Source organism: Mustela lutreola, chromosome 10 (assembly GCF_030435805.1).
Source record: "Mustela lutreola isolate mMusLut2 chromosome 10, mMusLut2.pri, whole genome shotgun sequence".
Taxonomy (NCBI): domain Eukaryota; kingdom Metazoa; phylum Chordata; class Mammalia; order Carnivora; family Mustelidae; genus Mustela; species Mustela lutreola.
The window spans coordinates 102,471,796-102,542,500 of NC_081299.1; the positions used below are offsets into that span (position 1 = coordinate 102,471,796).

The 70,705-nt window shown below is 45.3% G+C and overlaps 1 protein-coding gene and 1 long non-coding RNA gene across 3 annotated transcripts; both read right to left on the reverse strand.

Annotated features, from left to right (window-relative positions):
• Positions 1-2,062: 2,062 nt before the first annotated feature.
• ZNF697 (zinc finger protein 697) lies at positions 2,063-34,891 on the reverse strand. Of its 2 annotated transcripts, none has more exons than XM_059136835.1 (3): positions 34,520-34,891; positions 8,142-8,422; positions 2,063-6,746 (listed from the first exon to the last, which is right to left on the reverse strand). In XM_059136835.1, the coding sequence occupies exons 2-3, from the start codon at positions 8,383-8,385 to the stop codon at positions 5,350-5,352; spliced, it is 1,641 nt and encodes a 546-aa protein (XP_058992818.1). In that variant the 5' UTR covers positions 8,386-8,422; positions 34,520-34,891; the 3' UTR covers positions 2,063-5,349. The 2 variants fall into 2 exon arrangements, with proteins under 2 accessions (XP_058992818.1, XP_058992819.1); XM_059136836.1 differs by lacking the exon at positions 34,520-34,891 and adding an exon at positions 14,501-14,732.
• A 21,248-nt stretch (positions 34,892-56,139) lies between these two features.
• Positions 56,140-60,044, reverse strand: LOC131809243 (uncharacterized). Its single transcript, XR_009345096.1, has 2 exons — positions 59,940-60,044; positions 56,140-56,394 (listed from the first exon to the last, which is right to left on the reverse strand). It is a non-coding gene; the product is annotated as an uncharacterized LOC131809243 (long non-coding RNA).
• Positions 60,045-70,705: the final 10,661 nt, after the last annotated feature.

The following is a 70,705-nucleotide window of genomic DNA, read 5'->3' on the forward strand; positions in this document are numbered from 1 at the left end:
TTAGCAGGGGAGAGGATGTGAGGCTTATTAGTTTTACTTCCTGTAATCGCCAAGAGAGCACGAAGGCGCCTGATTGGTCCTATAGAATTCTCATTCCGGCGCCTGATTGGTCCTATAGAATTCTCATTCCAGGTTGCACATAAAAGTTGCCTAGGAGGTCTATATGTAAAATTACTGTTACTTGGACTTCACCCCAAACCAACCAACCACCATTTGGTAGAATTTTTTGGTTGTTGTCAGATTTTGTTGGTGGAGGTGGTGTTAGTGGGGTGGTGTTTAGGGGCAGAAAGGGGAAGAGGAAGAGGGAGAGAATCTTACGCAGGCTTCACTCACACCGTGGAACTGATGTGGGGCCTAATCTCATCATCCTGAGACCATGACCTGTGCTGAAATCAAGATTTGGATGCTTGGGGAGCCTGGGTGGCTCTGGAGCCTGGGTTGAACCTCTGCCTTCAGCTCGGGTCATGATCTCAGGGTCCTGGGATTGGGCCCACATCGGGCTCTCTACTCGGTGGGGAGTCGGTTTCCCCCTCTCTCTGCCTACTTGTGATCTGTCAAGTGGATAAATAAAACCTTTAAAAAAAAAAAAAGTGTTGGATGCTTAACTGACTGACACACCCAAGTGCCCCGGGTTTTTTTTTTTTTGGGGGGGGGGGGGGGGGTAGGGCTTGTTTGTTTTTAAAGCACCTGAGTGGCTCAGTTGGTTGGGCGACTGCCTTCGGCTCAGGTCACGACCTCAGAGTCCCAGGATCGAATCCCGCATCAGGCTCCCAGCTCCATGGGGAGTCCGCTTCTCCCTCTCATGCTCTCTCTCACTCTCAATAAATAAATAAAATCTTTAGAAAAGAAAAGAAAAAAAAAAAGCTCTCCAGGTAATTCTACCATATATAGTTAAGTTAGATTAATGAAATCTTGATCTCAAACTAATTCAGCCCCCAAAATTCCAAGTTGACCAGATACATCCTCTCTACCTGGAAGGCAGACAGAGCCCTGCTCCAACAGCATGTTCAGGACCAGCATCCTCTCATGACAGAGCCCAGAAGTCCAGGTTCACTGCCATGTCTCCACAGAGCACTGAACAAATACTTCAAATACTTGATTCAGTAGTTTTCCTAGGGACCAGGAGCTAGACTGGTGGTTGCTTCAGACCTGAATAGTTAGGCTAGGGAGGAATGTTGATAAATCCTGGACTGAGTGCATGACCAGGACCCCAAATCCACCGGCCCTGCCAGGCAAGACAGGGTGGGTGGACACTCACACAAGGAGGTGGTTGTGATCATCACAAGAACATAAAGTGCCTTTCACGCTGCGTTTTTTCTATTTCTTGTGAATCCCTTCCTTACAAACTGCCTGTCTCATTGTTTCCCTGAGGTTGGGCACAGAGCAACTAAAAAACATTTTAAGTAAAAGGCCAGTCTAGCTGGTTAAGTTCCATCCAGTATTTTCAACAGCCATTAAGTTACCTTTCTGAGAGCTGAGGGAAGGAAAATACTTTGTGATGTTATTCAGGAATACATTTTTTTTTTTAATAGATTAGGGGGTGAGACCTAAGACTGCCTCTCTTCCCCATATCGGCTTTCCCCACTTCCTGTCAAAATGCCCCACAGAAAGGTTCCTCCAAGGAAGGAAGAAATTGATACCAGTGGCATAGCATTCACACATTTCCCAACATCCCAAAGCTACAAGAATACGGAAGTGCCCTGCTGAATTACTGGTTAAAATAGGCAGATTATGTAGACATCAACCAGTTCCAGGATGATCCAGGATCTTCCAGAACACTCAAACACAGGAGTCAGCAACCTTTGTTTGTAAATATCCAGAGAGTAAACATTTTAGGACTGTGGGCCATGTAGCCTCTGTCAAAGACTCAGCCTTGCTGTGGTAGAGCAAAACCAACCACAGACAACATGTAAGCAAGGTTGTATGGAGAGGACCACAGCCCAGAACATTTTACTTGCAAAGGGAGATAGGCTAGACTCAGTAGTTTGCTGACCCCTGTTCTACCAGACAGTAAGCTTCTGTATATGGATCTCAGTGCCATTTAATGGATGACAAAGAAGAATGACACGGAAAAAGACTGATATGGATTTAATGACAAATGTTCCATATGGGTTGCTGAACACCAGAACGCTGTCCGAGGAACCATCATTAAATAAAACCACCTGAAAATAAAGCAATTCTCACATATACAAGCACACACTCACACAAAACCTGTTACATTTAGGATCATTAAATTATTCACTATTTTAACAAACAGCTGTAAAATAACATTATACTGAAGGGAAATGTGCGCAAACTTCAGAAACACAGTCCAGATTGTCTATGAACACAGATTCTTCATCTGTACTTTCTCACATTTGTAGAGCCTCTTGATCCTGAAGAAACCACATGGCTCAAGGGGTTAACTTCTCATCTTCTCTTTCCAACTCAGAGCTCAAGATCGAATCAAGCCATTTAACTTACCGAAACTGCTCCGGCTTCTGCTAAGCCAAGAGCAGCCTGCACTTGACCAAACTCCCCGGGAAACAAATGATACACTTGCCTCCACCAGCATGAATGAGTTGATGGAAGGAATCTTCAAAGTAGCATTTTTAAGGGTGCATCACAGTGGGGCTTGCTGAAGAAAAACTATTATTCTTGAACTAGATACAAGAACCAGCCTCCTGACTGCATTTAAATTCACTTAATGCAGCTATGATCCCTGAAGAAGTGTAGGAAAAATGGAATCACATTTTAAATGCACCATGCGAGTGGGGATTTTGGTGGTTGGGCTGTTTTCTTCTGCTGAGGGATCTGCTCCTCAAAGGGATACTGAAGTGGTAGCTGACTCTCTTACCCATGGTACTTGAAAGAAGAGAGGTCAATGAAACCCAAACATTTCCACTGCCACCAAATTATTTCATATGAGCTTCAATGCCCCTTCCCTCTTGAACCTTCCTGAAAGCTGCCCATATATAACATAGCTGATGCAGACAAGACCATACAGAGTACAATGGCAGTCAAAGGCCAAATAACCCATAAAGTGGAGAATCAAAATTTGCATGAGATTTCATAGGCACAGATTTGAGAGAACATAAAATGGCTGGAAGAGGTAGATGTGCATAAAAAAACACACAAAGGAGTAAGGTTACCTACAAATTGGCTATATTATTTTCAAAGGAGTCCTATACACTTAGTATTCAGGGTAAAGAGTCAGAATAAATAATGGACATTGATTTTGCTCAGATTAATCAACTAAAAGAAAATAAAGAATTAGTGTCTTGCAAAATTATCTATCTTTTGAAAATCGATTTGCATTTGTAAATAACAAAAAACTGATTAAGAGGGCAAGATCAACAGGCATTGTACAAGCCCAGAATTCTCAGGATTTTTTCTTTTTGGGGGAAGGTGTTTTTATAAGGACAAAAACATGCTTCCCTACAGTCCCCAAGGAGGTTCTTTGTTAAAATACAATTGATCAAGTATAAATTACCAGCATCCACAGAAAGTTTGCTATAACTGTAAAAACAATCTTGCTTTCAAGTGTGTCCAACAGTTTGTGAAGATGCTTCCATGAAAAGTACAGAACAACTAACAATCACTAGTGAAGAAAACAAGACTGCTTTCCACAACTCTAATTCCTAAAGGCTAACCTGGGGGAGGAATTTTCCGTACAGGTAACCGAAATCTGTACAAGAGTCATCTAACTACAGCCCCCTACTAGAAATGGAACAATCCTAAGATACCCTAATTATGTGACAAAGACCAGCTTTGTCAATAAGGACATCTTTGGCCCTTCTAGACTAGCCTTAAGTTTTCCATGAAGCATTAAGAATTTTCAGTGTCTTCATTTTATTATATAAATCATGACAGGTTAAGTCTTTCTAGCAGCTGACAGGAGAACACAAAAGGTTTGACCATACCTATCCCCACGGTCGTCAGCCTGTCTTCCAAACAGCCTGCTGTACTCCTGTCCTCGGGTCTTCCCTACGACAGGGGTCATAATACTGATCTACCTCACAAAGGTGTGAGAAACAATTAACGGTCGTTAAAAAGCATAAAGCACTTTAGAAATAAAAAAGTGCTATTTTGGCATTTATATAACAACCAGAAAACATTCATTGCTTGTGCTATTTGGCAATTTTGCACTTAACACCTTTCCCTGCTTGGGCCTTCCTTGTGTAAAACCTTGAGCTTTCTACTGTGCCTCCCTGTGTACATAAAAGATATCTCTATTCAGACCAAAAGCCCATATCAATATGGATGGAGGTGGCTGTTCGATTATCTCCCCCATTACTACCAAGAGGGAGGGGGGCACTGGATACAGAGCAAAGGCAAATGAGACAAAGAAGCTCTGCACTCCAACATGTGAACATCTGCTCTCCTGGATTTCTCATATAAGGCCAGCAAAACTCTGAGCTAGATGACTTTTGTAGTAGGTCACTGGGGCAATAGTTGCTGATCTGAGATTCACTTCAAACAAGCAACATGCTGACCTGGAAAAGGGAAAGCCACACATATCTGGGACTGTTTCATTCCCCTGCACTTCGAAGATCACAAGTGAGACGTGAAATACCAGGCTTGGCACACACACAACACCTCCCATCCACACAGACCACCTTGACCCAGCATGAAGCTAGACTACTTTAAAGGAAGTGGCAAAGAACCAAGGGGGAGCAGAACCAAGATTTCCCAGGTGATCTTAAAGCCTATTATGAACGGATTTCCAAACTTCAATTTTGTCCTTGCAATCAGAGTGCATAAGCTTTCCTGCCCAGTTTCCCCTGGATGCCTCAAAATAGCAGCTAACTGTGGCTCAGAGAAATGAAGGGGAATATATACTAAATATCTTCTCCCATAGCATCGACAAGGTTCCTCTACTTTTCATGAGACTACGGCTGATGTGGGGCGACAGGGCAAACAGTGTTAACCTAACACCTGGTGAGCCCAGGACAGAATGATTCATACCCGCCTTTTATTTTACCCCATAAGCCTCTCCCAACGCCCATAGGCCCCCACAGCCCGACCTACTCTACTGCCTGCCATCCTGTTCACTCCCCTAACCCCCCTTCTTCAACGTCCTCAAAGTGCCTGCTCTTCCGTGCTCTTCAACCCCTACCGCGTGTATCTGAAGACGTCATGGCTCAAGCACATCTCCCAAACACGTCCCGTTGGGGAGGCAGGCAAAAAAGAACACCCCCAAAAAACCACAGACTCGACCCTCCCCTTCAAGACCCCCTAACACCAAGACTCCCCGGTCACTCAGATTGTCCCTCCCGCCCCTTCCCCATTTCTCTCCACAAGCTCTATCCGCAGAACTGCTCCTCGCCACATGCTCCCCACCAGGGCAGCCTCCCCGAGGCCCGGCCCCTAGCACAGGTGCAGCTTCTGGTGCTGCGCCAGGTGCGTTTTGTAGCGGAAGCCCTTGCCACAGCCCGCACACTTGTGCGGCTTGTTGCCGGTGTGGATGCGGCGGTGGCGGATCAGGTGCGAGCTCTGGATGAAACTCTTGCCGCACTCGATGCACGTGTAGGGCTTCTCGCCCGTGTGCGTGCGCTGGTGCTGCGTGAGCGTCGAGAAGTCGCTGAAGCGCTTCTCGCACTGGCCGCAGCAGAAGGGCTTCTCGCCCGTGTGCACGCGCAGGTGGTTCACCAGGTGCGAGTTGCGCCCGAAGCCCTTGCCGCACTCGCGACACACGTAGGGCCGCTCGCCCGAGTGCGTGCGCTTGTGCGTGAAGAGGTGTGAGCTGACGCTGAAGGTCTCCCCACACTCGGAGCACATGTAGGGCTTCTCGCCCGTGTGCACGCGCTGGTGCTTCACCAGGTCCGAGCGCCAGCTGAAGCGCTTGCCACACTCGCCGCAGCCGTGCGGCTTCTCGCCCGTGTGGATGCGCTGGTGGTTGGCCAGGTGCGAGCGGCGCACAAAACCCTTGCCGCACTCGCCGCAGGCGAAGGGCCGCAGCGCCGCCGCCCCCGCGCCGCTGGCTGCCGCGTGCGCCCGCCTGTGGCTCAGCAGGTGCGAGCTGAGGCTGAAGGCCTCGCCGCACTCGGGGCACGGGTAGGGCTTCTCGCCCGTGTGCAGGCGCCGGTGCTTAAGCAGGTCCGCGCGCCAGCTGAAGCTCTTGCCGCAGTCAGCGCACAGGTTGGGCCGCTCGCCCGTGTGCAAGCGCAAGTGGTTGGTCAGGTAGGTGTTGCGGCTGAAGCCCTTGCCGCACTCCCCGCAGCGGAAGGGCTTCTCGCGCGGGGGCCGGGCCAGCACGGGCCCCGCCCCGAAGCCCCCCGCCACGCCCACCACGGCGCCGCACTCGCCCGCAAAGCCGAAGGGCTCCAGGCTGGCTGCGGCGGCGGCCTCCGCCAGGCGATGGATGCGCTGGTGCTGCAGGAAGGCGGCGCCGGGGCTGAAGCTCTCCCCACAGTCCGGGCAGATGGTGGGCGCGTCCATGATGCTGGCCATCAGGCTGTCGAGCTCCCCGAGGTCCATGGCCATGGGGTGATGGAGCCGGCGGAAGCGGCGGTGGGCGGGCTTGTCGCCCCGGTGCCGACTCCCCAGGGAGAGATGCCGCCTCCAGGGGAGCATGGGAGGGGGCGGCTGCTCCTCTTCGTCCAGCCGGTTCTCCCCAGCGCTCTCCTCCTCCTCCTCTTCCCGGGGGCTCCGGGAAATGCTGTCGGACTCCGACAGTCCCGGGAACATGGCCATCTCGGCTACGCCGGACTGGTAATCATCATCTTCGCGGAGAGCAGCCCCTTCTTCCTCGCTCAGCAGTTCCTCTGCAACAGAAAAGGTGGCAGTGGTCGTGACTATACTTGGCGCTCGAGAGGCAAACCCGGAGGGCACGTCTCGGTAAAAGTGCAGGCCACCCTCCTGAGAGTATTCTCAACCCCTCCCCCAAGACCCCCGCGATTTCAGCCTTCTTCCCACCTGGTGCCTCCTGAGGAAGGCCTACAGGAGAGTGTGCTCTGAAACCCAGGCAAAGGTCACTCAACTGCCCCTTGGCTGGCCAGTTCTAACAGCAACTGTCTCTGGGGTCCAGGCCCCACCCAGGGCACCCGAGGCTCCACTCAGCAGAGTCATCTGAAGGCTTGACAGTCTGCTTGAAATGGGCTGGGTAGGACTCTGTGGGATCTCAGGAGACATTAGCTTACTCTCATAGCTCCTAATGCCTTTCAGGGCCCTGGCCTCAAAAGACAAGGCCACTCCAGCCAACCACAAGAAAAGATCACCCGTCCTAACGAGGTAATGGGCTGATTTTTAAAACAAAACTTGTTAGGGGTGGAACAACAAACCCAAACACACCCCACCTTAAGGGCTTTACTATGTAAGCCAGGCAGGAAGAATGAGCACAGGACCTAGAGCTGGGGATCCCAGCTTAGAGACTTCCAGAACACACACCTCTCTCTGGCTGCTTAACACAGAACAGAGGGCACTCCAGAAAGTTACTAAGATAATAAAGACTAGGTGTTGTGTACACTGCAGGGGAGAGCAGGAGAAGTCTGGGATGTGTCACAGGGGAGGGAATGTAACCTCATTAGTCTTGACCGCAAGGTATTTCAGTTCATTTCTGTCCCCAAGGCATGCACAGAGCAGTATAAAGCAACAAATGCCCAGAGATAGGACCAAGGATGTGGATGGAGGCAGAGGGCCAGCGCTTCCTCTTTCCAGGTCAGGAATACCAAGGGATTTGGCAGAGGCCTTGAGCACTTTGGGCGTTAGCCATATAAACCCGGTCACTTACCACTGAGTTTCCTTATCTGCGAACAAAGATGATGATGACTATAACTGCAAACATCTGGACACTTTATTAGCTCAATGCTGTGATAAGTCTTCAAATGCAGCAACTTATCTAAACTCCCCCAACACCCTGATGAGGTAGGTTCTGATATTAGCTGTGCTCCCTCTCATGTTATTGCAAGTGTTAATTTATAGCAGTGTTCTGTACACTGTAGTGCGACACCAGTGAGTTACCTTCTTCATCCACGTTTACCAGAACAGCCCCCCTCAGACTGGACTAAAGAAAAGAAGGTTCCTCAGGCTTATGGTTCCGCGTAATGGTCTCCGCTAGAGGGCTCTCCCACAAAGAATGCTGCGCTGGGTTCTAACTCTAGAGGAGCTAGCAATAACTGTGAGTGGGGGCAACTTCCATGGAAATGCCAGCTTTTCCTCACCTGGGCAGATGTCAGATACCAGTTCCCTCTCTTCTGGGTCCCCTCCCAGAGCTTCATCATGTGGGTTGGAGTCCAGCTCCTGCTCTGGGGGGCCTTCTCTCTTGTTGGCATCCTGTGGGTGAGAGCCCATTCCTCTTTCTTCTGGGTCCCGTTCTCTGTCTTCAGAGTTCTCAAAATCAGAGCCCATCCCTTTGTCTGCTGAGTCCTTAGCTTCACACACACCCTGTTTATTTTCTTGTTCCATCCAGGAAGAACAGCACAAGGGAGGTGACCGGGGACCCCTGTTCCAGAAAAAACACAGATATAGGTCAGGTCAGTCTGGCCTCACCCCCTCACCATATCTGGCTTTGATTTCCATGGAAATCAGTGGCTCAGTCCAAGAAAATGTGTAGAGGTTCAAGACCTAGATAACAAATTTCTGCTCCACGTCACATTTTAAGATGCAGAGAACCAAGCACAAAAGATGCTGGGCTGGGTGGCATGGGAACAGTGGCAACTCCATCTGAGATCACATGCCAACTCCCACTGGATTGGATGCTGAGTCATCTCCTCCCATCTCCAAAGTGGATTCTCCATTAATCTGGCTTTTTAGCCTTAACAGTAGTTGTTCCCATTTTTCGGCTGAGAAAACATGAAGTTCAAAAAGAAGGACCCCGTCAGCCTTTGACTAACCTATAAGCAGTAAGGTGGGGATTAAACCAGCAAGGGCCCGCTGCTTTCCTGCACCCAGTGAGTCAAGAGATCGAAGCTCTAGCAAGTCTGCTGGGGTGTGGAAGAGGATGCAGGGGGCCTTCTGTATTAGAAGCCATCTCTACAGGGAGCCCCAAACAAGAACGTGACCCTCACGTAACAGATAACCCCATCTACAGCACAGGCCAACATGTGAATTGTAGGGAAAAAATGACATCAGATTCCAAAACCCTTTGTAGATATCAGTTTTACATGTAAAGGCCCCTTGCCAAGACGGACCAGCCGAGCCAAAAATAATCGACTTCTGCCATCCATCACTCTGAGGGCTTAGCTCAAGGCAGCAAAGCAGATTAACGGTCAAGGATCTTGAACTGTGACACTGAAGTGTCCAGCACTCTCTGGCTCAGCAGCCCCCAGACAGGACATACATGAATACCACTGAGCAAAATGCTCTTTCCTTGCCTGGGAGCTTTTCCTGCCTTTGCAAGCTCTTGTCAAAGCCTGATTTCAGGGTCCAAGGCAAGGAAATTCACCTGTTCTTGTCTCCACCTCCTCTTGGGCAGTGCAAGGAGGACAATGCTACTTAACCTTTCTCCCAGGGAGGATATCAGAAGGAAACATTAAAATGGGCTTTAGAAAACACTGTAGCGAGAAACTGATACTTGGAGCATTACAAATGTGGAATACACAGGCCATTTCTCCGTCCAATATGGAATATGAATTATTTCTCTTTTTAAGTCCTGATGCCATTCCAGCACACCTCAGACATACAATCACCACCATAATTTTCACAGACCCGTTGCCCTAACATATTCTACCCTCTCTCAGAGATGAGGATATACTCCCTAGATTACAGTGAAAAGCCAAGCCTGGCCCTTAACCATCATCAGAAAATGGCCATGTCAGGGCGCCTGCGTGGCTCAGTGGGTTAAGCCTCTGCCTTCGGCTCAGGTCATGATCTCAGGATCCTGGGATCGAGCCCCACATCAGGCTCTCTGCTTGGCGGGGAGCCTGCTCCCCCCTCCTCTTTCTGCCTACCTCTCTGCCTACTTGTGATCTCTCTCAAATAAATAAATAAAATCTTAAAAAAATAAAAATAAAAATAAAGAAAGAAAAACAAAAAAAGAAAATGGCTGTGTCTGAAGCTGTTTAGTCATCAGTGTCCTGGAATGTAGCTAAGTTTCTTGAGACTCAATACAGTTTAAAATGACAGGTTCCAAACACCCAGGATTAAGCTCTAGGAGAAAATCTCAGTAAAGCCATAAACTTTGAAAAAGGAATATTACATGAGATACTTCTGACCCCAAGTCACTTCCATCCGTAACTCTCTTTGTCTTCTGGAGCTCAGACTCTACAGACAAATACATCCCTAGAGTCTGCATATATGACATACCCCGAAGGCTAGGGGTGGAGAGGGCAGAGCAGGATTTTCAAAACATGTGACTTATTGGTTTGCTAGAGGCTAAAAGCAGAGAAGGGGTGCGGCCACTTCCAGGGAAACAATCTCAGACCAGCAAGCAGAATTCTACATCAATAGAATCATCAAATAAGCATGTTGCCAGAAATATAAAACTAAGATGGCAGGGACACCTGAGGGGCTCAGTCAGTTAAGTGGCTACCTAAGGCTCAGGTCATGATCCCAAGGTCCTGGGATTGAGGCCCACATCAGGCTCCTTGCTCAGCAGGGAGCCTGCTTCTTCCTCTACCTCCACCTGCCACTCCCCTGCTTGTTCTTTCCCTCTCAGACAAATAAAGTTAAAATAAAATAAAATAAAATAAAATAAACACTAAAATGGCAGGGCATGGTGCCTGGAATGATACAGAAGTGACTACAGCTCACCCAGAAGGGTAGGCATTGGGGGTCCACCTTGGAAAACAGAGATGCTTAGGGTTTCTCCTTTTTTCCTTTTAAAAAGGACACCACACCTTCTTCATACCTCAGGTACAGAGAAACAGAATGAGAGTACTTTCTGATGTGATTTCTCAGGAACCAAGAGATACCAGATACCAGAAATATTAAACAAAGAAACACAGCTTTTATAGATTTAAGGGAGAGGAAGGAAAAGAGGCAGAGCCCGAGTTCCCCGGATAGGGCTAGAATACAGAAGTTCACAGGTGCCACACTCAGAAGCTTCTGAGCTCCCAAAGGGAAATGCTCAAATCCTCATTCACACCAGGAGAGGGAAGATTAGGTATGCCCTACAAAAAGTGGGGAGCTCCTGTCACCTAGAGGAACACCATTCATGGTGCAACATCTACTGAGATTTCTTTAAGAGTGTACTATGTTAGAGCAGACCTGGAAACCTTCATGACCCACAATAATGGATTCAGTTCCATTCACACCAACCCATCAGTAGGTTCCAGGCAGCTACCAAGTACTAAAGACTATTTAGAAGTAAGGAAAGGCAGTCATGATATATCGTTAGATGAAAACTAGCTGGCTTAAAAAAAAATCTCATTTATTAGTATATGCATACAATATAATATATATACACACACACATATATATTTACACACGTATATACATATTCAGAGAGGAAAATTAGAACATTATTGAGGTATTAATCAAACATCTCTTGGTCACATCTAAGGGTTTTGTACCATTTAATCTAAACAACTCAATGATGCAGGGTCTAATTTTCTTTCTTTTTCTTTTTTTTTTTTTTAAAGATTTTATTTATTTATCAGAGAGAGAGAGAGAGGGAGAGAGAGAGCGAGAGAGAGACCGAACACAGGCAGACAGAATGGCAGGCAGAGGCAGAGGGAGAAGCAGGCTCCCTGCCAAGCAAGGAGCCCGACTCGGACTCGATCCCATGATGCTGGGATCACGACCTGAGCTGAAGGCAGCTGCCCAACCAACTGAGCCACTCAGGTGTCCTGCAGGGTCTAATTTTCAACTTCAGAGATACATGAAGGAATAAGCAAAGAAGCTGTGACTAGCTCAAAGTCACACATATTGCCAGTGGCACAGCAGGGATTCAAACCCCTACAGGATAGTTCCAGTGCTTACAGTCTTAGCCAAGAGCTGGTGTATTGCTTGGGATTGCTTTTCCTTTTTGTGAACATCTCTACTTTCTACAATAAAGATATATATTTTTTTATCAGGAGAAAAGCCAACTTTGTTTTTAATGCGATAAAGCACAATGAAGGAATAGCTACATTATTTTAGAAACAACAAGAAGACAAGGGCAGACGTTGTGCTTATCTCAATCTATGGAAGACAATTTTCAGAAACTTATCTAAACACTGTGGTATAACTGACGTGTCAGTCAGTAGATCTGTAAGCACAGATCTACATAACATACAACTTCTTTCCCATTCATTCTCAAAACAAAAACTAGCAACATGCCTTCTTGGGCAAGGCCAGGGGTGGATAATGAATGGGTGGCCAGGCACTGTGGTAGATGTGCGGCTACACTGACCTAGGTTCAAATCCTGTCAGCTACGTGACCTTGTGCAAGTTACTTAACCTTGCTCATCTTCAGAGCTTGCATGGAAAAAAACAACTATACTGCCACCTATGAGATATATATTTTTTTAACGTTTTACTCATGCATATACAAATACAGGGACTTATGGAATCCCTAAGAGACCTTCGACCTCCTTGCCAGATTTTCAAAACTGTACCTAATCTTTTTTTTTTTTTGAAAGATCATCACTTTCTTTTTTTCAGCATAACAGTATTCCTTGTTTTTGCACCACACCCAGTGCTCCATGCAATCCGTGCCCTCTCTAATACCCACCACCTGGTTCCCCCAACCTCTCACCCCGTGCTGCTTCAAACCCCTCAGATTGTTGCTTATATCCTATAAGATTAGGAAAAGCAGTAGGCATAGTGACAGTAAACAGTAGTTATAATGTTAGGAAACTTACGTGAACTTCTTGATTTAAAAAATTATATGCACACACATACCCCTCCTAAACTGAAGCTCACGGCTATTCACCAAGAAGAGCCTTTGGCAAGTACATCGCAATTTCCTGTGGCCTCACTACTCAAGACTTTATAATGAACAGCCCACCTTGCGGACACAAGAGCCAGCAGAGGGTGAGGGAAGAAGGTGCAGTCCCATGGTGGTTTGGAGATGTGGATAATACAACCTGCATTCAGAAAGTACAAGCGAGCTGAATGAGGTGTTCCATAAACCCAGACTCCACTGTAGGGGATATCCTGCCCACCCCTGCAGAAGAGACAGAAATTTAAGGGGGTGGGGGCGGAAAACCAAACAGGTAACGGTGGAGGCAATGAGGCAGACCCGATGAATCCTGCATCTAATGCTAATCATTGAACTAGCAGCAATGGGGAGGAAGGAGCCCCTGTTTCTGACTAGCACAGCCCCTGGGCTGTGTGACTTTGAGTATTTGCCCCCTCTGGGCTTCTGTTCCATGAGGAGGTTCGGTCTGAATGGACCCAAGGCCTCTTCTGGCTTGTCATATGACATGCAGGAGAGAGGTAATCCAAGGGGACATCACTGTCAGTGTCATTAGACATCTTCATGTTTACTCAACTAGCACAGCAGAGCTATGAACGCCCTGAGTGTCCACCCCCATTTCCCTGCCCCCCCCACACACCTTTCTCCTTGGGTACAGATCACTCCAGGGTGGGATCAGTTATCTCTGCAAAGTCTGCTTAAATCCTAGTTTCTAGAATTTGCAATATTTTCATGTCTCCTCTTTCCACCCCATGTCTCCCAACTCAAAGAAGAGTCATGTTCATTACCCTAGAAAGTTACTAGGAAAATGCTTAAGTGCCTTCTAGACAAATTCAACCCCAATGGAACGATTAATCAGATCAATGTGAAGACAATGCCATAGAAGTAAATGGGATAAAGCATGCTGGAAGGAGGTACTGAGGCAATGAGGTGGGGGAAAAGGAAGTGAAGCCAGGAGCAGGGCCAGAACTAGCATTTAACCACAGTGTACCAGTACATTTTCACAGTGGCCCCCTTTGCAGCTATGTGCAAAACCTAGCTCTTTTCCAAAAGCGAGGGCCCCACCAATTTATGGAGTCAACCGCACTTCTGGAAGCAGGCTGGGGCAGACAAACCCAGGTCACTCCCCCACGTTCTTGAAAGAAAGAGGCCTCTGGCGCAGGACCCCACATGGTCATGCCACCTCTGGCCAGGGTAGGTGGAGTAGCACGAGGTGCTCCCAGGCCCCTGCTGTGAGACGGTCTCCCCCTGGGCGCTGCAGCTCATTTGACTCCAATAATCCAGTAAATCAGGGAAGTAAACACGGAGTGCCATCTACCCAGGTCTACACATAACGAACACCACAGCTCACAGAGCTCGGCAGATGAGCTCCCAGTGACACAGCTCCTAGGTACCCTAAGGATTCCGGCCAGCGTGTCCAGGCCCCTTGCCTTGGCACTGCTGCCCGGGAAGGGCACGCTGAGCTCTGGGGGCCGGGGGAGCGGAGCATGGCCCACCTAGGGCCCTGGCAGGTGGAGGGGTTGGCCTGCGCACAGCCCTCTGCCGACAGACTCCTGGCCGGTCCAGTGGGGGAGTCATGTGCCACGGCCACTGCCAGGTGGCCAGGAGCCAGGCCGACGGGGCTGTCATGTCACGGGAAGGAAGCAGCTGGGCAGAGGGCCAGGAGCAGCCCCCACTCCGCCTCCTCCAGGCTGCAGTGCCTTTCCTGTCTCCCTATCCTCTCCAGAGTGCTTTCCTTACCTCAGCTAGGGCTAGGCAGCCTCCCCGCCCACCCCGCAGCAGCCGACTGAGGCCTCCAGCCTTCACTTCCCACGCCCCCCAGGCGCACCACTTGCTCCCTGGGGAGGGTTTCCATAGCAGAGGCTGGGCAGGACCGGGCAGGGACGCCAACTGGGGAGAATGCTGGAAAAACAATTTTAGTCTGCAGTTCAAAAGGCTGAACTCATGACCATAACTGGGGTCTAACCAGGGATTCCATGGGGTTAATCATTTGTCAGTCCTCAGCACCAACTGAGTAAACAGTCAACCAGCACTAGCCTCTCTGGGGAGATGCCCATCAGGGTCCTGCCTCCTCACGATGAGCCTGTGGTTGGAAAGAACCCCAGAGGCAAAGAAATCCACCTCACCATTATTTGCCTGCATGCCCCCAGTGATCAAGGAGAGTGTGTCCACATCCAAAGGGGGCAGCTGATTTCCCCAGTCACACACCCAGACTGTCCAACCCAAAATGCCAACCTGACCAGTGGCAGACTGCCACATGAGGTGAACATTAATTTCTTACAGAAAGCCAAAAGATTACTGCAGCTAAATACTGAGTACTCACCAGACAGGAGAAGCTAAAATAATACGGTTTCCTCCTTGTGGTTACCGCTTTTTTACCTGGAGGGGAAAGCCCAAGTTGAAAAAGAGAGACAGGCTCAAACCAAGGCAACAGAGAAATCAATAGACAATCCCACTGGCCAGAGCTAGTCTGAGACGCCTTCCAATCTCTTGGGTCAAGAATAGCACAGATGTCCTTGGGGTCAGGCATTTCCTGTCTGTTGGTTGTGCTAGGGGCCCCTCAGTTTGGCCGGAGGGCCTCAGAGCTTGTCACAGCTGTCAAGACTTCACCACCACCCTACTCTGCTGCAAGAAAAAAAAAAAAAAAAAAAAGCATTCCTCCAATTCAGAGACGGATTCTGGGTGCCCTCAAAGTGAGACCATCTGCCCTTCGAGGAGAAGGCACAGAAGCTACCGGTTCTCATGCGGACATTTACTCCTCCATGTTTTACAATGAACCAATTGGAATGTCCTACTTGATGTGCAGAGCATCCTTTCTTGTCATGGTTTTTTTCGTCACTGTGCTTGGCCTTGTACCACCACCACTACTGTATATATCCATCCTTGGCTTTTTTTTCTGATGTAGTCCTTGGGCAGTCCTCGAGAGAACTGCCTTCAGATGCCTCCTCGGTAGCTCGCTCAAATGTTCAACATTTGTTAACTCATGGAATCATCGAGCTGGAAATCCCTTAGCTCAAACTCCTACAGACGGGAAAGTGAGGCTCGGAAAGGGAAAATGACAGGGTCAGGAACCGAAAGACAGCTTGCTAGAAAACGTCAGGTCAAAATCTCAATTTTCTCATGGCCTCTCCAATGATCTTTCCATCTCTTTAATAGAAAACACCACTTCAAAAAGAGGCAGCCAGGGCACCTGGGTGGCGCAGTTGGTTAAGCGACTGCCTTCAGCTCAGGTGATGATCCTGGAATCCCTTGATCGAGTCCCGTATTCAGCTCCCTGCTTGGCAGGGAGTCTGCTTCTCCCTCTGACCTTCTCCCATCTCATGCTCTCAATCTCTCATTCTCTCTCTCACATAAATAAAATCTTAACAAAACAAACAAACAAACAAAAAACAGCCAGCGAGATAAATCCAGGACATATACTGACTTGCTTTTTTCCCCCCTCCACACCATTTGTCAGCATTCTCTAGAGAAACAAAACCAACAGGATGTGCATATAGAAAGAAAGTCACTATTAAGAGACTGGCCCATGGGATTATGGAGACTGACAAGTCCAAAATCTACACAGAGGGCCAGTAGGCTGGAGAGCCATAAAAACTAATACTTTGAGGCCCTTCTGCTGGAGAATTCCTCCTTACTTAGGGAAATCAATCTTCTTGTTCTAGTCAGGCCTTCAACTGATATTATGGAGAGCAATCTGCTTTACTCAAACCTACCAATTTTAATGTTAATCTTATCCCAAAACTCTGTTGCAGGAACACCCAGAATGTTAGATCAAGAATCTGTGTACCTAGTGGCTCAGCATAAAATTGTTGATGCATAAAATTAATCATTACACACGATAAATCCACAATAATGCCATCATAAGTCAAAATTTACTTACTAAAAACATCTTCCTTTTTATAAAAACTATTCCTATATATAGTTGAACTGGGTGTGTATGCACTGTACAAACAGTAGGAAAGAATCAAAATTAATCTTACCCAAAGAACTACAATGACACATATATGGGTACAAACAACACTCCCACTGCAGAGACACACACACACCATCTAATGATCTGTTTCACTGGAGGGCAAGGCAGAGAGCCCACCTAGAATGTACAGCAGCTGTATGTGGGATAAGGAAGTTGTTAACAAACAGCCTCCTTCTGAAGAGTTGATGCTAGAATTCTTGTTAAGGTTACCAGATGGGGCCAGGTGACCTCAGCAAGTCTTTTCCACCCCAAATGATTCTATGATCATATTTCCTCTGGAATGAACAGTCCTCAAGGGAATGGTTACCACACCTTCACAGGGAGAGAGGAAGATTGGGACCAAAGGGTTTGATGCATATGTTCAATCACCCACGTTTTCCTCTACAAATTCAACAGGCAAAACTGCTCTTCCATTTCTCTGCCCGAAATATCTGTTTGGTGTTGTTGATGAAGGATGGCTGGCGTTTCCGCCCAGTTCATTTCAGCAGTGGGGAAGTAACACCTCTGTATAGAATCGGCCAAGATGTCTTCCAACAGAGAGAAAGGAAAAATAAAAATGTAGAGACATCTCCCGATGCTTCCATTTCCCTGCCTAGTTAAACTGTAAACTCTTTAGAGCTAGGCTGTTTTTCAGCACAAAGTGAAACATTTACATACACGATAAACCACCTTTTTAAAAATTACATACTTGTGTTATTCTTATTTCCTTGAAAATAACATTATCAGCAAAACCCAGATCACAGAACTACAGGAGAACCATAGGAGACACATCAACAGTGATGAGAAAAGGAGCAAGAAACATAAAGGAAGGAAAACTGTATGTCAAAATACTTGAGATGTATCCACCAACACCAACGCAGAGTATCTGAATCCCAGTTCGACTGAAGTACAAAAACAAATTATAAGGCAGTCAGGAAATTGCAAATGTTGATTAGATATTGGATAGTAAGAAACTTGTTCATTTTTTTAAGGCGTTGGTGTTGGGAATCAATTTACAAAGGTAAAGGTATACGTAATGAAATTTACAGGTGAAATGGCATGTCTGGAACTTGCCTTATTTGAAACGAAATGTCTGGAATTCTAGGACAAAGGAGAGTGAGCAGGGATGCGGAAGAAACAAGATGGCCAGCCACTGATTACTGTTGAAGCTGATCGGTGTTCGTGGTTGTCCTCTACTCCTGTGATTGCTAGAAAAGCTACTAATAAATTTTAAAATAGAAAACATACATTCTTGTTTCTGAAACTGAGGTTGATCAGATTCACTTAATTTCTGAACAGGCTGTGATCGATGGTCAGTGACTTCCACCAAAGAACTAGCTCGCTTTTAGAGTACACCCAATCAGGACTGATGACAATGCTCGATACTGAGTTGAGCCCAGGAGAACTGGGGGCAGAGACAGTGGGGTGAAGAGATTAAAGACCTTAACTTCAATGCTTTTGAGACATTTTTTCTTTTTATGAGATAGAACAATAGCCGTTACATGCAAAAAAGAATGAGAAAACAGTTTCCACTTTCACCTACTTTTGTATTCCCAAAGAACTCAAAAGAGGATCGCGCCATAGCTGGTGCTTATTTATTTCCACCATTAGTTCGGCAACTTTATACCCAAGACAAAAGGGGGAAATAAACCTGGCTAGGTGTTGAGGTCCTGACCAGTCTGTAAGAGGAATGCTTTATCCCCAGGAGTCACACCGATGAAATAACGTGAGGTATCCAACAGATTGAATACATTGATAATCGGTCATCCGCAGAATGATCTTCTAAAGGCATGAACAATGTTAGGGTGTGTGTTGGTGAACAGGAAGTTAATACAGTAACTAGTGATTTATGAAAACTAGTGATTTATGAAAACAGTAATTAGTGATCTCCATGCGATGAACATGAATTACTTTACTAGCCCAAACTGACAACTTTTAAATTTAGAGAGTGTCCTTCTCAGAGAAATGCCACCCAAATCTACTCACCCCACATTACAAAGAGAGCAGCAAGAAGGTAGCATGTTTCCACTTTAGGTTGGAAACCGGAAACTCACAGATACCATCTGTTTTAGTAAAGGACGCAGAGAACTCGTCACGGGTCACAGCTTCATCCAGGAAGTGGCACACTTGTCTCAAGGAGACTCTGGTGTCCAGGCCTCATCCGCTGCTCGAATACCATAGTTCCTAAGTCATTCGTGAGGCTCAGGCCCTTTGGGTTCCTTATGTCCCCTTTACCTCCAGCGCCTAGGATTCCCTGGAGAGAGCAGCAGTCCTGTACAAGCTCAGAAACAGAATAATGATATCTTCCTTGCGCATGGGTTCTTAGCCTGAGGGCGTTCAGAGTCCACGAACTCTCTGAAACCTTACGTGAAGGTGTCTGTAGAAACTGTCTTCTGAATAGAAGACCCACAGCTTTCTTTCCTTTGGACTCTGAAAGGATTCATGGTATACAAACAAAACAAAAACCCGGCAATTCCCCCGTTGCTACAGAGGACTCACAATACATTCCCTAGCACAGTATTTCAGAAATCCACAGTGACTTTCAGGAAGAGGGATAAGAGCCCAATGCACCACTATATGCCAAGAAATCTTCTGGTGGGTTGGTAGAGAAGAGAAGATACTGACAGTAAATCCCAAATGAGGTGGTAGCAGAGACAAAAACAGCAGTTAATTTCAAATAGGGGCTACAGCAGAATGAGGGGAGCAGCAACCTGCCTGATGGGTTTGTCTCATCCAGGACCCTATTTCATAGATGCATCAGGCAACAGAGACTCAGAAAGATTCAGTGAATTACCCATGAATGTGCCAGTTAAGGGCAGACTCAAGCTGAAATCACTGACATCGAGAACCTTCTGTCCCAATCCCCTTTCTCTTCAACCCCACGCAGCTCTGGTGCTTGGCTGAAGCACTCCTGCTTACCCCCACGGCCAAGCATTACCTCACCTGCTTTTCACTTCCTAATCACCTGTGTCACATGGCAGGGGCACTAAGAGGCCTTAAGTAGCTCTTCAAGCTTCTAACACACTGTGTCTCTGGGATGAAGCTAATTTATACAAGTTTGACCCTGGGTTTATGGCTCCCATTAGCTGCTTACTTGGGCAGTGAGTCAAAGCACATTAATCAAGCTGTTACCTTCCCAGGACACAAAATGCTTTGTTAGCTAACCCTCCTTTTCTCAAAGGAAAAAGAACTAAAATCTGGCCGAAGTCGCCAACTCATTCCTAACCAATCTTCAAAGTGTTCGCACAGTCATCCAACCTACAAATAATAACTTGGAAATTCCCAGGTGAGAAAGGGGATTCTGGGAGTATAAAAAAAAAAAAAAAAAAAAAAAAAAAAAAAAAAAAAAAAACCAACGTAAGGAGCCCTGGTTCACACCTAATGGCAAGTAAAAAAACCTAGCCCGCCATACACCTTCACCATGACCCATTACAATGAATACAGTTGCTCCGATTCACCCTTTTTTCTATTACATCTTTTTGCTCCTGCATAGCTCTGCATTCCCTGTGTGGGAGGTGAGCAGAAGCAGGCCAGGTGGTGGAAGCAGGCCAACCACAAGCTAAATTTTGCTGAAGAGACAATATCCACAGATCCTGAGACACTCTCACGGTATTTTTTTGAATAAAAAATTGAAAATGTCTTTAAAGGATTCCCTCAGTTTCTGTTTTAAAGATTTTTTTACTTATTTATTTGACAGAGAGACCAAGAGAGCACAAGCAGGGGGAGCGAGAGAGGGAGAAGCAGGCTGGGAGCCAAGTGTGGGGCTCAATCCCAGGACCCTGAGATCATGACCGGAGTCAAAGGCAGAGCCCAATGGACTGAGCCACTCAGACACCCCCCCCCCCTTTTTTAAGATCTTATTTATTTATTCAACAGTGGGGGCGGGGAGGGAATAAGCAGGGGAATGGCAGGTGGAGGAAGGAGGAGAAGCAGGGTCCCCACCGAGCAGAGCTCGATCCCAGGACCCTGCGATCATGACCTGGACCAAAGGCAGACACTCAACCAACTGAGCCACCCAGGCGCCCCTAAAGGATCCCTCATTTCACCAGTAAGGAAAAAGAGGCCTAGGGGAAAATCAGTAGCTTGTTTGAATTCACAAAAGTAGTCAGTCAGCTGGTGGGAGAACTGTGACTACCATCCAGGTTATGTGATTCTGTGGAAGTTCAATCTCCGCTGCACGGAAGTCTGCCAGCCAGCTCTGTCATATTTATGGGTTTAGTGCTCTGGATTTACCGATATAACATTTCAAGGACGCTACCCTCTTTCTTCCTATTTTCCTGTTCCCTCCCAGACTCCTATTTTTTCTTTCTATTTTAATTATCTTTCCTCTCAAAAAACACAGAAAATGTTCTTCAAACTTATCTTCATGGGAGGCTTTGAAATGGTCTCAGATTTAACTGTTTTTCTTCGACAAATCAGACATCTTGTTGGCCAGAACAAAGCAGTCATTTGAATTAGCTTTGACTTAACGGAGTTAAGTTATGGTAAACAGTTAATAAGTCCACATCCTTGGTACAGCCTCTGAAAGAAAAGTCTTCATGAGAGAGAGGGTTAGAGAGAAAAGAAAGCCCAGGAAGCCATCAGCCGGAAGAATTAGTATTGGTTATGCCATTTTAAAAGAATTTTAAAAGACATTTTTCCATCAAACTATGAAACTCTAAGAAGGGACAATTTTCCCTCACAATATCATCTTTTAAATGCCCCAAACCAATGATCAAACTCTATTACATTCCCTTCTGCAGTGCCATTTTTTTGGCCAACAAGCCTCACAGACTCCTGGGAAAAGGAGGGATCAGTGCCACTGAGCCCTGATAAACTGCTTCAGCATCACCACACCTAGCAGTTTCCCAGTTAACTGTGGGCTTCCCAGGTGTTCGCCGTCTCACCACACACTACTCATTGCTAACATTTCCGGAGTCAGGCTCACATCAGTACCGGCTATAATTTTCAAACTTCCAAATCCACCCAGTTTCTTCTCCTCTGATCTTGCCATTGTGAAAATTAGTAAAGGGAAACCTCGCTAAAGTCTAGTTTGGAGGGCAGGAGGGCAGGCTCAAAGAGACAGCCATGCTACTCAGGTCAGTCAAAGGAAGCACTGTCAATTTCAGACCCTGACAGAGAAAGACGTACATTGCATCTCCTGCAAGAAATCAACTACCCTGGCATCACATTACCTGATTTCAAGCTTTACTACAAAGCTGTTATCACCAAGACAGCATGGTACTGGTATAAAAACAGACACATAGACCAGTGGAACAGAGTAGAGAGCCCAGATATGGACCATCAACTCTAAGGTCAAATAATCTTCAACAAAACAGGAAAAAATATACGGTGGAAAAAAGACAGTCTCTCAATAAATGGTGCTGGGAAAACTGGGCAGCTATATGTAGAAGAATGAAACTAGACCATTCTCTTACACTGTACACAAAGATAAACTCAAAATGGATAAAAGATCTCAACGTTGAGACAGGAATCCATCAGAATCCTAGAGGAGAACATAGGCAGTAATCTCTTCGATATTGGCCACAGCAACTTCTTTCAAGATAATGTCTCCAAAGGCAAAGGAAACAAAAGCAAAAATGAACTTTTGGGACTTCATCAAAATCAAAAGCTTCTGCACAGCAAAGGAAACAGTCAAGAAAACAAAGAGGCAACCCATGGAATGGGAGAAGATATTTGCAAATGACAGTACACACAAAAGGTTGATATCCAGGATCTATAAAGAACTCCTCAAACTCAACACACACAAAACAGATAATCATATCAAAAAATGAGCAGAAGATATGGACAGACACTTCTCCAATAAAGACATACTAATGGCTATCAGACACATGAAAAAGTGTTCATCATCACTAGCCATCAGGGAGATTCAAATAAAAACCACATTGAGATACCACCTTACACCAGTTAGAATGGCCAAAATTAGCAGAACAGGAAACAACATATGTTGGAGGGGATGTGGAGAAAGGGGAACCCTCTTCCACTGTTGGTGGGAATGCAAGTTGGTGCAGCCTCTTTGGAGAGCAGTGTGGAGGTTCCTCAAGAAATTAAAAATAGAATTTCCCTATGACCCTGCAATTGCACTACTGGGTATTTACCCCAAAGATACAGATGTAGTGAAAAGAAGGGCCATCTGTACCCCAATGTTTATAGCAGCAATGGCCACGGTTGCCAAACTGTGGAAAAAACCACGATGCCCTTCTAAGGATAAGGAAGATGTGGTCCATATACATTATGGAGTCTTATGCCTCCATCAGAAAGGATGAATACCCAACTTTTGTAACAACATGGACGGGACTGGAAGAGATGATGCTGAGTGAAGTAAGTCAAGCAGAGAGAGTCAATTATCATATGGCTTCACTTATTTGTGGAGCATAACAAATAGCATGGACGACATGGGGAGATAGAGAGGAGAAGGGAGTTGGGGGAAATTGGAAGGGGAGGTGAACCATGAGAGACTATGGACTCTGAAAAACAATCTGAGGGTTTTGAAGGGGTGGGGGGTGGGAGGTCGGGGTACCAGGTGGTGGGTATTATAGAGGGCACGGATTGCATGGAGCACTGGGTGTGGTGCAAAAATAATGAATACTATTATGCTGAAAATAAAAAATAAATTTAAATAAATAAAAAAATAAATAAACTGGTTAAAAAAAAAAAAAAAGAAATCAACTACCCTGTAACTCAGCCAATAAGAAACAGTCATCACCCTCGACTTGGGCTTTTCTGCTGCTGATGGCATTCAGAACGACCCTTCTCCACTTCCTTTTTCTCTGTAAAATAATGTTCCTCTCCCTTGTTGCTTCGACTTGCCTATGGTTTTGCCATAGCTTTCAGGTCTCAAATTACATTTCTCTACTTTCCCCAAATAAACCCATTTTGCTAGTGAAATAAGTGACTTTCATTTTTATTTTATTTATTTTTTTTTAAAGATTTTATTTATTTATTTGACAGACAGAGATCACAAGTAGGCAGAGAGGCAGGCAGAGAGAGAGAGAGAGAGAGAGAGAGAGAGAAGCAGGCTTCCTGCGGAGCAGGGAGCCTGATGCGGGGCTCGATCCCAGGACCCTGAGATCATGAACAAAGCCGAAGGCAGCAGCCCAAACCACTTAGCCACCCAGGCGCCCCAAGTGACATTCATTTTTAAAGTTAACACCATCAACACTATAAAGTGCTTGGCATACAAAACAGGGGATTCGGTAAGTGACGGCAGAAATCCTGTTGAGACACTTTCCTTGGAAATTCTCTCCTTCCTGAGCATCCACGTTATTACACGGTGCCAGTCCTTCTCGTGATCACCTACCACTTTGCCTTCTCTTAACTCCTAAAACAAGTCAACCCCCAAGATTCTTGTTTACATTTTCTTCTTTCTCACCCTACAATCGTCCAGCCACTTTCCCTAGTTTTGAATAAACACCTCTATCCAGAGACCTCGATAATTTGAACCTCTTGCCCCCAGCCCCAATATGCACCCCATGTCCCTGTTTCTAATGATGCACCAAGCACCACAATGAGGAGCTTTAATACCCCTCCTCATCCTGAGGTGTTGCCCTGCACAACACATGGGACACAGGACAGGAGGCATCAACAGACCCGGGTTCAAGCAGAAGTTTACCACCTACATGTCATATGCCCCAGGACAGTTATTTAGCTCTTTAGCTAGTTTTAGCTAAATTAATAGCTAATTTAGCTCTTTAGGCATAGTTTTCTCATCTATGTGATGAGAAAAACAAGTGACATTCAAAGGCCATTGTGAAGACTAAATGAATTTCCATTTGTCATTTCCAATTGTAATCTGACCCGTATCACACCAAAAAAACCCAGTAGTTCTTTTCTGAATCTTTATTACAAATCAGCTCCTCACGGTGCCCATTTCTGTTAACGCCTCTTTGTCTTTACTTGTGGGGAGGCTCAAAACCCTTGAGTCTGACTGACCCTTCCTCACCACTTTCAATCAAATCAACTGCCCAGGCCTTCCTTTTACTTTCTTTTTCTGTAGCCACTATCACTGCCACAGACACTCCTGCCAGTTACAGGCATCTACTCACCACTGTTGGATCCATGTTAAAACACAGCTGCCCCTCCATTAATTCCTCTTGTTCAGAAACCTCTGATTGACAGCCAGAGCCTTCAAAGAAGCACGAACTCCAATTCCTCAACAATGTAGCCCAAGACTCTCTTACCTCTCCCTAACCTCTAATCAGCTAACCTCAGGCCAAAGGGACTGCTTTATGACCCCCAAGAAAGTTCCCAGGGTTTTTCCTCTCTAGCCATGCTCTTCCTTCTCAGAACGGCATGAGGCAGTCTGTCCTTTCCTGGAGGGAAGCAACACCCGGAGTGGTAAAAACTTGGATTCTGGAGCCACACCACCTGCATGAATCCAGCCTCTAACTCTACAATCTTAAGCAAGTTCCTCAATCTCTTCGAGCCTTGGTGGGGTTTTTTCATCTGTAAAATGGGTCACAACTGTATCTACTCTATAAAGATTACTGTTAGGTGCTCAGAGAGAATTATTACTGTTTCACTTTGTATGACTTCTTTGAGGTACTTTTCCTTATCTTGTTCTATCTGATATTAGTTTTCAAAATATAATCAGAGTTACAATAATTTGCATCTTGTTTGTCCTCTCTCTGTCCCACCTCCCAACTGTCAGCTCCTGTTGGGAACAGACTTATTTACTCACTTTGGTCATCCCCCACATAATGAGCCCTCAATTATTCCTTGAAATGGGTAAAATTAGGTGTACTTATTTCTCTCCCTCGGTCTCAACAGGAAGAGCTAATAAGATCAGGAAATGTAGTGATGTGGCCAAGATCACGCCAGGTAAGGCAGAGCCCTGGAAACAACCTAGCTCTCCTAAAAGGATCCAATAACCTGTCAGCACCAAGAGCCAAGCATGCTTAATTATCCTGCTAAATAAGTAGACATGATAGAAAGTGGTGATTAGCTTCAGAAGTTAAGACAGAATGTTCTTGAAAAAGAATCCTGCATCCCTTGGCCCAACGCCAGCACCCCTTATTTGCATCCAATTGTCCTGTGGGTATCCTCCCCTCCACTCGAAGATTTTAACATCCAGTTCAGCTCTGCAGAGAACAGAGGTGGCGCAGAGCTGTGTTTGTATTTAAGGTAGGAAACGCCACTAGACTCTGCCAGCCTGACAGGACAGCTGCTTCTCTCTCATCCCTGGAGGAAAGACAGGACTAGAACTAACATAAATTAAGCCATGAACGAAAAAGAGACTAATAACTTGAGAAGTTGTGTGGTTGGGGTGGGAAGGTAGAACAGCAAGCACCATCAAACACAGGAGAACCTGATACTCAACACTGAAAGTGTCCACTCAGACCAAAGCTTACCCTCTGGCAGTTTTCAAGAGTTTTGTGTTTTGGCTTGGTTTTCTTACTAGTATAATAGGAAGGGCATGCATGTCTTGATTTCTCTTCTCACCTACAAGCAATCAGCCTAAAAAACCCTTTTCCTAAGGGTCCAGCATTAAGCTCTGAGACACACATAGGCTCTTGAAGGAATTTGTAAAAAGGATACATGCTCTACAGAAAATAGGTGACCAGAAATAGTCACCAAACCACCAATTCAATCAATACACACAATACCTAGTAGCGAATAGGGAAACAGAAATTAAAGAGTTCCTCATAGCAAGTGCCCCCAAGCTAATCCAGACTGAGGCCACAGTCTTGTAGAATTCAACTGACATTTACCTTATTTAAAAAAAAAGAAAAAAAAGCAGGGGAGCATTTCTTCAGGTTTATTTCACATGTGATTTCTCATTTCTGGGGTAGGCTGGTTTTACATTAAAATAGATCTGGCAGGGGTCCCTGGGTGGCTCAGTGGGTTAAGGCTTCTGCCTTCGACTCAGGTCATGATCCCGGGGTCCTGGGATCAAGCCCCGAATCGGGCTCTCTGCTCAGCGGGAGCCTGCTTCCCTCTCTCTCTCTCTGCCTGCCTCTCTGCCTACTTCTGATCTCTGTCTGTCAAATAAATGAATGAAAATCTTTTAAAAAAAAAAAAAAAAAAAAAGAACTGGCAACATACACTCATCAAAAAGAAAAAAAAGGAAAAGTTCATATATATATTAAAAAAAAAGTATCAAGAGAATGAGAAGACAAACCACAGACTGTGAGAAAATACAAAGATACATCCAATACAGAACTGTTATCCAAAATATGTTAAGAACCCTTAACATTTAACAGTAAGAAAATGAATGACTTGACTTAAAAAAGGGCAACAGATCTAAACAGACAGCTCACCAAAGATCGATAGCTGGCAAAAAAGCCTTATGAAAATTGTTCAATGTTATATGTCATTAGGGATCTACGCATTAAAACAACAATGACATACCACCAGCAGTTATCAGAATAGCAAAAAAACTTAGAACATTGGCAATACCAGATGCTGGTGAGGATGTGAAGGAACAGGAACTCTCTCTTACTGCTGCTGAGAACGCAAAATGGGACAGCCACTTCGGAAGAGAGATTGGCAGTTTCTTACAAAACTAAATAAGCATTTTACCCCCATAATCCAATATTCTCACTCCTTGATATTTATAGAAATGAGCTGAAAACTTCTGTCTACACTTAAAACCAGCATGTGGAGGTTTACAGCAGCTTGATGCATCATCACCAATATTTGGAAACAACCCAGATGTCCTTCAAGAGATCAATGGACAAATTGCCGTACCTCTAGAAAACAGAATATTATTCAGAGTTAATTAATAAGAAATGAGCTAGCAAGTCATGACAAGCCATGGGAGGACCTTAATGTCTCTTACTAAGTGAAAGAAGCCTATCTGAAAAGGCTACATCTACCTACACTATGATTCCAACTATATGACCTTCTGGAAAAGGCCAACTATGGAGATGGTAAAAAAGAACAGTGTTTGCCAGGAGTTAGAGGGGAGAGAAGGATGAACAGGTGGAGCACAGAGGATGTTTTAGGGCCATGAAACTATTCCGTATGATACTAGGATGGTGGACGCATGTCATTACATATTTGTCAAAACCGTCATGGAATGTACAACCACAAAATGCACTAAAATGCACTACGGACTTTGGGTGATAATGATGTGTCAATATGGGTTCATGGATTTAACACACCACTCTGATATGGGAGGTTGATAAAGGGGCAGGCTGTACATTTTTAGGGCCATAGACCACACTGGGACTCTCTGTACTTTGTGCCCAATCTTGCTGTGAACCTAAAACTGCTCTACTAATAAAGGCTACCTTTTACAAAATTGTATCTATTTCCTCTGCTTATAGAGCACATAAGCTCGCACCCTGTGCCACAACTCACTGTAGAAAACTGGCAATGACGCACTATTGGGAAAAAATCAAAATGAAGTATTTTTAAAATATAACATTCATTCGCTCAACAGTTACTGAACATTTACCATGTGCTACTACCCATTATTCTGGGTTCTGTTCTGTGGAGGTTACATTCTAATGAAATAATCTTAAAAATCCACTTTTTTTTTTTTAAAGATTTTATTTATTTATTTGACGGAGAGAGAGTACAAGTAGGCAGAGAGGCAGGCAGAGAGGCAGGCAGAGAGAGGAAGGGAAGCAGGCTCCCCACTGAGCAGAGAGCCCAATGTGGGACTCGATCCCAGGACCCTGAGATCATGACCTGAGCCGAAGGCAGGGGCTTAACCCACTGAGCCACCCAGGTGCCCCCAAAATCCACTTATTAAAAAACATTTTATTTATTTATTTGAGAGAAAGAGAGCATGAGCAGGCAGAGGGACAAAGAGAGAGGGAGAAGCGGGCTCCCCACTGAGCAGGGAGCCCCACTGGGGCCTTGATCCTAGGACTCTGAGAGCATGACCTGAGCCAAAGGCAGACGCTTAACTGAGCCACCCAGGTACCCCCAAAATCTACTGCTCTCAAAACCACCTACTGCTAACAGAAATCACTGCTGATACTTGCCTAAGAGATTATCAAAAAAAGAGAAAAAAGACTATGAAAGAAAATAACAGTGATTATTTGAAATATACAAAGGTTCCCAGGTTGCGGGGGGCAGGGGGGCCGGGAGGCAACAAAGGGCAGTATGTTCTTCCAGTGGTGCCCTGTCTAACTGTTATCAGGCATCAAAGGTGTGCTAACCACTTGAATATGCACAGCACCGAAACGATGAAAGTGACACATTTATTATTAATAAGACCCAGGTAGAATGGTTCCTGTTTTCTAACTTAGGATATGACCCTAAGAAAAGTTCTTGGAAGGCAATACATATCTAAAATGCCTCTCAGGGGGCGCCTGGATAGCTCAGTGGGTTAGAGCCTCTGCCTTGGGCTCAGGTCATGATCCCAGGGTCCTGGGACAGAGCCCCACATCGGGCTCTCTGCTTGTCAGGGAGCCTGCTTCCCTCTCTCTCTGCCTACCTCTCTGCCTACTTGAGATCTCTTGTCTCTCAAATAAATAAATAAAATCTTTAAAATGCCTCTCAGAATACAAGTACGCCCTTCCTCCCTAACTACATACGTTTTAGCAAATTAAAGCTGCACCTATAGGGATATATATAAGATGCACACTTCACCCTTTGCAGGAAGGGACACGAAGACTTGCACATGTCCTTCCCCACACCTAGCTGTAACACTGTTGCCAGGCTATGGACACACAGTGAATGGCTGAACAAATGCAGGAATGGCAACTACTATCCCATTTGCCGTTAAAATGACTCATGTGCTTAAGGACAACCCACAGCACACTGTGTTTGTATGAAGGCTTCCAAAGTGCTGTGTTGCCTTGAGGTTAGGGGAAAAGGTGGCACAGTCAGCCTCTGGAGTTGGATTCAGCCTCTTGTGGTGGGTAAGCACCTTTCTACCAGAAAAGGAGAAGCCGGCTGACCTTTCTACCTTCCCCATTAATACATGATACAATAACGCCCAAACCCATATCCCACCCAAGTGATGCTACTCCCCCAGAGGTAAAAAAAGGAATTAATTCCTTCCTCACCTTAGCCTTACCTCTTGCCTCCCCAAACTGTTTCTGCAGAAGGAAACTTCCGATTTTCTCAGATGTGCAACAAAAGGCCCTTCCTACAAGATTATGGAGAGGTGGGCACGACATCAAGGGGGCAGGCATTGAGGCCAGCCCCCCCCCATACTATCTCAATAAAACACCATAATCACTTAACAGTGATGTCTGAGTCAACCTCAAGCTCGGGAAACTCAGCAACACACAGGTCTGCTTTGGCATATTTCCAGAAGGTGCTTTTTATTTGTTTGTTTATTTATTTATTTATTTATTTATTTATTTTTGATTTTTTAAATTGGGCATGGAGTCGAACATGGGGCTTGAACCACGACCCCAAGACCAAGACCTGAGCTGAGATCAAGAGCTGGACGCTCAACTGACTAAGCCACCCAGGCTCCCAGAAGGTGCTTATTTCTTGTGGCAGTCACATGAAAATTAACTAAGAAAACGATCCCTCTGACCTGTCTCCCAAACTGTCAACATGCAAATGATGTTTCATGTCTACATTTCTGCACTGTCAGTCATTACCAATTTATGGTCAACTCAACTCAGTTCTTGAAGGTCCACTGTATGCCAGGCTGTGTTCTGGACATACGGTTCCTGCCATGAGCAGGGAATATGCAAATGTTCCCATATGGGGTGCGGGCTTATTCAGGTTTGTGTTCATTGGGAAGACACTGAGCTCCAGGTATTTCAGACAACGCAAAAAATTCGAGAGGCTGCATGTGACCTGGAGTGTCAAGAAAGGCGGCTTAGAAACGGTAAGACTTGGCCGGGAGGGAGGAACAGAAAGAATTCAGATAGGCTGGGAGAGAAAGGAAAAGGATTCCAGGCAAACAGTTCTGTGCTCAAAGATCTTATTCCAGGCAAACAGTTCTGTGCTCAAAGATCTTATTCCAGGCAAACAGTTCTGTGCTCAAAGATCTTATTCCAGGCAAACAGTTCTGTGCTCAAAGATCTTATTCCAGGCAAACAGTTCTGTGCTCAAAGATCTTATTAGGGGCTCTGAACCTGAGCTTTCGAACTGACACCCATGGGAGCTTAAGGGCATAAGAAGAACGAATTTATGAAAAACCAGTGCCTTTAAGAATGAGATCTAGTAGGATGAATTTAAAAACCCAACAATGTTCCCAGTAGGAAATTTGGAAAGTGAGGGATCTCAGAGGAAAAAGGAAGGGAGACCTGGCAATATTCTCCCAGGGTAAGCAAAGATCCACCTATTCTGAACAGGATTGGGAGTCAACAGACCCAAATTTCCAGCCTATTTCCAGATCAGAAACTGGGACTTAGAGCAAATTTCTTAACTTCCCTCTGACCCTCCATTTCCTCAATTTTTCAATGGAGAGAATACTACATAAGTCATCAGATTAGGGCAATGTATGGAAATTACCCAGTTCAATAGTCGATACATAGATGTTCAATAAACAGTTAACTGCTGCTGTCATCAAGTGCAAAAAGCAGCACAAAAAGCTGTCCAGTGAGGGTTAAGTGAGGGATTACAGAACAGCAGCACCTTTGGGGAAAATCTGAGAGTCTGATCTGCCTTGCACTTTTACATACAACATTTTAATCCTGGTAGATGTCTTGGACTATAAAAATCAAAGCAACATGACAGATGTCAGTGGCTTCATGGCCAAATACCAGGACAGCTTTTGTTGGTGCTGCTTTCTAGAAAGTACATCTCACCTGCACAACTGAGAGAGAACAGTCACCTTCTTCAGTCCAGGAGCCAGGCGGAAACTCACTAATTACCCACCTGGGATTAATCGATTCCATATCCTGTCTATAAGAGTTCGAAAACATAGGCTGGCAAAGAACTTATTCAACAAACTTTTAATGAGTGTCGTTGTATTAGACACTGTGATGGATCCTTTTAGGGCCTCTTAACCCAGGAGCACATGGAAAAGCACCAGAGACTCTCATGACCCAGATGACTTCGATTCACAACTGCGAGGAATCCTCACAGGTCTGAGAAAGGCTTCACCCCTTTTTTTATAGAAAAGGAAAGAGATAAATTAAGACATATGCATTCTTTCACTCATTCCTCATTTACTCATGCATTTCAAAGAAACATCTGCACTGCTAGGTATAAAACACCAGCTAGAGAAAGCCATTACCCTCAAGGGGTTTACAGTCCCAAGGGCATAAAATTAACATCTAGCTATCACAAGGACGAACAGAGGTAGGAGGCATCCCAAGCATACAAAGTACCATGGGGATGGGATGAACTCTCACTGAGAGGTCTGGGAAGCCTTCTAGATGGGTGCTACATCAGATAGGCAAGGATTTGCAGAAACTAATCAGAGGTTGTGCAGGGATGCCAAACAAGCATGGAATTCAACGCGGTGGAGACACTGGGGAAAGTCTATCTGTGGCGTCTGGAAATGGGGAGCTGTTTGTTGCAAGAATGGGTAGGTATTTTGGGGTGCCCTGGATCCAATGGAAATAGGTGGGCCCAGAACCGTGAAAGGTTTTATATGTCCAGCTAAGGAGGTAACTATACTGAGTACATTAACATTACATAGTGCTAAGAAACCTGTTCAGGAGGAGTGGGGGTGGGGGGGAGAAGGAAAAGAAATCGGATCTTAGATCCAAAGAAAAGCCCACATAGCACTGGCAGAGCTTCAGGCTCCAGACCTCTTAAAACGGCTCTGCAGTTTTGGGGGAAGGGGTTCCCACCCTCCATGAGCAGGCAATATCTTTCTTGTCTTAATTTATCCTCCTTACCATCAATTTTTGCCCTTTCTCTTTCCCTTAGCCAGATGCTAGAAATGAGGCAAACACGTAGATTCTGAGGAAATCCAAGGAGCTTTTTGGGGGGTGGGGTGGGGGAGGAAATGTGGTGCAACTCCATCGGCCTTAGTCATACAACCTTCGGTGAGGTCAGCTTCATGCCACCGCCTCACGCCAGCTGCACCAGCTCGTTTGCCCCAGTCTGATTTGTTTCCATTCACCTCCTTAATCCCAATGGTTTTTGAAGGCCATCAATGTTTCCCTTTGTGTGTAATGTAAAGGGTGGCCTGACTTCCCTTTTATGATTCTGCTTCACTCTGGTGCCATCTTATTCTCTTTGGGGGCCCAGCTGGAATTCTGACATCAAATTCTTCCCCAACAACAACCTCCACCTCCAACATTTGCACACGCACACACAGCCAAGATGTTCCAACTCGAAATCATCTTCCAAACTGACAGAGCTTTTCCCCTTTATTTTGCCATCTTCAGGCCCTCAGCCTGGACACCTGGGTTTCTCCCTCAACCCCCCATTCTTACCTTACCTTCAGAAGTTTCATTTCTCCTACAGAAATCAGTGTAAACAGTGTGTTTCTCCCTACAAACCCTTTATACAAGGTGTAGGGCTCTGCCCTACTACCTCCTCCTTAACCATGAGCCTTGGGTGCTCCTGTCTCACCACTAAGTGTCATTTTTAAAGGTCCATCTGGCTCTTAAAATAAATTCCACATTAACTAATATCCATGTATTGTCTTGTTAAGAGAAAGAGGTAACCATCTGGGTACGGCATTAAAAAAAAAAAAAAAAAAAAAGACGGGAAGGGGAAAAGGAGAACCAGAGACCTTGGTCAAGTGAGTTCAGATACAGCAATAACACTTGGGCCGTGTTCAAAGTTGCCCACTCATCCATCACAGCTCCTCAAAGACTATTAACTTGCTAGCCATTATCCAACCACCTTCACCACACCCTCAGTCCCCCAGGGAAGAGCATAAGGCCAGAGGGGATGCGGCGTATTCATGTCACCCCCAACCCCAGGTAAGAGACAAATAAGTCCGCTATAAAAGCGGGAATACAACAAGCCCAAATTGAACCCAGCCTACCGCTCCTTGCAGCAAGGGATGAGTGATTCACTCCTGGGGTGGGGGGGGGGGGGACAGTGAGGAAAAAGGAAAATCGTGGAAAGTCCCAGAGGAAGTGGTAACCCTATTCTCGAAGCCTGGCCAGAATGTACACTGGCTCATAGGTATACTCAGCGCCCCTGCGGCCGCTGCTCTCCCACCTCAACCTCTTCTCACTGGCCCTCTCCTCCCAACACGCGTCTCACCCCCATGCCTCCACTCACAGCATTATCCTTGGGTGAATGTATCAGCTTTGTCCCGCTACCCACCACCGGCAGACATGGACATCTGGGGTTGGGAAGTCCACCACAGATCAACGGGGCGACGAGCTGCTGCCCATCTTCCCACCCACTCATCCTTATTGTGCCATTTGCCCAGTCTGATGGCAGCCCAAGCCGCTGATGTGAGTCGGCTAGAATGCAGCGGAGAGGGCAAAGGAGGAACACATAGCACAGGGACCCAAGAGGACCCGCTGCCCCTCCTTGAAGTGCCCCACCCCCACCCCTCCAGCCTCGAGTCGGGCTGGGGGCGCAGACAGACAAGGGAAGGGAAGCACACTCGGTCCCTGTCCGCAGCTGCACACAAAGCCCTTCACCTTCTCCTTGCCTTCCAAGCTCCTCCCTGGGCTTCGTTTTTCCGAGGGTCTCGGATGCCCCCTTCGGTGGTCGGCGGGACGGTCCCACCCGCCTTCGCCGTTCTGCCCCCTCCTCCCTAGCGTCTCAGCCGCCTCTTCCCCGCCCCTCGCCACAGACCCCGGAGGGAGCTCAGCCCGGGTTCGGGGCCGCAAGAGCACCCCACGCGCGCGGGGCCCCTGCGCCCCGGGGGAGCGGACAGCGGTCCAGCGCGCGCCGCACAACTTCGCCCAGCCTCTCCGCCACCCGCTCGCGGGCGCACAGTCCATCCCCGCAGCGGTCGGGTCGGGTGCCCGACCAGTCCCAGCCGCTCGAGAGCCCCGCCGCAGCCACGCTCCTACCTGCGCCGCGGCGAGAAGCGAGGGCAGCACGCGCCCCGGCCGGAGTCCCGCGCCGCGTCTGCCCTTGTGCTGCTGCTGCGGCGGCGGCGTCTGCAGCGGCCGCGGGCTGGCTGGCTGGCTGGCTGCCCGGCTGACTCCTCACTGGGGCTTCCTGTAGGGCTGGACAAAGGACATTTCCTGGGAGGAGCAGGGGAATGTTCCCAGCATGCCTCGATTTGTAGTTCCCGGGGACTTCCTGCCACCAGGGCAGCGGGCGCGGAGGCTTCCCCAGCCACACGCGCACTCCGCACGCGAGGACACGCGTTCGCTCCTTCTCTCGCGCTCCAGGACTGGGAGCCGCAGGGGCGTCTAGCCCTGGGCCCGGCCCCGCCCCACGGCCCCGCCCCGCAGCCCCGCCCCGCCCCGCGGCCCGGCTGAGCGCGACTCCGCGCTCCCGAAAGCGGCCGCCCCCGCAGCTGGTGGCCTGTAGCTGAGCTGTCGCGGGGTGCCGGCGGACTCCGCGGTGAGAGCTGCCATTTCTTCGGATGGGGGAAGTTTGGGGTGGGTTCCTTTTGAGTTGACTTGTTTTTTCGATAGATTTCTTTTTCTTTTTCCTTGTCTTTTTTAAACCGCCGGAATCCTGCTGGGGGCGGTATAAAGAACTTGACTGCTCACCAGGAATTCAGGTTCCTTAAGATTTGGGTGCTCATCCTTAAAACCGTAAGACCTGTTTTGTTTCCAGATCCTGACCCCGTGACATTGCTCTCTCCCATGTTGGCCTTGTCCCAGGCGTGTTTTCAAGAAAAGTAATTAAATTAAGAGATTGAAGACAAATTGCATGAATTAACTCCAAGACAGGTAAAACAACAACAACAACAACAAAACAACCTGTGCTGCAGACTTAGGAGCATGCTGGAATTTCTGTTTCTCTTTCTCTTGTTCGCCTTTAGGATTTGGTTTCGTCCGCCTTACAAACAGACGCGATGGTCATCTGTATCAGGGGTTTAGGAACATTGGGCATTGGCTATAAGAGAGAACTCCACTTCCAGCCCAGCCTATCAGGAGTCCTCCTCAAATTTCTGTCTAATTCTGGAATTGCATACCCAGGACACTCATGGGAAAAATCAGGGAAGGGCCACATGGAGACTTAGGAAAAGCAGTGCTCTCTCCTTAGGGAGGGTGATCAGAATGTAATGAACGGAGCTAGGAAAGGAAGAGTTCCAACATGCTCTAAAATGTGTTTGAAATGTAACCAGAAAGAGGGTCATAATGACCGTGCCTATCCATTCGGTCTCTCACATTTCAAATGCGCATGTGCACATTCAATGTGCACTTAAGAAAAGTGCATCCACGTTGCGGTTCTAGTTCTTTCTCTTGAGATACTTAACCACAGGGATAAGATGGGCTGGATCCATTTAAGGTGTAGCGATGGTGAGAAGTGTGCAGATGTCACCAGCTACCTCCCCGAAGTTCCCATTGCATGTCTCCCTGTTGACTGTCCACCTAAATTAATTTTTGTGTCATCTTTGCATTTGGGGGACCCTGCAAATCACTGCTTCCTAAGGGTTTGCAGTCTGGTAACATTCTTTTTTTTTTTTTTTTTTACTTTTTTTTTTTTTTAAGATTTTATTTATTTATTTGACAGAGATCACAAGTAGCCAGAGAGGCAGGCAGAGAGAGAGGGAAGCAGGCTCCCTGCTGAGCAAAGAGCCCAATGTGGGGCTCGATCCCAGGACCCTGGGATCATGACCTGAGCTTTAACCCACTGAGCCACCCAGGTGCCCCAGTCTGGTAACATTCTAATAAAACTGTCCCTTCCTCCACCACCACCAAGAAAAAGAAAAAAGATAATTGATAATCATTTGGCAAACCCAGCGACCTCTTGTAGTGTTCAGCTTGAAAAGAGGAAACACTTGCTATAGCATTTAACATGGCCTGCTATGCCCTCAGCAGAGCTATTTTCTGCCTTCCAATATAGCACACTCTTCTCATTCTCCTCCTACGTTTCTAAGTTAGCTCAAGATGCCTAAAATTTCACTCACCTCCCTCCCATACCAAAACCGTCTCTCTCTTTTGTTGCCAACCCCGGTTAACTGGTGACTTCAGTAGGGATCTGTTTAACACTTACTACACATTAGTCACCATGCCCAGAGTAGACATATGTTAACGTTCCACTGTAAGACATTTACTGAGTAAGCTCTGTCTTAACCCTCAAGAAGTTCATACTCCTGGGCTCCATGCTGGGTGTAGAGCCTACTTTAAAAAAAAAGTTCCTACTCCAGCTGACATCACACAGACAATTACCACATAACATTTAAGTGCTATAAAAGAGCCATACATAGAAGTTTGTGTTCTCAGAGGGTCTCACTCTTTGCATAAACTCTTTTGTTCAGGCGAAATCAGGAATGGGAACAAGAGAGGCCCGGAAACACAAGTAGTAAATAGGGACACTCCGTGTGTGAAATTTGGTTGCGAAGGGGGTGGTAACTGGGAAGGAAGTAGGGTCTAAGGGGAAGACGATTTCTGTTTGTGGGCTTTCTGTTTGTTTAGTTTTTAAGATGAGAGCTCCTTGGGGATGCTTGAAAGCTGATGGGAAAGGTCTAGGAGAGAGGCAGAGGGTGAAGGCAGAGGAGAGAGAAAGGAGAAGAAATCAGGCATTCAACAAATACTTGTTGAATTAACTAATTCCTGTGACATATCATTGCTGAAGATGCTCAGATCGACATTAATAAATTGCACATTCCCAGCTAATATGGGCAGAGCCTGAGACCAGACAGAAATGACATTCCTTTCCTTGTCGTCATGCATCCTCCCCCGCCCTTCAAGCCCTCAGGGAGGGAGTAGGGAGTGAGGGGAGGGACACAAGGGCTCCCTGATGTTCCAGGATGGAGGTCAAGATTTCCAATTCTACAGCAGATTCCAAGGCACACAGCAACTTCAGAAAAGCCTTAACTTCCCAGCCTATGTGTTTAATTTTTTAATTAAGTGAATATTTGGGATGCCTGGGTAGCTCAGTCAGTTAAGTAGCTGCCTTTGGCTCAGGTCATGATCCCAGCGTCCTGGGATCCAGCCCCACACTGGGCTCCCTGCTCAGTGGGAAGCCTGCTTCTCCCTCTCCTGCTGCTCCCACTGCTCTTTCTCTCTCGGTTAAATAAATAAATAAATAAATAAATAATTTAAAAAAAAAAAAAAGCAAATATTTTACCCTTGCCTTTTTTTCCCTTCACTTTGAGATAGAATAGGTAACTATACTCATCCTTACTTTTCAAAATGGGAATTGAACCTGGAGAGATTTGCCTCCATGTTTTAACAAGCATGAGGTGGACACCTGTTGTTTCCTTACCTATACAAGCATCCATCCTCCCCAGCCCTCCCGCTTTTGTGGTAACAACACCTTTGGGGAAACAATCCCCTTTCCAGCTTAGCCCTTAGCGTTTTGAGAGGGGCTCTGCTTCAGTGGTGGGTGCATAATCATCACCTACCAACTACCTTGTTCCATTGCTGTACAAAGGATCAGCTACTAAAAGAAGCAAAGCTGAGAAAGGTGGGCGTGTGCGCACACACACGCACACACGCGCACACACACGCACATGCAACGTACAGACATACAGAGACGGAGGTGGAGAACACCACGCACCAGCAAATCCTTACGTTATTGTTTGATCACTCCTGAAGGCAAGGTAACCCTAGATATTTTGTTAGATGAGCCAGAACATTCCCTTTTGGACTTAAGCTATTTTGACTTCGGTTCCATGTCTTGCAGCCAAGAGGGTTCTCTACAGCGGAGTATGGGGTGTTAGAGTGCAGATCCTCCAATGGGCAGCTAGTGAAGCTGAAGAAGGGTGAGAGGTGGAAGGATCCCTCTGTCCCAGGCTGGGGAATTAGAAATCTTGGTGATGCAGGTCATCAAAAACACCGAATAAAAGGTCTCCAGGTCCCAGCATTTCAAAGGTGGAGTTTTAGAAGTCTTGACGGACAAATGTCAGCCCTTGGACTGCTTGCAGTGTTTATGAATATTCCAAAGAAAGAGACAGGCTCATGTTGAAACCGGCCTCTTCAGAAGCAGGAAGGAACAAATTACAGCCTGGCTAAAAGATGCTCCTTTTTGACTCTAGCCAGCAAACCCAAATGGTCAAGAGTCAGATATATTGAGCCATGCCAGGATGTAAAAAGGAAATTCTGCGCCCTTTCCAGAGTAACAGCAAAGGCAGGAAGGTAAAAAAAAAAAAAAAAAAAACAAAACCAAACAAAAAAAACACCTCATCATGGAAAGACCGTCGCCAGGGTCTGCATCAGACTCCTGCTGTGCCATCCCTGTCCGAGAAAGGGAAGAATTAACCCCATTTTAAGTAGGGTGACCATATAATTTATAATCCCAAATGGGACAATTTGGAGTGTGGGGAGGGGTGCTATTAATAATTACACCTGAATGACAGCTCTAAAGCAGGTCACCCTAATTAAAAGAGCTCACCACTAGGATACAGCCTTGCATCAAGAGGCCAATCTGGGGACACCTGGGTGGCTCAGTTCGTTAAGCAGTTGCCTTGTGCTCAGGTCATGATCTCAGCGTCTCGGGATCGAGTCCCGCATGGGGCTCCTTGCTCGGCGGGGAGCCTGCTTCTCCCTCTGCCTCTGCCTGCCATTCTGTCTGCCTGCGTGCTCTCTCTCTCTCTGACAAATAAATTTTAAAAAAAGAAAAAGAAAGAAAGAAAAAAAGGCCAATCTGTCTGTCCTCCTCCGTCCCAGTTCATTGTTCTGGTCGCCCCCAGGCAGAGGTCAGGATGGTGGCCATTAAACTGAAGACTGGAAAGGAAATCAACCATAAGGCTTTTCCTTAACAGACAGAAAGCTCCGGGCCAGGGTCTAGAGTGTAGATGAACCCCAACACTGCTGAGTTACAAGAGCAAGTGGGTGGGAAAGCAGTTCAGTCCTGAGAACAGAAACCCTCCCCAGTCCCCACTGAGGTTGTGCTCAGCGATGAAAATAATGAATAAGAATCTTTCTCAAGAGTTCAAGTGGAAACAGCTCCATTGGCTGTCATTGACAACTCAGTTCTTTCCGCGGCGGGTAATTCTTGCTATTTCTAATTAGCAGAGTTGAACGCATCCTATAGGATAGCCTCGCAGCTGATTATTTTCCCTTTCCTTTGCTACAAGTTGATTTGCCCTATTTTTTCTTCTACCACTTTACACGGACTGTGCGGGGGCATCATCAGATCTGTAGTTTAGCCATGAGCTATCAGAACAGAAATCACTTAACGGTCAAGGACCAGGAACTAGACCCAAAGTAAAGTTCTCTCCCTTTGGAGTGTGCGTGAGTAGCTTTTCATGTATGCTTAGAATCATCACAGGCTATTAGGTGGGGACATGTTTTAAATCAAGTGTATGGAAGAAAGCGAGCAAGAGATACACTGTAGGACCCAGCTCTTATTTTTGGCTAGCTCAGCTTGCATTTCCCTTCTTAGAATAAATGCCCTAATTTTCCTTCAGAGAAACTATCTCTCAGCTTTAGTCTTGTCTAGAAGAGCCTTTCACCTTCCCCACCTCTACCTCTTAATCATGCAACTCCAGGGCTAGGTCTGTAACCCAACCAGGCAGTCGGCACTCCCATAGACCAGGGAGGGATCCAGAAGGGGCAACTGACCCAGAAGCTAAGGTTAAAGAAACCCTTTTTCGGGGCACCTGGGTGGCTCAGTGGGTTAAGCCTCTGCCTTCAGCTCAGGTCATGATCCCAGGGTCCTGGGATTGAGCCCCGCATCGGGCTCTCTGCTCAGCGGGGAGCCTGCTTCCTCCTCTCTCTGCCTGCTTCTCTGCCTACTTGTGATCTCTGTCTGTCCAATGAATAAATAAAATATTAAAAAAAAAAAGAAACCCTTTTTCTCTGTTGGAGCTGCTAATGGAAAAGACCGCAAAAACCTGAAGATGCTAGAGAAGGGAGGCTAGAGGTTGGAACGTGAATGCGGCATCAAAACAGAAAAGAGTGGAGAAGAGGGAAAGACAGAGAAAGAAAGAGAAGTTTATTTGAGGTCTTCAACTCACTCTGTCCCTGTACTTGTCAGTTACATGAGCGATTAAATATCCCTAACCATTACAGTGTTTATTTACCTCTCTAATTGAATTGGATGTCTACCCACTTCAACAGAAATAGTTCTAACTCAAGTCCTCCGAGAATGTGTTTTGGTGTTTCTCATGGTGAAAATTCTCAGGCAAGGCGGAGGAGAGTGGGAGGCAAGAATGAGCTCACCTGGGCAGCTTATCAGTGAAATGTTCTTTTTCTCAGTAGACACCTGTACCGGCTCCCTAATTCCATCATCCAGGCTGGTTAGGACTGTGTGTGGGAAACTGACCGACCGCCTTCTAGGGTTGGATTGACACAGCACACAAGGATCAGTCAGTGCCCAACTTGGAAGAGAGATGTTCTCATCCTTGTCTTGATATGTTTGCTGAAAAATAAATAACAAAAACAAAAAATTTTCAGCCCTTGCAGTTATTGTGTAACTTGGTTTGTTTATTATTAGATAACATACAGCTCTGCTTTGTTTTGTTTTCTGGTGGCATTTATCTTCTTCTTCTCAAGCCCTAACGAAAACTTGCATTCCCACAGCCAGGCCTTTCTTTCTCTTCTGCCCAGAGCTGGCTGGATCTCCACTGTCAGTCCCTATGTTTTTGTGGATAACTACTTCCCACCCTAAACCTAACTGTCCCTTCCTTATCGAGACCTCCTCAGACCACTCTGTGTACAGTAGACTCCCCTTCTTTCTCTCAGTCCTTTGTTTTCTTCATGTTTGAAACACTTTAATAAACTTTGTTTTCCTGTGTTTTGTCTCTCTCCTGCAGCTAGCATGGAAACTCCCAGAGTGTGGTCTCTGTCTCTCTGATTCATACTTTTGTCCCAAGAGCCTAGCACAGTGCTCAGCTCCTACAATAGGAACTCAAAATGTATTTGGTGAATGCATTTAATGAAGAAATATTTTTTAAGCACCTGTGAGTAGTATTATTGTTCACTGTGGGCAACTTCTCTTAGATCCATTTATTTATTATTTATTTATTTTAAAAGATTTTATCCATTTATTTGTCAGAGAGAGGGGGAGAGAGCACAAGCAGTGGGAGCAGCAGACAGAGGAAGAAGCAGGCTCCCCACTGAATAGGGAGCTCAATGTGGGACTTGATCCCAGGACCCCAGGATTGTGACCTGAGCTGAAGGCAGGTTCTTGACCGACTGAGTCACCCAGGCATTCCCAGATCCATTTTTTTAAAGTAAACTTTTTAATAAAGTATAATGTATTAAAAAATGAAGAGTTCATTAAAGTAAAGTATGCAGATATCAAAGACTATCTTATTTCCTAGAGCAGAATTTGGGGATGGGATAAGCGAAAGTATTTTCCATCTGATCAAAGGAAATAGAGGGAGGAGAAGGGGATGTTTTTGCTGGCATTTACTTGGCTGAGGGTTAGGTCTTGAACAATCTGCTTCCTACATATGTTTCTCCCAGCATGAGCCCAAGACTTTGTTTCCTTGCTGGGCTCCAAATAGCCTAGAACCTCTTATCCCTCATGGATGGGGAGGTGAGGAAAATAAATTGTGAGTACTGGGAAAAATTAGGTTAAGGTAGGCTAAGGTATATCTTTCAGTCCCCTCTGTACTTCAGAAACTAGAAAGTTATTTAGTTCACTAAGTTTTTAAAGATTTTTTAAAAAAATTTATTTATTTGACAGACAGAGATCACAAGGAGGCAGAGAGGCGGGCAGAAGGCTCCCCGCTGAGCAGAGAGCCTGATGCGGGGCTCAATCCCAGGGTCCTGGGATCATGACCTGAGCTAAAGGCAGAGGCTTTAACCCACTGAGCCACCCAGACACCCCAAGTTCACTAAGTTCTTAAAACAAATCTGTATCTGATTTGATGGAGAAACTTTAGATGCCCCCTCCCTAAGATTAGAAGCTGGATAAGAATGGCCAGTATCACTGCTACTCTTCAAAATGGTACTGGAAATCTATCCCAACACAAATGACAAGAAAATCAAAGGCATAAACGTTAAAGAAGCAGCAGCAAAGCTGTTATTTGCAGATGATCTGATCATCTACATGGAATTCATCATAAACAAGAAACCATCTATTTATTTAACATTCACAAATAGGCTCTATTTCACAAATAAGGAGGCTCCGGGTGGCTACATTAGACCGAGGTTATTCAGAAGTAAGCCTCAGAGGCTGAATTTAAGCCCATGAGGCAAGCATGAGAACATCCAGTGTGGGAGTGTAAAGGGCAGAGCCGGGAAGCTCCACCCAGCAAAGCTCCAGCCATGCCTGCACCCTCTGTGCCCAGCGCTCCACATCGGGGACACCAAAATGGCAGCCACAGGTAGTAATGGCGAATCTGGTGAAGGAACAATAACCACACGGGGAGAGAACTCTGTGACTGGGCTTACGTGGCAAGCAATCGGGGCCCAGAAGAAACTGGGCTTGTCAGAGGTTGCTTTCCCAGGGGTGACACCACCGCTGAGTCTTGGAGAAGAGAAGTAGGTTTTGGGGGGCGCTCCCAGCAAGGACAAACACCGAGGTGCCGTACGGGAGAGGGTGGGGCAGGATGGTCCTGCAGGGAGTCAGAGGCTAGAGAATCAGGCATGGGCCTGGCTCCTGAATGTCACTGTGGGTCATGTGGAAGAGTGTGGACAGTGGATGCAGCACTGGGGTAATGAGACAAACTAAAAAAAGAAGCATCTCTAAGGGCAGACAGACTGGAAAGAACATGGCTCAGCCCTCACAGGTTGAAGGAGGAAGTGGGGTTACTGTCTTTGTGTCTGCCAACTCCACAGCCAGCAATGATCACTTCCATTGTCATGTTCTTTTTCCAGTCCTTTACTACCAGTCACAGCTTTTTAAAGGGTGTTACCAAAACTTTATCCTATGCTGAATAAGGTTGCGTTAAGCCTCCCACCCTCTTGGCTAGTACCCCCCGCCCCCACTCATCGTCTTTTCTCTTCGATCCTTGTGGCTTCATCTCCAGTCAAGCAAGAGGGTCCCCCAAAATAGCTTCAATAAAAGAAAAATCCATTCATTCAACAAATGTTTACGGAGTGTTTATGGCACGGGGATACCACAGTAAATAAAATATGGTCTCTGCTCTGAAGGAGCTTATGGGCTTGAGTTGACCAAACAGATAATAACACCAGAATCGGAAAACATTATATGATACTCTGTGTCAACTTGTGTTCTCCCACACAGGAATCTGTCAAGTCATTTAATTCTCTGGACAACGCTATAAGGCAGGTTGTATGAGGTATCCCTGCCATCTTACCTGACTAGTGGGCTTGGGACACCCAACAGCATAGCTCTAGTGTCTGTGACTTCTCCCCTTCACTTTAACAGCTTAACAACAATCTAGTGTGATAAATGACATGATGTAGACACGTTGCATTAGAGAAGCTTTCAGGGTACTACTGGTACCTAACCCAGCCTTCGGGGTCAGGAGCCATTTTCTGGAAAACTTTCCAGCCAAACCTGAAAGGGACAGTAGGAGCTAGCCAGGTGACAGAGAAAAGGAGGGAGGTGACTCTGGGCCAAAGAAATCATAAGTGTAAAGTCTCAGGGTCCAGAAACAGCTTGGCACCCATCACAAAGCATCCTGAAAGGCCAAATGAGGCCTGGATGAGAGAGTGACAGTGGTGGCAGGGAGGAATAAAAGTTCAGTTGATTGACCTAGATCTTAACATTTGGTGCTAGAAGAAAACATGTAGTCAAGACATCGGAACAGATTATGGACAAGGTCCAGAAAATCCCGAGTTCAAATATCATATCCCTTTCAAGACAGGATGACTTTTTTTTCGAAGCCAAAATTCGAATCATGTTTTTGGATTTGTGGATTCATTTAATGTCTTAGAAAAATATTTCTTACTGACCACATGGAGTTATATATTTAAACTTTCATCTTTGTTGAGAGGAATAGAATTGCATTAAAATACATGTAAACTTACCCCCTACAAGTCAGTTACTACCGTGGCTGAACCATCATTCTTAAATTCAACATGAATTTATTGAGTACCTACTAGATGTCAGGCCTAGTATATAACACCAGAGGACACCTCAGTGTAGAAGACAGGTCCGTGACCTTGCACTATGCATACTTCAGCATATCGTGAATATCTTAGAAGTCTGGAACCATGGTTTTCATATTTGTAGAATATATAAAGTTTTTGGTCCAGGCATCTCATCTTACAGAAAAAGAAACTAAAGAGGTTAAGTGATTTACACACATTCATACAACTCAGTATAGTGCAGTGTTGGGGACTTAACCCAGAATCACATACTTCCCAGTCTTTTCAATAGCACCCCACTCGCTTAGGTCTCCTGAATCACAGGTTCAAGCAGAGTGTTTGTCGAGAAGCCAAGCGGAGCTGTAAGTCAGGATTCTCACTGGACCATTTCATGAGCAATCTAATATTCTCCCCCTCTCACGAGATAACAGCCTAGAAAAAGCCAACACTGTCCAATTTACAAAAATGTTTTCATGTTCATTATCTCATCCAAGCTTCAAGTGGCCCTATGAGGTAGACTCTGTAGATATTAATCTCCACACCGATGAGGAAATGGAGCTTTAGCATTTCAGTGACATGAGCATGGTGACAAACAGCCAGGAGGGCATGGCCAGTGGCCCCAGCCACAATCCACAGAGGCACTGAAACTACCCGGGAATTAACCAGAGATTCCATGCCATTTAACTCAGATTTCCACCAACACTCTCAACACAAGTGATGAGATGTGAATTGTTTCTATTCTCACTCAAGGAGTAAGTGTCCTTGGATAAAAATATAAAAACACTCTCAGGTCTATGGATATACCTTAGTGGAGATTTTCTGTGCTACACATATGCATATTTCTTGGTGTAACTAGAGTCTTGTCCCAACCCCAAGAAAACCTGAGGCTGGCAGCTGAATTCTAAAGCCAGTGTATGACAAAGCATAGGGAATGAGAGCTTTTTTTAAGTATAAATTTAAATCCTTTCTTTATACCTCCCATGGAGTCATGTAATTGGAAATGGAAATGGAAGAGAAAACAAAGATTGCAGAAATGCGGTAAGTGTTTCATGAGTGTCGAAGTCAATGAATAAGTAATAGAAAGGAAATGTACAAAATTATGTTTGGGTTATAGATGATACAAGAGAAGTGTGAATCCATCCTTGCTATTAAGGAATTAAAACAATAAGGTATTCAGATGAAAAATGAAAAGTCACTCTTCACATACCACGGGCGGTCTTGCTACTCCCACAGTGATTTGAGAAAAATATTTTTTTAGGAAATATATCTTGAACAAGACTGTGCAGTTATATCCAACTAAGATATCTCTGCCTTTGGTGAGTGTGAGTGACTAATGCTTTCCAGTTACGGATGCTGGGAAAACTGCTCCACAAAAGATAATTCCAAACAAGTAAAATAGTCTGCTGTAGTTTGCACATATAATAAATCCCTTTATTTGAGCATAAAGAGAGATTTGTTTTTTCTAAACGTAACTAACCATCAGGGTTCACCAGCCCGCCCTATTAAAGACTCCAAATTTGAAGGGATGCCAGATAATCCAGGGTCTAGATCGGCCTTCCAGGCCTCAAGTCTGTAGGCTGAGGCTCCATTCTTTAACCCTTACCATCTGTTTTTTCCTTGAAATTCTTTGCTCCTTTCCTTCCCATATTTCCCACCCCAGATGCCCAGAGACCTGATAGACGGAGCCGCAGAACACTCACGCTCTATGGCATTCAGATTTTTAAAACTGAAATACAATCAGTATACAATGTTATATTAGCTTCAGGTGTACAACATGTTGGTTCGACAATTCTGTACGCTACTCAATGTCCACCTCGATGAGTGTTGTCACCGTCTGTCACCATATCACACTATTACAAATTTTAGACTATGTTCCCAGGGCTGTACTCTTCCTCCTTCTTTGTTTATAACTGAAAGTTTGTACCTCTCAATCCACCCCACTCATTTTGCCTATCAGCCCACCCACTTCCCCTCCAGTAACAGCCCATTTGTTCTCTGTGTTTTAGACTCTGGATTTTTGTTGTTGTCGTTTTTCATTTGTTTCGCTTCTTAGGTGCCACGTATAAGTGAAATTATATGGTATTTGTCTTTCTCAGGCTGACGTATTTCACAGAGCCTCATACCCTCTAAGTCCATCCACATTGCTGCCGACTGCAAGCTCTCATTCCTTTTATGGCTGAGTGACATTCCAACGTGTGCACACATGCCACATCTTGATTATCCATTCATCTACTGATAGACTGCAGTCTATTTCACGCTGTTTCCATTGGTTCGTGAGATGTTTCGTGCAAGTTCTTGATTCTGTCTCCCAGGCTAGCCTTGAAGCTTCTTGGGGGAGGAATCTCGCCTTGTTCTTATCCTCACCTACCTCCCCCACTGAATGCCAGCACTGCCCTGTGCACAGAGTAGGTTCAGAAGCACAAGGACTTGTGTAACCGCCCCCCTCCCTTTCACAGAACTCAGAGTAACTGGTCAGCGGCGACACGGACACCGCCCAGAGCAGATGGAGAGCTCATGTCTTCCCAGCATGGCAGTCAGTCTCGGTCGGCTCTCGGCCCTGTGGGCTTTCTTCTGTAAACTCACTCCTCTTTCCTGGTGCTGCTTCCCTAAGTAGACTTTCCTTGGTCCGATAGTCAGTACTCCAGCTGCACTTAGTTCCTGGCTTAACTTTCTGGTCACTCTCAAGCCAGAAATCCTTTGTGCAGGACTTCAAAGACAGTCTTCTCTCTTATTTCGCTAACTTTGTTTCCTCTTTCTACTCCGGGATTCGCTGTATGACCTTCTGTTTCTTCTGGCTGCTCCCTGAGGCCCTTAATCTGTTACGAATGGACTCTTGAATAGTTGCTGTAATCATTAACACTTATAATTATTTATACCAATTACCCACACCAGCCCACGGGGAAGAATGGGAAATTCTTTCCTGGCATGGCTGTGCCTTACGTGTTTTGATTACACCTGCGTGTTCTCCTGCCTGGAAGAGAATCTGTAACTCTAGAGATAAAATCGTGCACTCCCCCCCCCCCGCCCCCCCGCCGTGAGATTTTTACTCATGGTTGTTTGCTTTGGCTGTTGGATATAAACAAACCAGTTTAACAGCTCTAAAAGGTCAGCTGAAAAAGGGCGCAGTCCATCTGTGGATTCATTAAAAATGAATGGAAGAGTTATGGAGAGTTATTATATCTTATGTCAAGGCCTTTTTTTTTTTTTTGGAGGGCGAGTGGAAGGCAGTGCCAGGTGGGAGGTGGATAGTTCATTGGGATTGTGCCCTGAGACATTATCTGTTGGGATATTTGGGTTGATTCCATTTGGAGATGCCAGAAAATCAGAACAAGGGTGTGTTCCAGGCTGGGGTCTCAAAGTTAAGGATTATATGAAAGATTTTGAAGGCACAGAAACCAGAGGGATAACTATTCTTTTTTGTTTTTTAAAGATTTTATTTCTTTATTTATTTGACAGAGGGACAGAGACAGTGAGAGAGGGAACACAAGCAGGGGGAGTGGGAGAGGAAGAAGCAGGCTTCCTGCTGAGCAGGGAGCCCAATGTGGGGCTCGATTCCAGGACCCCAGGATCATGACCTGAAACAAGGCAGACACTGAACGACTGAGCCACCCAGGCGCCCCGGGAATAACTATCTAAGAATTCAGACAGCTCCCTGTAGAATGCAGTCTTCACTAGAAGCCAGGGATAAAACCTCACAGTCACCAGAAAACACCAGATGGTTCCAAGGGCCATATTGAATTGTCTCACCAAATACAGAGGGAAAAGAGACAGGAGCTGTGAACCCAGAGTTCAGCGAACCAGCCTGGATTAAATGCCCATGGTTAATACCAGTAAACTTCTCTACCTGTATTTTGTTCACATCAACCCAATTGCTCATTCTGCAGTAGAGTCGGTTTTTAAATCTGAAATCTCAGGTGTGTTCTGGAAGAATAAAGAGCTGCGGAAGTATGGAGAAAAAAGGAATAGCTGGGAGAGACTAACCTCCAGCCCCAAGGTAACCATACCATAGATTAAAAATGAGTTGCAGTGTCTCTTGGAGATAGCAGATGAAGGAACCTATTGTTAACCAAGAGAGTTTCCTACCCAAGAGACCCCAAGGCATTACACCAGCAGACTAGGACTCAGGATTGTTTCTCAACTCTGTCTCCAGTTTGAAACCACATGTCTGCTGTGAATGGTGTCTGGAGAGAAGGCAATGAGAAGAAATATCTGTTTTTTCTGCTTCATGCGTTGCTATTAAAATACAGGTGCTGTGGGCAGGGTATCCATCATCTACTTTCTTGGTAACCCCTCAGATCACCGTGGGCCACTTTGTGGTATTGGTGACACAGTCAGGAAGGATGGTTCCTGCACGGCAGTGGGAGGACAGGGTCCAGTCAGTCCTAAATGTTTAGAGCTGGTGCCCTAAACGTTTCCCTCTGGTACCTAGGGACAGAGCTTTGGAGAAATGATAGCTGGTGATTGTTATGAGCTTCCTATTCGCCAGAGACTGAGCTAAGATGTATCTTTGAATGTATCTCCTCATTTACTCCTCACAGCAAACCAACTAGGCATGACGATTTTTTCTATTGTAAATTCGAGGACACAGAAGCTCAGAGAGGCTCAGTAACTTGCCCAAGGTCACAGAGCTGGTAAGTGATAAAGTTAGATTTCAAAACTGGGTCTGACTCTAGATCTCAGGCTGTTAATCACTGTGTTGTCCTAGGAAAAGCACCTGAAGGGAAATCTAATAATGCAGTCCTCGATTTAAAAAATAAGGGAAGGATGCTTATTTCTTTGCAGCTTTTCCCCAGTTTTCTTCATCTGATCCCATTTTACACCCCATATCCAGATGGGCCAGGATTGTGCTTTCAGTGATGTGCTGAGTTGTGGAGAAGGGTGAACAGAGTTTCTTTCCATGCAAGAATGCTCATCAGCCAAATGGACCTGCCATTACATAGTACCAACGTGGATGACACAGTCTCCCCGCAACCCTCCCTGGTGTGGAGCGAGGTGTGGACAGTCCTAGAGCTCAGAGCTCAGGAAGTTTATAACCTCCCATAGAAGATAAGACGTGCATATCTAAAAGCTCGTCCAAGGCAGCATATGATAAATACTAAATCAACAGGAAAGAGAACTGCTCTCCAGGATGGAAGAGGGAGAGATCATGCCTGAATGTGCAGTCCAGCCAGGATTCCTGAAGACAGTAGCTGAAGGCGGGGGAGGGTATTTACCTGGAGGCAGTGGAATCAAAAAAGAGGCCTGGCGTGAATAAGCGAAGGGTGTGTTTGGAAGCAGTGGGAGCACCTGCTCCACTCTCGTGACACTCACCAGGGTAGGAGCAGGAGGGAGACAGGAATGGCAAGCTGAAATTAGATTGTGCAGTCCCAGAAACACTGCAAAGTAGTCTGGGTTTATGATAAGAAATGAGATCCACAAGATAAAACACCAAGCCCATGTGGGCACTGGATAAACTGGGAGGTTGTTGTACACTTAGGGCAGTAAAAGCAAGGGATCTGGAAAGAAAGTTGCCTCTGAGTCAAGGTCTAGGTGTGCCATTTACTAACAGGAGACTTTGGCTAGTTACTTAATTCTTCTGAGTTTCCATTTATTCATCAGTGTAATGCAAATAGTTCCCATCTCACATGGTTATAGAGCAGGAGTCAGCAAACCCTTTCTGTTGTGAGCCAGACTGTAAATCCCTGAGACAACATACGCCATATGGTCACCGCTGATGTCTGGTGAAGGCACATAGCAATACGTAGACAAATGACTGTGGCCATATTCCAGTAAAATTTTACTTACAAAAACAGTCAATCAAATCTGACATGTGGGTCATAGTTTGCCAGCCGGTTATTGAGGACAAGTGAAGTAATATCTGTAAAACATCTAAAACAAGATAGACTTTAAATAACCGTTCCCGCATCTACCAATGACTTTGCCCCCCAAAGTATCTCTCCCTCCATTACCACACTCTGATGTAGTTGATGCATATGCATATATTCTTTACCATTTCTTTTTCTGCAGTGCTGACCATAAAATTTTCCCATAAAAATGGACTTCAAAACTAATCGATGATTTAGGGCATTATTTGCTAAGAGCATAAAGGAAAGGGATCTTTCTGGCCCTAATCATAAATGATAGCCATATCCAGTCTCAAATCTGAGAGGGCATGAGGCAGTACCCTCCCTTTTCTTGCCACTTAAGGCTAAGAAAAAAAGCACGGGCATTCCATACCTGCTGAATCCAGACTAGAATGGCATGGAGAATTTGGAATGAACGGGTGCCCCCTGGTGGAGATTTACAGAACTTGGTGGATTCTGTTTGACTATTCCAACCAGGATTAACCAAGATGAAAGTACTTTGTAAACTGTCTACTTTTTAAAAAAGATTTTATTTATTTATTTGACAGAGAGAGAGAGATCACAAGTAGGCAGAGAGGCAGGCAGAGAGGGGGGGGGGAGCAGGGTCCCCGCTGAGCAGAGAGCCCGATGCTTAAGCCTGGGCTTAATCCCAGGACCCTGAGATCATGACCTGAGCGGAAGGAAGAGGCTTAACCTACTGAGCCACCCAGGTGCCCCATAAAGTGTCTACTCTTAACATGTCCCCTCACATAGGACCTCATCTGATCAGCAACTGTGTTGTGGGATGATTCTGCTCTGGAGGAAACTGAAAAAACAAAACAAAACAAAACAAAACAAAAAACCAAAAAAAAAAAAAAAAAAAAAAAACGGTTAAGGACTGAGTTAAGGTCACACTCCATGAGGTGAAACAGTAGAGAGAGAGGATAGGTGCTGCGGATGGACCCAGAAGAGGCTTACCAGAGCGCATAGTGGGAGATTTGCCCACCCCCACAGTTGTACCAAGGGCCAACACCGTGACAAATTAAACTACAGTTAGAAACCATCAGCCTACCTCTGTGAAGCCCATCCCAGCGCAGAAGAGTTCTAATCAAGCTTGATAGGCTCTAGGCTAAGGGGCCGTGCAGCTGATAAGCGCAACTACATCACAGGGATGACCTTGTGGTTCTTTACCTAAGTCATTGGAGTCAAGAGACACTCTTTTGCAGCTTTGCAGCTGGCTCATTATACCCTTCCCTCCTTGATGATAAGTCACTTGCTTAGTGGTGAATGAGTTTTGTTGACTATGGAACTACGTTCAGGCATTGCAGAGTATACCTGGCCAGTCCCAAGTCTTCAGGTTGTCACCTAGGAAAGAACCAGAAGCACAAGGGGCAAGAAGTAAGCAGGACAATGCGAAAGGGAGAGAAACCAGCTCTGTTCCCTGCAGTAAAATCTCAACAAATTGCACATCTGATTCATCTTTGAACTATTTGAATAACAGGATTTGCAAGGTAAATGAAGAGCATGACCAAGATCGTGATAGGAAATGTTTAACTTAAGGGGTCTGGAACAAAAACAAGAAAAAGATAACAGGTCTGTAGCAAGCTGAGTACAAATCCCAGAGTTTTACTCGTTCCTTAAGGTAGTGGTTCTCAAATTCAGCTCCTACTTTTTCCATAAACAGGAAGGTTTTTTGAACTGACTTTGAACCAAATGGTGTCATTTCCCCAGAAGAAGACTAATGGTAAAATTCTCAGTTCTATCCATAAGTGTTTATCTTTCACTTATACTAAACTCTAGGATCAGCACAAAAGTATTACAGGAGCAAATATTTCCTATGGCAGTATTTTATGTTTTTTGTTTGTTTGTTTGTTTGTTTTTATGGGGAGAGGGTGGTTTTTCACTGCTATTGGCTTTGTTCGTTCGTTTTGATGAGGAGTATTTTGACTTCAGGCTGTTCCTTGTCTGGGTTTATTTAAGGATCACTGCTTAAAATCAACATGCTCCCAGTGTGTTATCTGAGAACAATGAGCTAGTTACTGTTTTATTAATCTTTAGCTTTGTCTAACGACAAGGAGTCTCCCAACTGAATGCACTTTAGCCAATTCAACCTCTTGTTTACCTCACCCTGCAGCTAATGGAAGGAGAATTTTCAATGCTTCATTGATACCCATTGTAAATTGGGTCTTCCATCTGATGCCAGGATCTTTCCCTATGGATCGTCAGGAAGCTCAAGCTGTCCATAGCCAATATCCAATCACCTCTCTTTGGTGATGGCCTGTGGCTCACTTTCTGATCATCTGGATCACTTCCTGTGAGTCTTGCCTTTATGAATGTGACCCGGTGTGGAAAGTCAACTGACTCTCCGGCTTTGGACTCTTCAAGAGCTGGCTAGCTGTGTTTCCTGTTGGCCGGGAAGAATTAGGTCTGCCAGGTTTAAGACAGGCTTTTCAGTTGACTGTGGGTCCAAGTTTCTTTTAAGTCTCCATTTCTCAATTTTCTTGTCAAGCTGTAGCCAATAGGCTTGCTCGTAGTGATAAGCAAAAGTGTTCTCTAAAGGTCCTGTGTGTGCTCTGGGTGGATCATCTTCATAACTGCCATGGAAAATTGGGGGAAAATTAAAACGGATGTCCAGCTTTCTCTGGTGGAGCCTATTCTGGATCCCTGAAGCCAGGTTGGTAGGGTGATCAATCATCCTGGTTTGTCTGGGACTGAGGAGGCTTTGGGGACGTGGGACTTTCTGTGCTAAAACTGGGAAAATCTTGGGCACATTGAGATGAGTTGGTTACCTTACCGGTTGGAAGGAACTGGAAGCTTGTCTGTAACTGGGGTTCAGAAACAAACACGCTATCTAGTGAGCTGGAGAACCCTAAGGGAGGCAGAACAGTGGGAACTCTCAACCAGCCCCTAGAGAACAAATGACCTAGAATAAGGAAGTATGTCTAGGATAGGGTCTGAGCAGTAGCATCTGGAGTTAGAAGGAGCAGCTGTTCCATCCATCATGTAGCACAGTTATTTCTACCTCTCCTCCCAGTCCTTCATCATTCCCGGGTACCTGTGAGTCCTAGGAGGGTGGACACGCTAGAGTGCAACTGTGGGGGTCTTCCTAAAAGGACTAGACGTGTGGATGTCCTGGCCAAAGAAACAAGAGCATAGAAGAATGGGAGAGAGAGAGAGACTCTGATGTCCAGAGAAGGACAGCAGTGGCAAGACCAGGACGCAAAGGTGATCAAAGTGACATTAGACAACAGAGGAGAGAGGATTGGCAGGGGCTCTGATGATATATGAGGAGATCTCAGAGGGATCAGCCACCAAAACCTGGTGATTCCACTGAAGTTCTACATTTCTGGGGAATTCTCAGAAAGAGCTGGAGAAATGAACAGTGAGAAAAACAAAAGACTTCCAGCTAGTCAGCAGTGGTGGGCATGAAGGATCAAGATTTTGATTATGCTTATAAAGGGGACCATGGGCTATAATTACATAAAACTGCCTAATAAAGCTTGGGGGATACAGACTATAATTACATTATATTTCTTTTTAAAGTAAACTTTCCACTGAAGTGCACGTACTTATGGAAAACACGCTAATCACAGGGGTACAAGCCCTGTGAAGTTTCCCGGAGAGAACACATCTGTGCAGTCAAAATCCAGATTCCGAACAAAATGTTATGATCATCCCAGAAGCCCACTTGCGCCCCCTCCCGGTCACTGCCCCCTTCCTAAGAGTAATTGCCATCTTGACTTCGAACACCATACGTTAATTCTGTGTGTCCTTCCTTGAATGTTTTTGTAATTGGAAGTGCCCTTAACTCTCTGGTTTTCCTTCTTCCAACCAATGTTACATTTACGAAGTCCACCCATGTTTTGTGTAGGTTGTAATTTACTTATTGTCATGGCTGTGTAGAATTTCGTTACCAATATACCGCTATTTATTTATCCCTTTTACCTCTGTTGGGCATCTGGGTTATTCCCAGTTTGAGGCTGTTATGAATAGGGCTGCCATGGTCTTTCGACCTCATGCGTTTCGGTAAATACGTGATGCATTTCCCCTGAGCATTCACCTTAGAGGGGCTGCTAGGTCATAGGGCGTATATGTACGCTCAGCCTTCCACAATAGTCTCAAAACAGTTTCCCAAAGTGGTCATGCCACTGATACTCTCCCAAGCAATGTTTGAGAGCTCTAGTCGGTTTATATACTTGGCCTCCCCTTATTTGTTCTTTCTTTTTGTTTTGTTTCATTTTGGCCATTCTCGTGGGTGTAAAATATACATAAAACTCTTGGTTTCATTTTCAGATCTGGCAGGTTCCCTGGACTGCGCCTCCCAAGTATCAAGATTTTTTTCTGGAATTTGGCCAATTGAAGTCCTCGCTATAAATATCCAAATGAATCTCTGAGATAAATTCTCTTTCTGCGTATGTTTGTAAAAAGATTTATAGCTTGTAGGAAACGCACGCCCTTGTTTTCAAGGCTCTTGGTCCTTTCACTTTCTGAATGCGAGAGCAAAACCCGAAGAGAACAAAACGAAGGGCAGATGGAAGGCGGTCTTGGAAGAACTTTTCCTGTTCTTCCTGAGCTGGTTTTTAAATAAGACACCTGCAGGAAGACTCCATGCTAATAGCTTCACTGGAGTACGCATCATCTTTTTAGATGTTTGGCTACTGTGACATAACATATGGGCCTTTCATTTAGTCTACACATCTCAGAGAGGAGAAGATTGCTGCTGGAGACCTACAGCCAGTATGAATAGAAGAGTTGCAGGTTTTCCTTGTAATTGATCTTGAAAGGGAAGACTGTTTTCTCATAGACCTTTTCTCTAAGGGCAGCTGTGTTAATTTAAGTGGAACGCATCTGTTAGAACCAAATTACAGACAACAAAACAAGTCTGGGGCAGCCTGGGGGTTTCACGAGTCTCTACTTTAGAGATCAATATATAAAATGTGGATGTTTGGCTTTCTGTGTTTGTTTCCACCTTTGGCCTAGGGAGCTTGAATTCTGCCAAACAGTTTCCCCCTTTACATTAATCATTGACTGAGTTTGCTCTAAAATATTAGTGTACTTGGCTTGTATATCAGAGCATGGACAAGACTGAAAGGGAATGTGACCTAAAAATAACATGTTGGGTTTTTTAATAAACTGAAAACAGATTTATGTGTTTGTGCAAAACAGCCTTCACTCTTCCAGGCTAGTAACAGGGACAGTTAAGAAACCATAAGCGAGGGGTGTCTGGGTGGCTCGGTTGGTTAAGTGGCTGGCTCTTGATTTTGTCTCAGGTCATGATCTCTGGGTCATGAGATCAAGCCCGACATCAGGCTCCTGCCTGCTTAAGATTCTCTCTCTCTCTCTCCCTGTCCCTCCCCTGATTAAAAAAAAAAAAAAAAATGCAAGCAAGAATAAGTGTTAGAGAGGATGTGGAGAAAGGGGAACCCTCTTGCACTTTTGGGAATGCAAATGGGTATTGAGGTTCCTCAAAAAGTTAAAAATAGATCCACCCTCTGCCGAGGGTAATCCCAGTACCAGCAGTTTCACTACTAGGTGTTTACCCCCAAAACACAAAAACAGTAATTCAGAGGGATGGATACATGCGCCCTGATGTTTATAGCAGCATTATCTACAATAGCCAAATTCTGGAAGTGGCCCAAAGATCCATCCACAGATGATTGGATGAAGGAGATGTGGTATATATGCTCAATGCAATATTATTCGCCCATTAAAAAAAAATGAAATCTTGCCATTTCTAACAACATGGATGGAGCTAGAGAGTATAATGCTAAATGAAATAAGTCAGCCGGAGAAAAATAAATACTATATGATATTTCACTCATATGTGGAATTTAAGAAGTAAAACTAACCAGCTAAGGGGGGAAAAAGAGAGAAAGGGTCAAATCAAGACACAGACTCTTCACTCTAGAGAACATACAGATGGTCACCAGCAGGGAGCCGGGTAGGAGGGATGGCTGACGTCGATGATGGCTGAAGTCGATGATGAGGACACTTGTGATGAGCGCTGGGTGGGGCATGGGAGCGGTGAATCACCATATTGTACACCTGGAATGAATACAGTATTGTACATTAATATACTGGAATTAAAATTTTAAAAAAAGAAACTGTAAGCAAAAACCCATGAGCATTTAATGAGGAAGCACGGGAAATGACATGGGAAAGAGGTTAGCTGAAAAACATTTACGGGTTATGTTGTCTTTAGGATTTTCCTCAGGATCACTTAGGTATCATAAAGTCTGTTGGGAAAGTCTGCGTTTGGCTGCAGGGAGCAAACTAGGGACACGGTTCCGCAGTGGTCATCCGAGGGACTGCCTCTTTCCACCTGTTAATGTTACAGATTATGTACGATTGACCCCAGTCAGACTACATGCCTCTGGAAGGCAGGGACTAGTTATTCATTCAGAAAAACACACTAAGCACCTGTCAGATGCTGGGAATGGCAAGAGGCTTCCCACTGTCAGACCTTCCCAGTAACCTTTGTGGGAATACTTGACAAGTCCCACTCTCAGACCCCTGGCAACTCTTCTCCCTTGGAGACACCTTATACTTTCTGCTGAGGCCTCATGTTGTCCATCATGGATAGATGTGTGGGGTACACCCCCAGTGGGGCACCAAGGAGTAGCTGATCAGTACTTCATGAGGTTAAGGGTAGGTAGGCAAGATTTCCAAGGGCAAGCGTTAGGTCTATTACTTTAACCAGACTTCTGCTCCTACAACAGTTCTTGACATTCTGTCCTGACCAGATTGTACATCTGGTCATATCTCTGTCCATGGTGGGCCGAAGGGAGGACAAATAGATATTACCTAAAGGTGCACCAGTCTCGTATCCCAGGGAATCCTAGGTCATGGTGTGTAATTATTCTTATATATTCTAGATTCAACTCGCTAGTATTTCATTGAGGGTTTTTGTGTCTAGATTCGTAAAGGATATTGGCCTCCAGTTTTTTATGTCTTTGGTTTTGGTATTGGGGTATTACCCCATAGAAAGATGTGGGAAGTACTCCCTCCTCTCCCCTTGTCATTGTTATTATTGTTGTTGTTCTGGAAGAATTGTAAGTAATTGTATCAATTCTTTTTTTTTTTTTTTCAATGTTTGCCAGAACCATATTCTTTGAACCTGAAAGGGACAAACTAATTGTTCGTCAGAAAAAGAATTTTTTAATAGAAAGGAGACTGGCTCAAATTAAGAGTGGCTCAGATGTTTGGAAGGGTTTTTCATGATCTGATGAGACAGAACACAATAAAAATTTATAGTCCGATCCATTTTATGAACTTTCATATGAAAATCTTCACCAAAAATACCAATGAATCAAATGTGACACTACCACTAATTGAAAAATCATGAGAACAAAACAGTTTAATTACCAAGGAGGTAAGGAAAAAGTATTATGAAAAAGTCCGTTAATGTCAATAGTAAGTCAAAAATAAAAACCATACCAACTCAGTTGAGGCTAAAACAACACTTGATAAAATGTCCATTCTTGATAAAGACCTTAAAGAAAGATGTCATTCAAAGGTGGTACAACAGTTTAATGTGAACCAAGGACTTCGTGTGATAATGATGTGCCAGTGTAGGTCCAAAGATTGTCACCAATAATCCACTTTGGTGCGGGTTGTGGGGTGTTGATAGTGGGAGAGGTTGTGTGTGCTGGGGGGCAGGGTCTATGGGAACTCTTTGTACTTTCTGCTCAGTTTTTCTGTGAATCTAAAACTTTCACAAAAAATAAAATGTATTTCAAAAAGGAGCTACACATAAAAGAATGCTTCTTTAAAAATGATTTTTAAAAAATCTAACTTCAGACCAAAAGTCAACAATGTATTCACTGGTGAATTACTGAAGGTCATCCCCTTGTAATATCTACTATCTCCTGGATTACTGTCATCATTTTAAAGGTTCTGGCCAACACAGAACACAAAAATAAATTTCCTTTTAGAAAGGAGAACACAAAGAATTACTATTTACAAATGATAATATCCATTAAAGAGCTCAGAGAAATAAACTGGGAAAAAAAAAAAGAAGTCAAAATGAGTAAGAAAACAGAAAATACAATGGCCAAACTTAAGGTAAATAGAATTCAATAATTTCTTTTGATAATAATCATAATACCTATATTAGGTGAATGCATGTTACATAGTAGGTACTGTGTAAGTGCTTCTCAATCTTCTTAAAACCCTTCAGCCATTAATTAATTACATCTCATAACTTTTATAAGGCATGTACTATGATTATCTTCATCGTATAGAGGAGGGAGCCAGGACTTAGAAAGCAAATTAACTTGCCCAAGGTCACAAATCTAGTCTGAAGCAAAGATATAATCAATTAAGCTTCACTCTGTATCAGTATTGTTATTATGATGATTATTAAAGAATGTAAGAAATCAGATATTCCAAAATGGAAAGGTGACTAAGATTGTGCTTATTAAGTTTTTTGTTTGTTTTAAAGATTTTATTTATTTATTTGACAGAGAGACAGCAAGAGAGGGAACACAAGCACGGGGAGTGGGAGAGGGAGAAGCAGCCTTCCCCACCCCCTAGTAGGGAGCCAGGCACAATCCAGGACCCTGGAGCATGACCTGAGTTGAAGGCAAACACTTCACGACTGAGGCACCCCGGCGTCGCTACCCACCCCACTTTTTAAAAGCAAGTTGCATGGGGAGTTAGAGAGAAGGGAGTTGACGGAAATTGGAAGGGGAGGTGAACCATGAGAGACTATGGACTCTGAAAAACAATCTGAGGGTTTTGAAGGGGGGGTGTTGTTGGGGGAACCAAGTGGTGGGTATTGGAGAGGGCACGGATTGCATGGAGCCCTGGGTGTGGTGCAAAAACAATGAATACTGCTACGCTGAAAATAAATTTTAAAAATTTTTTAAAAAGTTAAAAAAAGTAAAAAATTAAAAAATTGATATTTCTGAAAAAAAAAAAAAAAAGCAACTTGCATGTATAGTATGAAACCATGTTGCAACGACTGGATATATTTGGTGGGGGGCGGGATTCACTCCTGGCATCCAGTGATTAGAAGCCAGGGATGCTGCTGAATGTGCTACAATGCACAGAGCAATCCTCCAAACAAAGAATTTCCTGGCCCCAAATACCAGTAGTGCCAAGGTTAAGAAACCCTGTTCTAGACAAATATATGCCAAACTCTTCACAGTGAGTATCTCCAAGAGTTTAATTATGTGTACTGGAATTATACCCTTTCTAAATCATCTCTCTCTTTGCCTTTCTTTTAATGAACTTATTATCATCAGAAAAAGTGTTTTGAAAAGCTCTAAGCAGTTAGAATAGATGACACATTCAAAATATCAATATATTTAATCCAATGACATAGCAGATGAACAGCCAGGAACCAAGACCAGAACAGCTATGAGAAGAGAGACCTGGCTTGTTCCCAAAGGACGCTGCCGAACTGTTTAAAGAACTCAGGTAAGAAACAGCCTTCTATCCAAAAGGAGGTGTTTGCGCCGGAAAGCACACCTCCCGAAGGGGCAGTTCTCTCCTAAACTCACTTGGCAGGGCTCCCCTTTCAGAATAGGGTTGACAGGGCACCGGGCGATGTGGGAGCTGGAGCTCCTCCCTGTCAAACATCTCACCTAGAGTCCTGGAGGTTGGGGAAGGCCACAGCTGGAGGTTTGATAGGATTTAAGCGTACATGTGAAATAGAAGTCACGGTGCAATGTCCTTCCGCGTGATACATTATGCTCCTTCTCCCGCCCCCCACCCCGCCCATTCGCGTTGTGGTTTTTGTTACACTGGACTCTCCTGAGCGCCATCTGGTGGACAGATTTCTATTAACACGTCAAACGTGGCTCCCGTTTTCCCTACAAAGATTTCCAGTTCCATTAGCCACGGGTCTACACTTTAAGCTCCTCTCGCAGTGGCATTCCGTCTTGTCTTCAATTCCTCAGCACCTCGCGCAACTGACAGATTATAGGCAACCAGAAATTGTTGAAAGAGTATATTCTGTTGCAGTATAAACTGAGAGTGGATACTGTAGTCAAGTTGGAACCGTTGGTGGAAGAAGCAGCTGCAAATCAGGAAGGAGGCGATTGGGTTGTAAAGGGTGAGTATGTTGCCTGCCACAGAGGAATAAAACAAACCAGGCCCGGGAGTCTCTGCGGCCCACACAGGGAGCCCAGCCGAGTTCTCAGGGACTCTAGGCAACTTCTGAGAGAGGGGACTCAGGCCCACCCCGGGTAAGAGGTCACGAGGGGCTCAGCTGTACTGTGTGTGATTTAACTCACCCCTGCTTTTTCAGCTCTGCCCTGCACCACCACCACCACCACCCCCCGCCCCCGACAGTGGGCCCCAGGGAAACCAATGGGCATGTTCCCTTGTATCAGGGACAGCTGCCAATAGTGGACCCAGGAGGTATGCATGGCCAGTGATGCAACATTTTCAGATTTCTCAAAAGAAATGCAAATCTTGATTATCACACGAAATCTCCGAATTGTCCAACACTGGCTCAAGTTACTTTTGAAACACTCCACGGGCCAAAAAACAAATGTGTTTTTGACCAGTGTTAGTGACCCATCAACTAGAAGATCTCTAAGCTTCTCTCCACTCTTTTGACTCGCCGTGCCCACATAGATGCACGGCTGGTTTTTAAATAGTGTCAGTTGATAATCCTAGCTCAGTGTGAACCTCAAGGTTAGGAGTGCTCTTTCTTTGAAGTCTCAGGACGATGAACTTCTCTTTAAGGAAAACATCAGGTCGTTTCTCTTTGGGTAGGATATTTCCCAGAGCAACCCTTCCCTACCCCTTAACCCCACCCTATCCAAACCCAGCTGTCTCTTGTGCTTCTTTCTGCTGCACATCTCTGCAATATGTTGTGCTGTGTATCTGAACTAGATCCAGCCTCTGCATTCTCATCTTTTTCCCAGGGTGCGGTCTTTCAAACTTTCTGTTTTCATTTACTTAGAAGCCTCTGATGCTGTCAAATTAATCAAATTAATTTCAATCAAGCACTGTGTGCTAAGGCTATTGCATCATTTTGCCAGTTGGTCTTTAAAAAGAGCAGGGTTGGGGCACCTGGGTGGGTCAGTGGGTTGGGCCTCAGCCTTCGGCCCAGGTTATGATCTCAGGGTCCTGGGATCGAGTCCCACGTGGGGCTCTCTGCTCAGTGGGGATCCTGCTTCCCCCCTTCTCTCTCTGCCTGCCTACTTGTGATCTCTCTCTCTCTCTCTCTCTCTCTGTCAAATAAATAAATAAATAATCTTTAAAAAATGGAATAAAAAGTGCAGGGTTGAATGCAGACCCCAAGACACACACACACACACACACACACACACACACGTAATATAATACACATATAATTATATATGCATGCACATTATAGATTACATGTAATGAATGTATATAATTGTTTCTGTTTTATTTAAACTACATTTTCACCTTATTCACAGCTTGAAAGTTCTAGAGAACTCAATGTGGAAGGAAAAAGCTGATGAAAAATGTCTGACCCTGACCCCTAACTCACAATTACATTGCTGATAACTGTGGGAATGTTTCTCGAGTTTTCAGGCACAAGTCCCTAAGAGAATCTGACCAAAGCAACTGAGTCTTCCCTCAAAAAAAAAAACACACTCATAGGCATACATTTCCCAATGCCTGCACATAGATCACTAGGAATACATATTCCCCAGGTCAAGAACTCCAGCTAGATGAATGAGGAGTAAGGCAACTGCACAGAGCCTGTAGATCTAATTTGAAACCTGTTGACCATAAACTCTCCAAAAGTACATCCCACCTTCCAGCAAAACTGAAGCAGGATTCCAAGACACACTTTTTATACTGTCTTAAGAACTTGGGGTCCTGTACCATACAAAGCTTCCCTGTGCCTTTATAGCCTATTAAGATCTTATCTGACCACTAAGAACTCCTATTTCTAACTTTATGCTTGGGTCCTATCTCCTCCAATTACTGTATCTCTCTTCCCTCCACTGGATTAGGATGGGGTTGGGTCAGAACCAGGGATCTGTTAGCATCAGTGTTGGGCTAACCATGAGAAGGCTGATACCCCCAAACCTGACCATTCTACCATGCTGTGATAGGCTTCAGTAATAGGGTAATGTGAGGATATCCTGGAGCTAGTATCAGGAAAGTAACCAGGCAGGTGAGCGGTGACTTGAGAAAGCCTCAGGATATCTGGCGGGATCAGGAACCTAGCTAGGGAACGAAGGGTCTGGCCAGGTGTCGGAGGCAGGCCCCTGGCCAGGGCGGCCTCCGCCATTAAAAGATGGCGCCTGGCTAGTTGCCAGGTTAGGATTGCCTCGTGAGACTAAGCAGAGCCAAAGAGGAAGTAAACAGCATTGGTTGCTAGCGAAGTTGTTCGTTCAGGTGCACAGCCTGATTCGCTCCCTCCTGTACCCTGCTCGCTGATTGGTCATGTCAGCGTATATAAGTGTGTAGACTTGCGGAAATAGAGAGAGAGAAGATGCATCCGAACCAGGGGTTCTTGTCGTCCTTGCGCGTTGAGGGCGATAAATGGCGCCCGCACCCGGGAACTAAATAAAGGAATCTTGCAAGGTAATCCGCAGGAAAGCGGGGACATTAGCCATGTTCAAAAGTGGAAATTCCGTGGTAAAGCAGGGAGTAAAAATAGAAAAACCTTGCAAGGGAGAAGTCCGCAGGTAAGCGGGGTAAAACCACGACAAAGGTGGTGGGAAACTTGTACAAGACCGCAACAAGAAGCGGGGCGGCCTTAGAGCCGGGATTAACTTGTACAAGTCCGCAATAAGAAGCAGGGTGGCCTTAGAGCCGGAATTTAGCGGCGAGTCTTTAATGTCTGCGTCTGTTGTCTGTGTGTTCATAATGGGATCTGAAGTATCTAAAGTGCGGTTGGAAGGGTCTTTTTTTTTTTTTTTTTTTTAAGATTTTATTTATTTGACAGAGAGGGAGAAATCACAAGTAGGCAGAGAGGCAGGCAGAGTGGGGGGGGGGGGGGGAGCAGGCTCCCTGCAGAGCAGAGAGCCCGATGGGATCATGACCTGAGCCGAAGGCAGAGGCTCTAACCCACTGAGCCACCCAGGCGCCCCGGAAAGGTCTTTTTAGAAGACCTGCTGAAAGCCAATGGAACTCCACTAAAAGCAAAAACTGCTCGGGCCTTTTTGAATACAGTGGAAAAGGCGGCTCCATGGTTCCTAGATGAAGGCTTGCTAAACATACCTCAATGGGACCACTTAGGGGAGGATTTGAAGAAACAGGACAATAAAATGCCTTTGCCACCCAGGACCCTGGCAATATGGACCTTAGTCCGGGGATGCCTGGTGGGGCCTAAACCCAAATGTGAATCAGCTCTACAAGAGGGAGCAGAGGCATTGGAGGAAGTGAAAGAGGAGAATTTGTCTTTGCCATTGAGGACCCGGTGCAACAGGTGAGACATTATCATAAGCTGTTCCATGTGAATGCTTTAACTCTTGGCCTCAAATTTAACATAACAAAAGCACAGGCACGGGACACAGTAGTCTCCTGCAAAAATTGCCTCACCTTACTACCTGCACCGACCTTGGGGGTTAATCCTAAGGGTTTGTTACTTAATCATATATGGCATATAGATGTCACACGTTTCAGAATTTGGAAAGTTAAGATATGCTCATGTCTCTGTAGATACCTGCTCTGGAATAATTTTCGCCTCAGTGCATGGGGGGTGGGGAAATCCAGAAATGTTATCGCCCATTGCCTACAGGCTTTCTCGGCATGGGGAAAGCCACGCCAATTAAAGACAGATAATGGTCCAGCCTATAGCCCACAACCCTTTAAAGCCTTCCTACAACAACCTGACATTCACTTGATACATGGAATATCCTATAACCCACAAGGACAGGGTGTTGTGGAGTGCGCGCATCTTACAATAAAAAATACGCTTTATAAACAAAAAGGGGGAATAGGGGACACCTTCAGGTCCCCTAAAGATGAGCTCAACACCATTCTCTTTATTTTGAATTTTTTAACGTTGGACAAAACGGGTAAATCAGCTGCAGACAGACATGCAAGTGATGCTGCTGCTTCCCCTAAGCCTTTAGTACTTTGGAAGGACATCCTCACAGGAAAGTGTAATGGACCAGATCCAGTGTTAGTATGGAGTAGGGGTTCTGTATGTGTTTTTCCACAGGAAAAGGAGGCTCTAATTTGGATCCCAGAGCGGCTGGTGCGTGCAGCCTTGCCTCCAGACACCAGTCATGATGCTGAAGATGCTGATGATAACTCTGGGGATGCTACACCTCCTGTGGCAGACTGAAGCCAGAGAGCTGTGGGCAGTGGTTAAAGCATGGCCATATCCTTTACCAGTGACTAACTCGTCTCTCATATTCCTTCCTCTTCCTTTGATGCATGGCAGGTCTGTAACTTGCTAGGAGCATGTACTGATATCTCAGCAGTGTCCATGTTAAATGGTGGCAAATCCCTCAACTGTTCTTATAAACAAAATGACTCTAGTACCTTTGAGACAACAGTTAATGTGTCTTGTCCCAATAATATTACTTATCAGCCCACTCCCATATGCGTCTGGCCACCGTTCCCTTTCCTCTTAACAAATGCTAGCGAGCTGAATGATACGCTGAATTGCACTAAGAATTGCTATCTTTCCCAGTGCTGGAATGTCACGGCCTTCAAGCTGGCTGTGATTATGCGTATCCCTACCCATGTTCCTATCCCAGTTTCCATTCCAGAGGACAAGTTACTGGTGGTGCTATCCAGAAAGAAGAGAGATTTTGGTTGTGACAGCATTGGCTATATCTACAGCAGCTGCCATGGCAGCAGCAGTCTTGCTTGCTGCAACTATACCCACTGCGGAAGCTGTGAACACCCTTGCAGAAGGAACGGCGGCTGCCCTTCAAACACAGACTCAGATCAATGCACATCTGCAAGCAGGAATCCTGATAGTCAACCAGAGAGTAGATTTGGTTCAAGAACAAGTGGACATATGGGGGGCCCTATTGGGACTGGGATGTATAGTACCCTTCCCGGCAATTTGTGTAACTCCCATAGCCTATACTAATATGAGTGACTTACAGAATGTCTCCCGACAGCTCTCCCAAAACTTGCGGGGGAATTAGTCCGCAGAATTCCAAAACTATACTCAGCACCTGGTACTAGGAATAACAAGGATAAATAACACCAGAGGTGAGCTTGCAACCCTCCCAGAGATAATCAAAACATTGCAAGATGTGTTAACCTTTACGAAACAATGGGCTAGCGTAATTGGTCTGATGATAATCCTCGTAGTGGGCCTGATTCTGCTAGTATTTGGAGGCACAGCAACATAGGCAACAGCAAGCCATGGTGCAGGCCTTGTTAGCCATCGAGGCTGGAACATCCCCCCAAGTGTGGCTAAGTATGCTGGATCGGTAGTCAACGACGGGTAAGATTGGTGGGGGAAATATACCAACCTAAGACAGGACGCAGATCATAGATATCTGCCGTCTGATGACGGGTAAGGATATTCCCCGCCACTGACAACCTAAGACAGGCACGATCCCTGCCATAAAAGAAAAAAGGGGGAGATGTCGGAGGCAGGCCCCTGGCCAGGGCGGCCTCCGCCATTAAAAGATGGCGCCTGGCTAGTTGCCAGGTTAGGAGTGCCTCGTGAGACTAAGCGGAATGCCCAAAGAGGAAGTAAACAGCATTGGTTGCTAGCGAAGTTGTTCGTTTAGGTGCACAGCCTGATTCACTCCCTCCTGTACCCTGCTCACTGATTGGTCATGTAAGCGTATATAAGTGTGTAGACTTGCAGAGAGAAGAGAGAGAATATGCATCCGAACCAGGGTTCTTGTCGTCCTTGTGGGGCGAGGGCGATAGCCAGGACTATAATCTCTAGGATTTGGAGAAGCAAGACAGGAACTAGTATTCAAAGCTGGAGCCAAGGCAGAAAATTAGACACAGGGGAACAAAACAGACACCTAATTGCCAGTATTACACTAGAAAGTGGTGATTTAGAAATTAAGCACATTTTCCACAAACCAAAGGATAGATTCCCAGCAGGGCTAGCAGGAGACTGACTTGATTCTAAGTCAGTGAGCTTTGGTCTATAGCTCCTTACATCCTTCCTAGGTATCAGTTCATCTCTGAGTTAAGGATGGGGCTGACTCTAAAAGTGGGGACCAAATGTACTTACTAGAGGGTCTCAAAGGTCTTGAGGGGACAGAGAGCCAGGCAAAAACCAAAGGACTATCACCAGCATTCCCACCTTTGGTAATAATTTATGTAATAATTAGAGTGGGAAGTCAGCATGGAACATACCCTAAACCAGAAGTATTTAGACTGGGGATTTTGTTTTGTTTTGTTTTATGTAATTTTTGTTTTCCATAAAGTAAGTAGAAAAATAGTAGTGTTGTGGTTATCAACATAAACTTTGGAGGTGGAATCCCTGACTTAAATCTCAACTCTGCCACGAGGTTAGTTGTGAGACATTGGCATGTGTTAAAAATCTCTAGATCCCTCATAGAGAGGTTAATAGAGTCTCTATTACAGGATAGAAGGTAATATTAGTACCCGTCTCATGGCATTGTTATGAGTAATGGATGAATGTGCTTATAACAGTGTCTGGCACACAATAAATACAGTGTATGTTGAAATATAATAAAGAAACTGGACACATTTATGACTCAGGCCCCCTCAATATGAATTCTGAGACTCAAATGAAATCTCTTGGACAAGGAGGTGCTCAAGAAATGGTCCACCATGGTTACAGTATTGGGTTGGATTTTGCTGGTAAACATAGGACTCCAGGGACCTACTGAGATTTGGCCCTAATATAGTTGGGTCTTGGTTTCTGGAATGTGAAGGGTCTGCCTAAGAATGAAGACTAAGAATTAATCCATCAAAGGGGAGAAGCAACTGGGAAAATTCACAAGGTAATGGAATAAAACATTATTTGCTCACACCATACAAACCCCTTGGACTTGTCAAATTTTAAGCAGGTAAAAAAAGGAACACTTGGCTTCTCCAAATATTATTTAATCCCAGTTTGAGTTTTTCAATGTCAAGAGCCATGTTCAATTCTTGTTTGTATCCTTTGGTCAGCAATGTTGGGTACTGTGGGGCTGGTTGGGGGGTTCTGCTCCACTTATTCACTAAAGACCCTGAGTGATGGGGCTTTACTATTGTCAACACATGACTTCCAAAGCCTCTCTGATCTCAGATGGCAAATGAGTAGGGGAGAGAGTTTCATGTATCATAAAATAAAATTCACCCTCTAAATGATACATTTGGTGTAGCTTTCGGTAATTGTGTACCATCGTATAACCACTGTGACAATCAAAATATAGACATTTCCAACACTCTGAAAAGTTCCTGGTGCCCCTTTATGTCTGGTCCCTTCTCCCAACCCTTAGCCCCAGGCAACTTTCTGCCAATAAAGATAAATTTTGCCCTTTCTTCGATTCCACATAAAGGAAATACAACATGTAATATCTTGTGGTATGCTTCCTTTCCTCAGCATAACCCATGCTGAAGATTGGATTAGTTGTTCACTTCTATTACTGACAGTGTCTCGTTTCTTCTTTCTATTACTGACAGTGTCTCTTTCTATTACTGACGGTGTCTCAGATACACCATGATTTGCTAATCCATTCACAGTGGATGGACAGTTGAATGAGTTCCAATTTTTAGCTATTAGGAATAATGCTGCCATGATTTGTATACATCTTTATGTGTACATATGATTTTCATTTCTCTTGTGTAAGTACCTCAGAGTGGGACCCACTGGGTCCCAGTAGTTTTGTAAGACATCGCTGTAGGGTTTACTAAAATGGCGGTGCCATCTTGCATTCCCACCAGTAATGTCTGAGACTCTAAGTTGTTCCACGTCCTTACCAATACTTGAAACTGTCAGTGTTTTTAATTCTAGCCATTCTAGTGGGTATGGAGTTTTCCAGCAACCAAACAAAGACCAAGATTGTTGCTAACAACTAGGGGCTGAGCATCCTTTCACAGGCTTTTTTACTTTTTGTATGTTTTGTTTTGTTCAAATCTTTTGCCCATTTTTTTAAAAAGATTTTATTTATTTATTTGACAGACAGAGATCACAAGTAGGCAGAGAGACAGGCAGAGAGACAGAGAGGAGGAACCAGGCTCCCGGCCTAACAGAGAGCCCGATGTAGGGCTCGATCCCAGGACCCTGAGATCATGACCATGACCAGGCAGAGCCTTAACCCATCAGGTTTCTCATTATCCTAATTGAGTTGTAGGAGTTCTTTATATATTCTGGATACAAGCAAAGAGTGCACTCCTCATTATCCAGTACTTTCCAGTTTCTTCAGATAGCCGTGAAATGTTCAGACTTGATAGATGTTTTACGGGTGGGGGTGGGGGAGAGGTCCTGTAGCATCTTCATTTCTCGTTACAAGAAGTGGACCCTATGAAGGAGATTTTAAGGACCAGGACTGGAGTGGGGTCTCATAGATTCTGTTTGCCTTCTGTGGCTGGAATTCAGTCACGTGACAACGCCTAACTCCCACAAGGCTGGAAAATGTGGTCTGTCTGTGTACCTATAGGATAGTGTGTCCTAGAGAAGAACAGGATTGATGATCAGCTAACAGGGCCTGCAACAGGGGACTGAGAAGGAACATGTAGTAGCAGGAATTCTATCTAGCCTAGGAGCATGGTTAAGTTTATTTCTAGATCCTTCCACAATAAATCTTTATGCCATGTATCTACTATACACTAGACACTGGGCTATAATAACTGAGACTTTATTGGACACTTACTGAGGGCCAGACTTGTATGGCCTCTGTCAATGTTTCTTGATTGGTGAATGGACCTCACTTCCCTAGGGTGGCCTGAGGAATACTATCCTCAGCTTTCACTACTGCTATTGCGTGATGATGGTGTGTCTAACGATGCCTCCCCAGCTTGCCAGCCCCAGAAGAAGCAGGATTGTGAGTAATGAGGCTGCTTGCCAAGCACTCTAGTTCCCCCAAGGGGAAAGGATCACTGGAGAAACAGTGCATTATTAATATCCCCTGAACTTCAACAAGCTAGTTTTTCCACTCTCTGAGGTTAATTATTTGTGGGTTTCTGTTGACCCTCAGGGGGTTGGGTAAGCTTCCAGCTTATAAGCTGTCCCTTTGGTCTCTACTATATATCTGTATCAAACTCATGACTACCCATGGCACTCATTTTAGAACATTCACAGATCTATAGCTGCACTTTCAGAAAATTTCCTGTCCTGCCTCATGGTTTTGCCAGACTTACTTATAATACCTCTTTGATTATTCAAATGGATTGGAGATGCTGCCTGTTATCACCTTTCTGTACGAAGTATCTAGACACAAAATATGTATAATAATGATAGCTAACCCTTGGTGGGCACTGTTGCTCACAAGCTGCTTCCATTTTATTCTATTCAGTCCACCCTCAGCACGAGTCATTTGGATGACCAGTGGTACAGTTACTCCCTTATTCACAGGCTTAATTTATCTTTTTCCTCACCCTACTCTCTTGTCCCAAAGGTTATCCACATTGAAATAGTCCAGAGACATTCAGTAACAACAGCCAGTGAGAGAAGCAAAAGGACCAGACAATACAAAGGTGATCTAAGGCTCCATACCTGAATGCTGTCCACACCTAGAGTCCCTCCTATATTCCAGATAAAACCCACCACCGAATCAACTCTCTACCCCTTCCCTGCTTCCCTACCTCTTTTGGGATAATATGCACACTCCTTGATTGCAGGGCTATTCCTGACCTGGCCAGTGTCCGTCCTCCTGGCTCATTACAAATCACTTTCCCCTCCCATCCTATGCTCCGATATTACAGATCTATTTGCCCTTTCCAGAACACGTCATGGTTTATCACACACTCGTACTTTTAGGCATCCCATTCCCTCTGCATAAAGTGTGATGTATTTACTAGACTGCTCCTGTGGGCTTTCAGTGTTCAGCTCCACATCCCCAGCACTGGGACGTCCTCGGCCGGGCCTTACAACCATGCCAGCTGATCTGGTTTCTACCAGTACCTCTGAGATCTTGTTCACCAGAGCACTTCCCACACTTTTCTGCAACAATGTCTCTGATTGCAGAGGCTGGGTGGCTCAGTAGGTTAAGCCTCTGCCTTTGGCTGGGGTCATGATCCCAGGGTCGGGGAGATTGAGTCCCACATCCCCACATGGGGCTCCCTGCTCAGTGGGGAGCCTGCTTCTCCCTTTCCCTCGACCCCTCCCCTCTGCTCCCATGCCCGTGTGTGCACTCTCTCTCTCTCAAATAAATAAATAAAATCTTTTTTTTTTTTTTAAATAGAGTCACTGATTTACCCAACTCACTACTAGCTCCTCAAAGCTACGGATTCTTTCATATTTTACTGAAGCCATAAATTTGAATAAACAAATATATGAATAATATTTACAAGAATATGCTTCAAC

What these genes read in the sequence shown, in the direction of transcription:
- ZNF697 (XM_059136835.1), bottom strand. Translation starts at nt 8,385, where the DNA reads ATGGAACAAGAAAATAAACAGGGTGTGTGTGAAGCTAAGGACTCAGCA. An exon ending in GGTATCTGACATCTGCCCAG is followed by an intron (nt 6,747 to 8,141) that starts GTGAGGAAAAGC and finishes TTTCTGTTGCAG; the next exon opens with AGGAACTGCTGAGCGAGGAA.